The sequence below is a fragment of the Dendropsophus ebraccatus genome, chromosome 12 (assembly GCF_027789765.1).
Source record: "Dendropsophus ebraccatus isolate aDenEbr1 chromosome 12, aDenEbr1.pat, whole genome shotgun sequence".
Classification (NCBI taxonomy): Eukaryota; Metazoa; Chordata; class Amphibia; order Anura; family Hylidae; genus Dendropsophus; species Dendropsophus ebraccatus.
In genome coordinates, this window is record NC_091465.1 from 9,414,554 (window position 1) to 9,486,478 (window position 71,925).

At 42.8% G+C, this 71,925-nt stretch overlaps 8 protein-coding genes and 2 pseudogenes across 8 annotated transcripts; all 10 read right to left on the minus strand.

Annotated features, from left to right (window-relative positions):
• Positions 1-6,918: 6,918 nt before the first annotated feature.
• Positions 6,919-9,825, minus strand: LOC138768608 (olfactory receptor 5V1-like). The gene is made up of 2 exons (XM_069946562.1): positions 9,796-9,825; positions 6,919-7,869 (listed from the first exon to the last, which is right to left on the minus strand). Exons 1-2 carry the CDS (start codon positions 9,823-9,825, stop codon positions 6,919-6,921), a joined length of 981 nt encoding a protein of 326 aa, XP_069802663.1.
• A 3,920-nt stretch (positions 9,826-13,745) lies between these two features.
• LOC138768610 (olfactory receptor 5V1-like) lies at positions 13,746-14,705 on the minus strand. The gene has a single exon (XM_069946563.1). The coding sequence runs from the start codon at positions 14,703-14,705 to the stop codon at positions 13,746-13,748; it is 960 nt and encodes a 319-aa protein (XP_069802664.1).
• Positions 14,706-20,364: 5,659 nt separating this feature from the next.
• Positions 20,365-21,320, minus strand: LOC138768611 (olfactory receptor 5V1-like; annotated as a pseudogene).
• Positions 21,321-23,056: 1,736 nt separating this feature from the next.
• Positions 23,057-24,001, minus strand: LOC138768612 (olfactory receptor 5V1-like). The gene has a single exon (XM_069946564.1). It carries the CDS (start codon positions 23,999-24,001, stop codon positions 23,057-23,059), a length of 945 nt encoding a protein of 314 aa, XP_069802665.1.
• A 2,261-nt stretch (positions 24,002-26,262) lies between these two features.
• LOC138769073 (olfactory receptor 5V1-like) lies at positions 26,263-34,723 on the minus strand. Its single transcript, XM_069947274.1, has 2 exons — positions 33,890-34,723; positions 26,263-26,341 (listed from the first exon to the last, which is right to left on the minus strand). Exons 1-2 carry the CDS (start codon positions 34,721-34,723, stop codon positions 26,339-26,341), a joined length of 837 nt encoding a protein of 278 aa, XP_069803375.1. The 3' UTR covers positions 26,263-26,338.
• A 3,323-nt stretch (positions 34,724-38,046) lies between these two features.
• LOC138768613 (olfactory receptor 5V1-like) lies at positions 38,047-38,955 on the minus strand. Its single transcript, XM_069946567.1, has one exon. It carries the CDS (start codon positions 38,953-38,955, stop codon positions 38,047-38,049), a length of 909 nt encoding a protein of 302 aa, XP_069802668.1.
• A 3,325-nt stretch (positions 38,956-42,280) lies between these two features.
• On the minus strand, positions 42,281-43,198 carry LOC138768614 (olfactory receptor 5V1-like). The gene has a single exon (XM_069946568.1). The coding sequence runs from the start codon at positions 43,196-43,198 to the stop codon at positions 42,281-42,283; it is 918 nt and encodes a 305-aa protein (XP_069802669.1).
• Positions 43,199-46,795: 3,597 nt separating this feature from the next.
• On the minus strand, positions 46,796-47,716 carry LOC138768615 (olfactory receptor 5V1-like). Its single transcript, XM_069946569.1, has one exon. The coding sequence runs from the start codon at positions 47,714-47,716 to the stop codon at positions 46,796-46,798; it is 921 nt and encodes a 306-aa protein (XP_069802670.1).
• Positions 47,717-53,430: 5,714 nt separating this feature from the next.
• Positions 53,431-54,353, minus strand: LOC138768616 (olfactory receptor 5V1-like). The gene has a single exon (XM_069946570.1). It carries the CDS (start codon positions 54,343-54,345, stop codon positions 53,431-53,433), a length of 915 nt encoding a protein of 304 aa, XP_069802671.1. The 5' UTR covers positions 54,346-54,353.
• An 8,182-nt stretch (positions 54,354-62,535) lies between these two features.
• Positions 62,536-63,450, minus strand: LOC138768617 (olfactory receptor 5V1-like; annotated as a pseudogene).
• Between the last annotated feature and the right edge of the window lie 8,475 nt (positions 63,451-71,925).

Consider the following 71,925-nt stretch of genomic DNA (forward strand, 5'->3'; position numbering starts at 1 on the left):
CAGTATGTAAGTATATATATATATATATATATATATATATGTGTGTGTGTGTGTTTAAAATTACAGAAAGAGTATATGTAAAGAGTAAGTAAGTAATTGGAGAGGGAAAAGTAGGAGAAAGAAAAGCGACCAGACGGCAGGGAAGTCGGTGCTCTCCTCAGGTCAGCTACAAACCTGCAAATATAGTCACAATAGTAAACAGGGGGTCCGGGGTCCCACAACCCAACACACATTTCTTCCTGGGTTAAGACGACTCTGGTGGGACCCCGGACCCCCTGTTTACTATTGCGACTATATTTGCAGGTTTGTAGCTGGCGAGCACCGACTTCCCTGCCGTCTGGCCGCTTTTCTTTCTCCTACTTTATTCCCTCTCCCCCCGTCCCGCAATTACTTACTTGTTTACATATACTTTCTATGATTTTGAATATATATCTTTCTGCATTATAGCACTTTACATGTGACATTTTTTTCTGTTGTTGGGACTATACATTGTTTTATTATCAGGGTGTTATTCGGGGTCCTTGTTTTTGCTACTTTGTGTCCTGTCTGTTTTTCTTTTATGTCTTGTCTTTTACAGACCCAGGATCTTTAAATTATGTATATCAATAAAATTTCTATTTTTCTTCTTCTTTTGCTCTGGCCTCTCACCTGGTATATGGATCTGTTCTTCATCTCCATCCTGTTACATAAAGGGATTTAATAGAAATGTGGAAAGTAAAAGTTCTTCTAATCACATCTAATCTACATGCAGGAAGCGATCCGTCCCCTCCTGATCAGCACAGTGACTCTTATATCTGTGTATCAGCTCTGCTATAAGCCTTGGGGGGACAGGCTGCACCCCTGAGGATGTGTAAGATCATGGGTGACGAAAGACGAAAGGTGGTTGTTGTGATTAACTTCTGTACTGGAGTAAATGTAACAGGCAAATGTTATCAGTGCATCGGCAATGGCTTGTATATACAGTGTATGGGATGTGTATGAGAAGGCAAAACTGTCCTGTTTACATTGGCACAAATCTCGTAGCTTTTGATGCATCAATTTCTGCATCAAAAATACTACATTACAAAGGAAAAAGTGATACACCACTGTTTCCTGTATGGTCCCACTTTGAAGCTCCTATTGAAATCAATGGGAGTTTCATGACAGCAGCCTACTAACCCACTGACCGCAGATAAGAGAGAACTGAGATGAGATCTCTGAACATCGCTGAGGTGCACATACCCTAATACAAAATGACTTCTTCCAAGTGATAGATGTATACAAGTATGAAGAGTCATGAGCCGGGCCACGCGCTCTGCTTCCAGCTCCGTCGGAGCACACGGCTGGCCTCTCAGACACACTGACGGCATCCCTGGTATTCGCACTGACGCCATCCCTGGTATTCGCACTGACGGCTCCCCGTACATGCGTTCAGCTGCTCATCATTGCAGTAATAGTAAAAGCTTTAGTTTCATGCAGGAGGTCGAAGTCTCAGGCCCCAATCAGGTCTGGGTCTGCGACTTCACCTCCCATATAGGTTTGTCCATTACCCTGCCTCCTTGCCTGTGGTAGAGCCTCATACCCTTAGCGTATCTTGACCTCGCAATTGTTCCTGATTTGTGTTCCTTGTTCCCTGACTTTCTGGCTTGACTTTTGACTACCCCTTGGATTGCGTTTTTGTACCGTGCAGACCGCTAGTGGCTGACCCGGACTCCTGACCTTGCTATTCTTGTGTTTTGTTTGTCTTGTCCGTGTTCTGTGTCACATCTGCATAGGCTAGGGACTGTCGATCAGTTGTCCGCTGCCGCCTAGGGCAGTCAAGGAAGTTGGGCAGGGAGAGCGGGGCGGGTGTCAGTGCCAGGGCATCACGTGTCTCGTGTCGTCCAGTTCCCCAGTTATGATATTCTCGCAGGCCCTTACCAAAGCCACTTTCAGCGGTTCGGCATGAGCACCGAAACATCAGTTGCCGACTGCCTTGATGAGTTGGCTACTCAGCTCAAAGGGATTGCTGGTTTGGTGTCCCAGTTGTCCAGCCGGGTGGATACGCTGACCCAGACTGCCCCCCCAGTCACCTGTTACCCTAAATCCCATGACTGCTCCTAGTTGTCAACCACAAGCCTAAAATGCTGTTACCCGACAGGTGTGATGGGAATCCCAACAGGTTCAGGTTCAACCCATTCTCTGGAGATACAGAGAGGGTTGCCATGATTTTGTCTCTCCTCCAGGGGGGCCCTCAGGATTGGGCCTTGTCCCTGCCTCCTGAAGCCCCTGAATGGAGCTCTGTTCAGAGTTGTTGTTTTTTTTTATGTCTCTAGGACAGGTGACCCCAATCGTGCTGCCCTTGCTTAGTCCCATCTACTGTCCATTCAGCAATGTCACGGCACTGCTGAGGAATACTGCTCAGAATTCAGCTAAAGATGCTTTTCCGTCAGGGGTTGTCAGAGGCAATGAAGGACGCTGTGGTCTGCTACACCACGACTGATTCTCTTAGCAGTTATATGACTCTCACTGTTTCTATTGACAAAAGACTTGAAGAGAGATGATGGGAGAAACTGGGGATGACGAAAGTCCAGTCCAAGCTAAGTCAGTCTCCTAGGCCTCTTCCCAGAGTGGCGGTGTCTCCTTCTCCTCCAGTGACCAACGAAGAACCCATGGTACTGGGGTACACCTCAGCTGCTGCCTGCAGGAAACATTGTATGGAGAACTTGATAACGGGAAACGCCAGTGATGATCAGGAGGGCACACAGGTAACTCCAAATATTATTGATAAGTTTCTGTTGCCTATAACCTTGTTTTCTGGTGATATCACTTATCGTGATAAGTTCCTGTGCTTCTCATCTAACCCAAGTTTGTCCATCAGTGTGTACGGTTAGCAATACTATGAATCTCCTGGAGTTTTTCAGATTTTAGAGATGTGTTTGACAAAACTGTTGCTGACGCCTTGCCTCCCCACCGTCCTGATGACTGTTCCAGGTTTCCCAAAGGTCATATTTTTAACTTGCCTCCCCCAAAACGAGAGTCGATGCATACAGTACATACAGGATAGTTTAAGGAAGGGTCATATTTTTCTGTCTGTGTCTCCAATGAGTGCTGGTTTCTTCTCTGTTGAAAAGAAGGACGGGGGCTGCGTCCCTGTATTGATTACAGGGAGCTAAATAAAATTACCATTAAAGACCAGCATCCACTCCTCCTGATTCCGGATCTCCCAAACCAGGTGACAGGTGCCAATTGGTTTTCCAAGATTGACCTTCGTGGTGCATACAATTTGATCCAGATAAGGGAGAGTGACGAATGGAAAATGGCTTTTAACACCCCTTAACCCCTTAAGGTCAATGCCAATTTAGCTTTTTCCACTTTATGTTTAAAAGGCCATAGCGCTTGCATTTTTTCACCTAGAGACCCACATGAGCCCTTATTTTTTGCGACACCAATTGTACTTTGCAATGACAGACTTTATTTTACCAAAAAATATGCTGCGAAACCAGAAAAAAGTTTTCGTGTTTATATATAACTTTTCTTTTATGTGATGGCCTGTAAAAAATTCAAACCATTGTTAACAAATATATTTTCTTTAAAATTGCTCATTTCCCAGGCTTATAGCGCTTTTATCCTTTGGTCTATGGGGCTGATCGAGGTGTCATTTTTTGCACCATGATGTGTTCTTTCTATCGATACCTTGATTGCACACATGCAACTTTTTGATCGCTTTTTATTACATTTTTTCTGGATTTGATGCGACCAAAAATGCACAATTTTGCCCTTTGGGATTTTTTTGCACTTACGCCGTTTACCGTGCGGGATCAGGAATGTGATAATTTAATAGTTTGGGCGATTACGCACGCGGCGATACCAAATACTGTTTTCTAGCACTTTGTTATCAGTATTTTTTATAATTTTTTTGGTCGCTACGTGGCAACGACCTTGATGACCTTCTTATCTTCATATAAAGATCATGTACGTGAAGTGTTGTCTAGGTTATGCAACATTTCCTTGTGTGTGAAATTTTCTAAATCTGTTTGGTGTCCAGGAGGAGGGTTTTTTTCTGTTACATCCTAACCCCCGATGGACTCTGACTGTAATTGAGGCCAATTACGACATTGGGAATCGAGAGTTGTTGGCTATCAAATGGGCCTTCGAGAAGTGGAGACACTTCCTGGAGGGACCTCGGCACCAAGTAACATTTCTAACAGACCACAAAAATCTCTTGTATTTAGGCAGGGCTAAGATTAAACCCACGTCAGGCACATTGGGCTTTGTTCTTTACTAGGTTCAATTTTGTTGTGACCTATTGTCCAGGGGCCGAAAATGTCAAGGATGATGCCTTGTTCAGGAGCTTTGGTGTGAAAGAGGTTCCAGGGGGGGAATCTGAGAGTATTCTCAGTCCTGGTGTAGTGGGTGCCAGTCTGAATGCCGATTTAAAGTGGTCTATTTTAAAATCTCAAAACCTTGCTCCTGCAAATGCACCTGTTCATCAACTTTTTGTACCTATACATCTAAGGTTGGAGGTGTGTGGTGTGTGGCAGTCAAGGAAATCAGGCAGGGACAGCGGAGCGGGTGTCAGTACTGTACTAAAAGTGTCTCGTTTTGAGTGTTACATTACAAACTGTGTTTCCTATTGCCTGAAGTTAGTGATGTTCATTCTGGTAGATTCCCAGTAAGTACCTTCTTATAGTTTGACTCCACACTGGGATTGCGCTGCAGTTTCCTATCATAGGATGCAGGTCTGAACAATGATGCGATAGTCACAAAATACTGAGTTGAGTTGAAGAGAACCTCTGGTCAGTACAAATAAAAAGTCTTTATCGTTTTGTAGATTTGGGTGTCCCGATTCCAGCAGTCTTTTTAATTTGTTGTCTTTCTGTTCCTAAGAATTATGGAGTTTACTTGGTTAACTGAATTATCAGATGGGCAGGAATGTGAATATGGGGCTTGGGTTTGAGATCCAGTCTCAGTGGGTGTGAATATGAGGCTGAGAAGGTGTGAATCCCTGTGCCTAGTATTTACTCCCCTGACAGTTCAGGGAAGAGTGAGGATCACAATGAAGTGCAATTTAAGCATTATTAAAAACATTGCAAATGCATGTCAATAAAGCAGATTAACTCAGGTTGTGTTAAACCAATCCCAGGGCCAGCGTTAGCACAGGGCTTACCCAGGAAAGTGCCAGGGCTCAAAGAGGGAGAAGGGTCCAGTGTTCTAATGTTTAGCCTGGTCACTGTAGTACAGGGTGAGGGTCTGAACATCAGAAGACACAGGAGATGGAGCAGGACCTGCACAGAGAAAGAAAAGTGTGAAGGACCTGATCACATGACCAGAAGGTCCTTAACCTCAGTGTGGAGAGCAGCCCGACAGAGAGGAGGAGGGAGAAGACTGAGCTGTAAGTGCTGTGAGTTGGTCAGCCAGGGTGTTAGTGGTGTCTCAAGTGATTATATATAGTGTGTGAATGAGGGGCCTGCTGGGGCTCTGTCACCAAAGGGCCCGCAAAAACCTGGAGCCATCCCTGACCAAAAAAAGTCAATATAGCAGGATCCTGCATCTGTATTTCCCTCTATGTTTGCAAAAAAAGAGCCCATGGAGCCTCACCATATTAAGTGGCCCTATAAGTCAATGTAATGACAAGAGAAAAACCAAGGCCAGATATCCATCCACAGACAGCTGTTTCGGGATGTTGCCCCTCATCAGTGTGGAACAGGATTCAGGCTAGGTGGGAGCAATGGCGAGTAGAGCCATAAGGGAAAAAGATCAATGATCTCAGAAAGACCAGCCAAAGAAAACACTGTCAGCTGCCGGCTAAAGCGCTAAATGCAGTGAAATCTTTGGAGAATTGCTCCCTGGGAAATATCAGGCTGTGTAATATTTCTAGCAGATTGGTGCTCAATTACAGTATTGATCAGGCCTTCATAAGCCCAGGTAATAGGACCCTAACTAAACTTTAATCCCCAGGCTTGAGGCAGGGAGATGTGTGGCAGGTCGTGATCTGGGCGGCTCCCCGCCTGCATCTAGTCACTGCCTTCTGCCTGTCACTCATCCCCGCTGAATGTGCTGACAGGCAAAGAGGGGCAACTAGATACGGGCAGGGAGCCGCCCAGATGACTACCTGCTGCACTTAGGGGGGGGTTAAACTTCATTTTCTTGGGTATAAAGCTGCTGTTGCAGCTGAGGCCAACACTTGCAGCGAGCTGCACAGAACCTTTATACTGTGCTCAAAGGAAACAAATTTGCCTTATTGGGCTCATTGGTTCCCTTTAAACCCTTTTAAGGCACTCTTTCGGTGATTGGTTCCACTGATTTATGGCATGTCCACAATGTATACCATACACATGGGGTTCCCTGCCCCTTGTTATGCTGCAGATCCGTGGCTGCAAAGGGGACAGGAAGCAGAGGAGAAGACAACATTCTCCATTATAGTCTATGAAATGCTTCAGAAATAGCTAAGCAAGTCTATGGTCAGAACACCCTCTTCGAGTCGTCTGATTTAGCAATTATCATTTAGCAGATGTCTTTGAATTGCATGATCAAGTCCAATTGTTCTGCATTTTAATACCGGTGGCTGCAAAAGCTGGATGCAGCCCTAAGGCTGCCTGGAAAACTTGGATACAGCCTACGGCTGTATTCACATTTGCCAGGTAACCCTAGGGCTGCATCCAGCTTCTGCAGCCACCGGTATTAAAATGCTAAACAATTGGACTTGAGCATACTCAAGTTGTGCTCATCTCTAGTCCTAACATCTTTGATACTCTCTGGCTCTCCCCCTCTATAGAGAAACCGCGTGGTTTGCAAATATGAAACTTTTAGGCCAATGGGATGTTGGGACGTTGGGAGGTAAACAAACACTAGGCCTTTCTGTTCTTCATAATGGGATTTCTTACGGCTCTGGTCCTCTATATTCTATGTACAACAATGTAGATATATACTTTAATTTTGCTGACTAATATCTTTATTTTATTTCAAATAAAGATATTTCCCAGTGAAAGCCTTTGCCAGCGCCCTCCTGACCTCTTGGTTTCTCAGGCAGTAAATAACAGGGTTAAACAAGGGGGTTAGAACACTGTACAGCACAGTGGATATTCTCACAATGTCAAATGAGTCTCCAGGTGCCGGACCGATATAGTTGAAGTTAGCGGTCACATAGAACACTGTGACAACAATCAGGTGGGACGAGCAGGTGGAGAAGGCCTTCCGTCTTCCGACTGCTGAACGTATCCTTAAGATAGTGGAGATGATATGAACATAGGAAACAATGACAAACACAAAAGGCGTCATTCCCAGAAAAACACTGACTATGTAGAGCAGCAACTGACTAGTGTGAGTGTCGGTGCAGGCCGCATGTAACATAGGCGGGACATCGCAGAAGAAATTATTGACACGTCGAGAATCACAAAAGGTCAATTTAGAGGTCATCAGGGTATGAAGGACCGAGTTCAAGAAACCACTAAACCAGGATCCTCCTACCAAGTATGAGCAGAACCTCTTATTCATAACGACGCGGTAATGGAAAGGGTTACATATGGCCACGTATCGGTCATAAGCCATGGCGGCCAGAAGAAGACATTCAGATCCTCCTAGAGAGACAAAGAAGTAGAGTTGGGTGAAGCACCTACTGAAGGATATCCTCCTATTTCCAGTGATGGCATTCACCAGCATAGCCGGGAGGGTGACCGTAGAGTAACAGATGTCTAATATAGATAAATAACTCAAGAAAAAGTACATAGGTGTCTGGAGATGGTTGTCGATCCTAATAATGCTAAATATTGTCATATTACCGACAAGGATCATTGAGTAGATGATGAGTATAAGACATGACGTCAGAACCTGTCCACCAGAAAATCCTAACAGGATAAAATCACAAAAGCAAGTCTGGTTTATCAGTGCCACCCAGTTGTGAACAAGATTCTAGAAAAGAAAATAATTGGAGAAATTGTTTTATGATTTTTGCAACGTTTCTGTACACTTATTAGGGACTGAAACGCTAAGAGAACCTGTAAGAGTCGTGGGGAGAAGGAGACAGGACAAGTGGTCTCTAAAGCTAGTACCCCCCATGCTGTCTCTGCCTACTTGTCCTGAACAACCATCCACAACTGGGTGACAGTCCCTGCTCTGAAATAAGTGCAAGAAAACAGGGACAGGCAAAAAGACGGGACACATAATAGAACGGCCACACAGGCTGGGTCAGCAACAGAGAGGGCGAGCAAAATACAATGACGGCAGACAAAGGCGTAGTCCCAAAAACGGGCAGAGGTCAGAACCGAGAAGGAAGAAAGTCAGAAAGAGAACGGGTAGTCAGAAACAGACAAATGGAGGACAAAAGCCAAAAGCGGTGAGAAGGTAAATGGAGGACAAGGCAAAGTACAGAATCAGGTAGACAGAGAATGGAAACTAAACAGGCAAAAAGTCAGGACAGCAGAAGCCACTGTGTATATATAATTCTGTATATATAATTCTATTATATATCCTGACATTCTGATGTCATAAGCTGATGATTATATAGAGATGAGCAGCACTGTATAGGAGCTTCTTATTCAGTCCTGTGCTATCCACAGACTGGCATGTAGTATTCCCTGTAATAATGTGTCCTAGCTGCTTAAGAGTAGCTTCACACGCACCGTATCGCAGACGATTTTCTGCTGCGGATCCGCTGCTGATTTGATCTAAATAACTGAACACAGCATCAAATCTGCTGCAGGTCCTGTACGTGTGAACACACCCTAAAGGGGTTTTCCAGTCCTAGATCAAAAAGTTATATTGTGCCGAGCCCCTTACACGATAGAAAAAAAAATACATACTTACCTATCCCTAGTCCCCTACAGCTCCCCTTTGGCTATGTATGGACCCCAATCCTCTCGTTTTCCTGATTCTGAGATAAGTGTTTGGGAGCAGGACCTGCCGCCTCAGCCAATCACTGACCACAGTGGTGTCCTGCCTTGGCATGTGATTGGCTGAGCTGGTTTTGCTTCAAAAGCAGGAAGAAGCTAGATTGAGGGACTGACTAAGTAAGTATGCTTTTTTTTCTATATTGTAAAGGCCTGACACAATGTTTCTTTATAACCTAGGCCCAGAATACCCCTTTATCAAACTGATAATTCACACTTCAGCTGCTGCAGAACCTCACAATAAACACCCTTAATGCTCTACATGATGCTAATACTCACATCAGGCTGGTTCACATCAAGCTGTATCAGTACATTGCAGATATACATTAGCAAAAAGGTATGCTGACATATACCATGGTGTACTGGCAGCAATGAGCAGAAAGCAGTAAGATCAATCCATTTCCTACATCCAACCTCCTGCAGAATGAATATACAGGTGCTACATTCATCTCATTAAACTCAATGGGTCTGCTGCCAGTATACAGCGGTATACACTGTACATCGGCAAATACCAGCAAGGCTCAATGAGATGTGAATCCTGCCCAAGATGCTGCAGAACCTCACTATACAGACTGTGACAGCGTGTGCAGAGCATCACTTTACACTCTGTAATGTTCTGCAGCAGCTGAGGTGTGTATTGTGTATTGTACGGCATGTGTATTGGGGCACCGTACTGTATAATACACGACATGTCCGTCAGGCGATAGCATAGGGGAAAGTCCTGGCACACGAGTGACTGAGCTGTAGGGAGAGAATCACCCTATATAATCATTGGATTCTGGATGTGATCCTTATACACAGATTAATCCCAGACGTGTCAATGGGAAATCTCCATGTATTATAATAATAATACTGCATAATCATAATAAGATGATATATAGAGAGTACAGAGCAGTCAGGACATATACAGCAGGTTACACTATGGCTCCTGCTGTATCTGAGCTCTCACCTGGTATATGGATCTGTTCTTCATCTCCATCCTGTTACATAAAGGGATTTAATAGAAATGTGGAAAGTAAAAGTTCTTCTAATCACATCTAATCTACATGCAGGAAGCGATCCGTCCCCTCCTGATCAGCACAGTGACTCTTATATCTGTGTATCAGCTCTGCTATAAGCCTTGGGGGGACAGGCTGCACCCCTGAGGATGTGTAAGATGATGGGTGACGAAAGACGAAAGGTGGTTGTTGTGATTAACTTCTGTACTGGAGTAAATGTAACAGGCAAACTTTATCAGTGCATCGGCAATGGCTTGTATATACAGTGTATGGGATGTGATTGAGAAGGCAAAACAGTCTTTGGTTACATTGGCACAAATCACGTAGCTTTTTTGTGGTGTGCCACCCCCGCGTTGGTATGGAGGTGGTACGGCCGGTCACTTGCTAGGTGGTGTAGTGTGACGCCAGCTCTATGGTGGTTGGCAGAGATGAAGCCGGACCCTGCTTTTATTTTAGAGGGCCGGTTACACCTTGTTCCCCTGTGGTTAGGGACCTGCTACGGGGTCCCTTGGGTTGTTATCATGGTGGGCCGGAGTGAAATAGTCACCCTCCCGGACTATCTGTTCTGCCACCCACAGAAAGGGGAAATGTCCGAAGGAGTGTGTATACTGTGTTGGTGCGGGACGAAGAATCACAGAGTCTCTTTACCATAATTAAATCTTGTTTACTCTGAAGGTACTTGTGTGCAGCAGAACATACAGCTTTACATTGACAGCAGTTTATACTTGATAGGACACTTAATAGTCCAGGATCCAGATCTGAAGTGAGAGTGTAGAGATCGGTACAGTCATGCTGCCTGGGTTACGAGCTGAGAGATATAAAGAAGAACCAGAGGAGCAGAGAGGAGGGGGATGTCGTGAAAATCCCAACCCAAGTAGTACTGTGCTCTGCCGGCATGTTGGAGGATTAGGTAGAGATAAAAGAATACTTGAGAGAGAACACTTTTGCCCGTGCATTGACTCTTGTCAGAATGAACCACCTATTGCCCTACCATTGTCGAGGGGACCTGTCCAAGTGGGTGACACAAGCCCCAGACCCTGTTACCTGGGATGAGCGGAATGTTGAGGGTTTCCTGCTGACAACCGCACTGCGAGATAGAGTTCATAGGCTTCTAGCAACTTTGCTCTATCCAGATCAGTTCCTAGCGTTCTGCTTTTGTGGATACTGTCCTGCACTGTGACTCTCTTAGTCCACGGCGTGAGTTGAAATGATCTCTGACTTGTCCTCTCCTATAAAGGTTTAAACACTGCATAGTGCTGAGTAAGGTTGCTTGAAGAGAAACTGTTAGGAGCGTCTTGGCTCTACAGAGTCTAGTGACCAACCTCATACTTGGACTGGGGACCTGGCAGAGAGTCAGGGCCCAAAGGAACCACTGTAGGGAGCATTCTAGCTTGCGTCCTTCCCCAACAAAGTCCCAATACCAAAAGACCTCTACGCTTCCTCTACCTATGTGATTTCCTATCTACAGCTCCCTAAGCTCCCTGTAAGGTGTGCTGTAAATGGGTGAAGAGTGCATAAAAAAGAAGTAAAGAAAGAGATGATAGCACAGAAGAAGAAGATACTCTCATAGGTTCACAGATCCATGTGACATACAAACAAACAATAACCATTTCCATACTTGAGCTGTGCAGCAACTGAGTACACATACTTACAATAGCGACATCTAGTGGCGAAACTTTATCACTACTACATCACCACTTACTTACAAGAAAGTACAGGCGAGGGGGGTAACCAGCAGCAGCACCCCGCGGTGGGACACCACATTTGATGCATCAAGACTACATTAGAGCCACTTCACACTAAGTAAATTCGGTGGAAATCGGCCTGCCTCAGTGTCAAACGGAGACTCTATGGGAGGGCTCAAACACCTCCACTCTCCTCCGCTCTCCACTCAAAAAATGTACATGTCAATTCTCTGAGGCGCGCAAGCCCTCCCATTGAGTCTCCGTTTGACACTGAGGCAGGCGGAATTCTGCCGAATGTGATCTGGCCCTTAAAAAGTAGATTTGGCTGTATCCTGCATGGTCCTACTTTGAAGCTCCCATTAAAATCAATTGGAGTTTCATGACAGCACCCTACCGCACTCAGTTAAGAAAGAACTGAGATGCATCTCTGAACATCGATGAGGTGCACCATACCTGATGACTTTTTCAGGTTATAGCCTGACTTACTAAAAAAGTTTAACCTTATGACTGTAATATCTGGATGCAGCAACCCAGAGCAGAGCATGAGCTGGTGGAATAGCTGTGGACAGACAGACACCTGCAGACAAGGCTGGGCCTTGTGGCGCCCCACAACCCTGTCACAGTGAGGCGTGAGAGTTGTTCCACAGGGGCAGTCCCATTTTCCCTTAGGCGAGCACGATGGTGAGGGAACGGCACAGGTGTTGGCGAGGTTCCCCTGGCTCATGCAGTATCCTGACTAATGGTGTCTCTCTTGAGTAGGACGGTTCAGTCCTAACTTACTCAGTTCTGGTAAAAAGGAACAACAAAGAACAGGAGAAGGTGATTTATTTTTGGTGCCAAAGAGTTTTCACATGCTCTATCCTTTGTCTTTACTTGCCACTCCCTTACTTCCTGTTCAAATAAATGGTGGACAGGATATGACACTGGAGGTGGTCTTTAGTCAGCAGGACCTGCTTGCTTATTTAGCCACTGGCCACAGCAGTGCCCATCTCAGACAGTGATTGACTCCTCCGGACACATCTCAAAAGAAGCAACAAGCAATGATTAATGGAGAACCATCAGGCCTTGGATCAGAAAGGACATGAGGCTCAAGTAGAGTAGTACCAGATATTTTTTATTTCTCCCAACCCCACAGCAACATAAAAAAAAAACATTTTTGTAGACCATCATACTTTAACTGGACCTTACTGTTTGGAGATCCAGGGGGTTTCAAGATTTTTCTCACCTACGTGCCTGATGGTGACAAGTCAGCCTGCCCATTCTTTTAGAGCCTCCATGTCTCATTCAGCAGGTCACTTTTCTTACTTGTTTTTTTGTCCATCAGGTACACCGCTTCAAGTTTTTTATATGAATAGAACGGCCTTGTTCCCGCACACGGTGCTGGTCTATTCCTGGGCACCGGCCTGAAGCACAAGAGGTGGGCCTGCCCGCACTCAGTGTGACTGCAGCACCGGCATCCCCGCACCAGGGCCGATCCATTCATATAAAAAACTGATGTTCCTGATGATGGTACATTCGCTTTAAATAAACTAGAACTAGATCTCTTGTAGTACAAAATAACAATTTACTATAATCAGTAAACTCTAACAAAATGTTTCTGATTACGGGACCTTAGACTGAGTCAAGTTTTACTCCACTTGCCTACAGTAGAAAAGGACACAAATAAAAGATGGTAGCACATAACTTAAGGTTCAGACTACATGGGATTGTTTGTAGTCTGTAGCCATGGAGACACACAGGTCTGCATATGAACTGTATAAACAAAAGGGAGGAGATTAACAGTCCTAACTATTTGTTCCATTTTTTATTGTGGTTGCTTTGCATGTTTACTAGGTTTTCCCCATTTCATACTTTTAGGTCATACCCAAAATTGAGTTTCCTCATTGAGAAAAGCAATAAATGTAGAGCTGCCCCAAAAGTGTTTAAATAAACTCCAATTTATATGTACAGTAGTAGATAAGGGTTTTTGACATTGCGAATGGTGAATCTAAAGACAACAACCAGTTATGAAGCCCACTCATGATTCCATTCTTTTTCTCAGTTCCTGAAAGTGCTATGTGTATTGACCTTGAGATGACCCACATCTTAAAAAATACCTATTTTACGCCAGTTTTATATGATCATCAAAAATTGCGTTTAAATGGTCAATGGTTGTGACTTTCCAAGACTACAACAAGTAAATATTTAGCTTTTGGGTCCAGCACTATCTACTGTATTTAGCCACCTAAATGCTTTGGCATCTCAAGTACTTTCTTCAAGGCTGCTTTCACTTCTTTATTTCTCAGGCTATAGATCATAGGATTTAACAATGGAGGGACAACACTAAATAGAACTGATGATACCTGGAAAATAATAAGAGAATCTCCAGAAATAGGTCCATTGTAGTTAAACATAGCAGTAATGTAGAAAATAGTGACAACTATGAGGTGTGAGGAACATGTGGAGAAAACTTTCTTTCTTCCTTCTGAAGAACGGATTTTAAGGATGGTGGAAATGATACGTACGTAGGAGTTTATCAAAAGTACAAAAGGAGACATTGCTATAAATATGGTGACCACATGCAACAATACTTGGCTGCCCTGGATGTCACTACAAGCTGCTTCCAACATTGGGAGGACATCACAGAAGAAATGGTTGATGTGATGATCTCCACAGAAGGTCAGTTTCATGGTCATCAAGGTATGGAACACGGCATTCCCCAACCCACAGACCAAGCATCCGGCAACAAAGCCTGAGCAGAACTTCTTATCCATAACTGCATGGTAACGGAGCGGGTTACATATGGCTACATATCGGTCATAAGCCATGGATGCCAGCAGAAGACTTTCAGATCCCCCAAAAGACACAAAGAAATAGAGCTGTGTGAAACATCTATGGAAGGATATCCTCCTGTTCCCAGTTATGGCATTGACCAGCATAGCCGGGAGGGTGACCGTAGAGAAACAGACATCTATTATGGAGAGACAGCTTAAGAAGAAATACATGGGTGTCTTCAGGTGGATGTCCACCTGGATGATGCTAAACACAACTAGATTCCCAAAAATGGTCATCATGTAGGTTACTGTGATTAAAAGTGAGAATATGATCTGTCCTTCCGAAAACCCTATAAGGATAAAATCTTCCAAAGAATTATTATTATTATTATTATTATTATTATGAGCTGCCATCCAGTCCATCATCTCATAACTGTGGGGTAAAAAAGATCAGCATCAGTTGGTTAGATACCTCATACAGCTGGGCATTGATGTGGAAGTTTTGCCCGGTAAAAGTTTTCAAAAGGATTGGAACCACAAAGGTAGTCAATATATTGTAAACACAATTGTGGACTGTGACCTGTAGGCACATTTAGTTTATCCTTCAAATGGTATAGGGGTACAATGTTCACTATTAGTGACTCCATTAAAATCTTTTTTTCTCTAAACTCTGTCAACCTTGGCCCTGTTTAAAATATTGGAGGTATCTAGGCATTTAACATTGGTATTCTACCAACAACGATTTATGTGTCTGAACATAGCGAGTAGGGCAGTAAGACACTTTCTGGGAGGTAAGAGACCCGGTCTGGGACATGATTGGACCAGAAACGCACACACACGCACACACACATAGACACAGGAAAGGCCAAATGTGAATCACCTAAGCAAAACAGAAGTTAACTGTTAAGCAACCAGAGGGAACTGGCAGAGAAAAGATGGGTGTGGTAAGAAATCAATCACCAGAGCAGGAGTAGAACTGTATTAGACTGTGTTCTGATAAGTTCAAATAAAACATAGAATCAAATACAAAACAAGGCTAAGGGTGCAGTCTCGGCCATATCCCATGATCTGAGGAACGTGCTAAGGTCCGAACAGGCATGAATATGACATTGTAAATGTAGATTCAATTGAAATTTTTTAGTATAGATTTTTAGCCAGGGTGAGATCTCAAGCATATGACTTTTTGGGGATCCATAAAATACAGTTTTGTAATGTGTCACTTATTGGATTCTGTGGTCTCATAGTATACATCTATGTGACTCCAACCTTATACACACTGCTATAGAGAAAAAAAAAAAAAAGCATGGCTCATCAACACATGATATGGTGCTTCACATAGTGAATATGGATCTATAATACTGATGAGTAAACTTTTCAAAAGTTCGGTTTAGCAGGTTAACTGAACTTTGATGGAAAGTTTGGGCTTCTCTGATTGCCTGGCTGTAAGGGATTGCCCGGCTGCACCTGCGCTTTTGATGTAATGTACAATGCCATTCTGGATAGGGTTCGTATGAAATTCTCAAAAAATTTGGTTCGTTCGCAAACCAAACTTTTTGCAAAGTTCGTAACTAATCTCTGTTCGAGAAGTTTGGTTCACTCTCTCTAGTTTATAATACTAGCCCATACGGACTCCATGTGCTGATATCAAAGGGTCCGTTTACAAGAAAAGATTAAAGCAATTAGGAGACAAGAGGTTAAAGTTACGGGAGATTTGTTTCCAATTTAAAAAAAGACAGAAAAATTGATTTAATTATTATATTAAAGACACGACATCTTACCTGTTGTTTCTTCCTTAGATTAATTCTCTTGGTTTCAATTTTCAAAATCCAAAATTAGCCATAATTTGAGTTGGAAGAAATTAAATTGAGCAAAAACATTTTTAATAAAATTCTAGTTTTCATTTTTGAGTTTTACTGAAACATGGCTGACACCAGTGAGGTTTTTTTTTCTGCTTCAGGGCTTTGTGTTATATGAGCCTAATATTTATTGAGTCACAAAACCTCTCAGGTAGCAGCAGCCATGGGGGGGAAAGGTACATAGACGACATCCATAGAGAATCCATGTCCTTATGGGAGGCATAAATTTTTAAGGTCAATTATTCCTATAAATGAAGTAAATTTTTGTAGAGATGCTTATTTATTGTGTAAAATTAAAGAAGATGTATTAAAGAAGCTATTCAGTGGCAGAGGCAGGACACTGCTACAGAGGCTGAATGGCTTAGCGGGCCTCCTACATCACATCTCAGAGCCAGGAAGGTAAGTATGTCTTATTTTTTTCTCCCTTCCCCTCTCTCTCCCCTCTGTCTTGGCCAGACAACCCCTTTAAGAGTTATCTTATAATAAATATAATTTAACTTATATAACACAGACTAAATTAGACATTACAGAGATACACACAGTGGCAGTCTGTGGCACCAAGCACCCCAAGCGATCGGGGCCCCCAATGTCCAGGGGGGCCCCCACGCCCCGCTCTTGTGCTCAAGACCGCTGGACCGGGCTGCTGCCCCGCTCGCTGCTGCCATCTGAACTGTAACTATGAGCACTCGTAATGAGCGCTCATAGTTACATGCAGCAGCACTGAAAGGGCGGGAGACATTGGCTCCCTTCCTGTCAGTCACTCTTGTGGCCGCAGGAAGGGTTTTTCCTGCGGTCACAAGTGGCAGGTTTGTCCTTGTGGTGCCGGCGCTCCAGTGACAATACTGGAGCATCGGCGCCAGGACAAGGGGAGTGCGGCCTCTTGTGACCGCAGGGAAAACCCTTCCTGTGCCCACAAGAGTGAAGAGGAGACGCCCGGATCCAGGTGAGTATAAGTGTTTGTTTTATTGTGTTATATACTATATGGGAGCGGGAGAACACAGGGGTCTGTTTAACTGGGGGAGTGCACATCGGGGGTCTATATAAATGGGGGGAGCACACAGGGGAGCTATAGACTACTGGGGCAGCACACAAGGGGTCTATATAATACTGGTGAGGCACACAGGGGGTCTATATACTCCTGGGGGAACCACGCAGGGGGTTTATATACTACTGAAGGAGCACACAGGGGTCTATATCCAAGTGGGGGAGCACACAGGAGGTCTATATCCAAGTGGGGGAGCACACAGGGTGGCTAAATACCCCTGAGGGAGCACACAGGGAGCCTATATACTAGTGGGGGAGCACACAGGGGGTCTATATACAACTGGGGAAGCACACAGGAGGTCTATATACTTCTGGGGGAGAACACGGGGGGCTATATATAACTGGGGGAACACACAGGGGTCTATATACTACTGGGGAAGCAAACAAGGGGTATATACTACTGGGGGCAGGACACAAGGGATATATACCATTGAGGGAAGCACACAAGGAGTATATATTACTGGTGGTAGCGCACAAGGGGTATATACTACTGGGGGCAACACACAGCGGTCTATTGTTTTGGAATGCGTGTCGAGGGGGGGGGGGCAGACATAACTTCGCTTGGGGCCCCAGAAATGCCAAGACCGCCCCTGGATACACATGTAACCATCAAGGCAAACATGAAAAATGAGGTCCCTGCTCCCAAGAGCTTACAGACTATCAGGAGAGGGATGGAGACAAAAGGCCGAGAGAGTCTTCATTTCTACCTATTTCTAGTCCAGCCATCTTTAATAAATAGGATAGTGCAGGTGAAGGTGGATAAACCAGTCATCTACAGGTTTAGGGGCTTGGAGTGTAGGAAATGTTGATTGTAAAAAGTGATCAATTCAGGGAACCTGATAAGCTGCTGAATAAGATGAGTTTTCTGGGCACATTTAAAGCTTTGTGTATTAGGAATGAGTCTGACGTTCTGAGGATGATGTATTCCGGAGAACCAGTGCAGCTTGGGTGAAGTCCTGGAGACGAGAATGAGAGGTGCGGATTATGGAGGATGTTAGGCGTAAATCACTAGTAAAGTGTAAGGGCAATTGCGCACTGTGACCGATCACTGATCAGGCTCGATGATTGTACGTCACCTCTGACACGGAGCGATGCACGGCCGGCAGACAATGTTTTTAAACTAGTTGAATGACAATGATCTTCTTCATAATCGGCTTCTTACTTAATCACTGTCTCTATTATACCCGATTTGGCAGAGAATGACTCAATGTAAAGTATGAGTAGGGTGATAGACAGTGCTGAGGGAGGAGATATAGGGAGGTGCAGCACTGGGGAGAGCTTTGTGTGTGAGAAGGGGTTTATATTGTATTCTGTGCTGAACGCATCATGCCAAGCCCTGTTCATATGTCTTATGAGGCATACGGCCATTATAGATGCTTGCCTCAGGTTCGGACCCCTGTCAATTTTGAAAATAACAAGAAGAAGCACTCGGTTGAGCAATTTATCTCTGTGTTTTTCTGTGATTGGTGTTTTTTTTAATGTTCAGCATGTAGCGTACCAGTATTGGTCGAGTTTCCAGCCCAGAGTTTTTACTGTTTTGAATTTAAAAAAAATTGAATTGTATTGTTCACATTTGTACTGTTTTTATACTCTCACCACACTAATATTGCACATGCACCACTGCATAGAGAAGCCACCGAGCTAATTGCTTTATGTTTCCATGTCAGTCTGCTTCACTATGCAACGGTGCATGAACAAGATTCGGATGTGATGGCACAGGTACCAGGGACCTAAAGCATAGCTGTCATTTAAATGTCACTTGTCCGGAATCAATAAGTATGAATAGTACAAGTGATTTTAAGAAACTCTGTAATAGGTTTAATTAAGCAAAATAATTTCCTTCTGTACTCAAAAAGCTGTTTTCCTACCTCCCCTCTCACTTCAGAAGGAGCAGGATTTCTGTGTCTATTATTCTGAATGAAGAGGGAGGGTCCGTGGGGGGTGAGTGAGCACTGAGAGGAGAAAAGCAGGACTGTACAAAACTACAATCTTCTCTCACCAAATTCACCAGACTACCAGTGACCTTTCTGACCTGTGAATCCAGCGTTTTATCCAGACATTCTGCAAACGACTGGGCTACTTGTCTGCTCTTTCTGCTCATTTGTCCCCCTCGACCCCCACCTCCATAGGTTATAATGGACTCAGCAAACCTGTCTTCACTTTGCTCCTGATAATTCACAGATAAGAAGTAAGGGGGAGTGGTAGGAAAACAGGGGGGGGGGGGGGGTTAGTACAGAGAGTTTTTTTTTGCCTAATAAAACATATTTCATAGTTAATTAAAATCACTTGTACTATTAATTTCTGCAAAAAAAATGTAAATGACAGCTGCACTTTAAGGGAGTTATGGGGGGTGATGCTATTCAGACCTGTCAGGTCCAGTTCTATTCTAGCGAACGGCAAGACTCATTTATGTTATCTAAGGTTCTTACCCTGCTTTACCTGATCTTTCCTCTCAGTTCTCCCCATTCTGATCTTCTGCGTCCTCTGTTTGATATTTCTGCGCGTATTCCGTAGTGTGAACATAGTACACTCCAAAAGGACAAGAGTCAGAAGAACAATGACAGAGACATGCCAGGTTAACACATTAGATCACGCAGTACCCAATGCAGAAGGTGTCAGTGAGCACAAGCTAGAGGTCAGATTAAAAGGGTTATCCAGCACTACAAAAACATGGCCACTTTTCCCCCTCTCTTGTCTCTAGGTCAGGTCTGGTTTGCAAGTAAGCTCCATTTACTTCAATGGAACTGAGTTTGAAACCCCACCCAATCTGGAGACAAGAGAGGGGGAAAAGTGGCCATGTTTTTGTAGTGCTGGATAACCCCTTTAACCAGATCAGGTATTGGAGAACATGAGTGAAGGACAAGACCCACAATCACGGAGCCTGTCAGAGCAGGGGACTGGAACTGCCTCTGCTTGTCTCGATCCTCTGGCAGTCACACCATGCCAGGAAGACCCATTTGGCTGCGGCACTGCACCGAAAATACCGTGGGATCGTGGATAGGTAAATCAATTACACCAAGCTTATTCGATTCCCTAATATCGTATATTAGTCCCCAAGAAGATTGTCACTCTAAAAAGCACATACATTGAAGTTTTGTATGGTCATCCCAAAGAGAAAAAAAATGTTTGATGGTTGGGGTATTTCTAGACTATGATACGTAAATATTTTAACTGGTTGGATTCTATTTAACCACCTGAACGGAGGAATGTTTGGGCATCTCAAGTGCTTTCTTCAAGGCTGTATTCACATCTTTATTTCTCAGGGTGTAGATTATAGGATTCACCAATGGAGGGGCAACACTATAAAGAAAAGATGACACACGGACAACGATAAAGGAATCTCCAGAAATAGGACCATTGTAGTTAAACATGCCTGTTATATAGAAAATGGTAACAACTATGAGGTGTGAGGAACATGTGGAGAAGACCTTCTGTCTTCCTTCTGAAGAACGAATTTTAAGGATGGTGGAGATGATACGTATATAGGAATTCATGACAAGTAGAAAAGGAGACAATGCTATAAATATGGCGACCACATGTATTAACAATTGGATGCCCTGGATGTCACTACAAGCAGCTTCCAACATTGGAGGACATCACAGAAGAAATGGTCGATGTGATGATCTGCACAGAAGGTCGGTTTCATGGTCATTAAGGTGTGGAACACGGCATTCCCCATCCCACTGACCAAAGATCCAGCAACTAAACCTAAGCAGAACTTCATATTCATAACTGCATGGTAATGGAGGGGGTTACATATGGCTACATATCGGTCATAGGCCATGGCTGCCAGAACAAGACTTTCAGACCCTCCAAAAGACACAAAGAAATAGAGCTGCGTGAAACATCTATGGAAGGATATCCTCCTGTTCCCGGTTATGGCATTGACCAGCATAGCCGGGAGGGTGACCGTAGAGAAACAGACATCTATTATGGAGAGACAGCTCAAGAAGAAATACATGGGTGTCTTCAGGTGGATGTCCACCTGGATGATGCTAAACACAACTAGATTCCCAAAAATAGTCATCATATAGGTTACTGTGATTAAAAGTGAGAATATGATCTGTCCTTCCGAAAACCCTATAAGGATAAAATCTTCCAAAGAATTATTATTATTATGGGCTGTCATCCAGTCCATCATCTCATAACTGTGGGGTAAAAAGAGTGTCATCAGTTGGTTAAATACCTCATACAACTGGGCAGGCTCCAGCAGAGAATAGGTCTTTTGATGGTTATTGATGTGATAGTTTCAAGTATTCAAAAGAATTAGAACCACAAAAGTAGTCAATGTAATGTAAAAAAAAATTGTGGACTGTGACCTGTAGACAGATTTAGCTTTTTTTTCCGGTCACTCCAGAAAGGCAAGTAGAGGGCAGGACAGTGGGCCCTTGCACACTATGGAAGTCACACGGATAACTTGCACCTATAGGATTCTGTGGTCTTATAGTACACATCCATACATCCATACTTTCTACTACATAAACATTGCTCATCAAGACACTATATGGTTCATGGAGTGACTATGGGTCCATAATACTAGCCCATAAGGACTCCATGTTCCATCATCCAGGGTCCATGCTAAAGAAAACATTGAGCTGAAACATTAAAGTTACAGATTTGTTCTTATGTTTTCTTTTTATAATTTTTTACCAATTAAAAGAAATGATTTAAATATTACTTTTTAATTTATGTATCTTACCAGGCTGTTGTTTCTTTCTTGGATTAATTCTTGTGGTTTCAACTCTCAAAATGTAAAATTTGCCATAATTTGAGTCAGTAACAATTAAATAGAACCAAACATTTTTAATAAAATTCTAATTTTCATTTTTCATTTTCCCTGCAACACGGCTGACACCAGTGGGTTGTGTTTTCTGCCTTGTGTTATGTGAGTCTCATATTTATTGAGTCACGATACCTTTCAGGTAGCAGCATCCATGGGGGAAAGGTACATAGACGACATCCATAGGGACTTCAGCTCCTTATGGGAGCCGTAACTCATTAAGGTCTATTATTTCTATAAATGAGGCTATAAATGAGATTTTTTTAATAGAAGCTTATTTATAGTGTACAGTTAAAGAAAATGTATTTACCACAATGAATGGAGGATATTTTATAAATTATAATTCCATTTTCTTTGAAAGGGTTGTCCGGCAAGACTTCTTTTTGCAGAATACCCGGGGGGGGGGGGGGGGTCAGCACTGCCACCTGTATTCCATTGCCCCAGTCCCCAGTGTTATTGTTTCACCAATTCCTCGGGCATTGCACAAAAAGGGGTCCTGGACAGACAACTCCTTTAAGAGATATTGTATAATAAATATTATTTTACAATTCTTAGGGTACATACATAGACCAAATCAGATATTGTAGAAATACTATATCTATACAGACTACGAGGAGAGGGATGGAGACAAAAGGCAGAGGAGCTAAATTGCCTCATCTCTACAATGGTGGTCCCGCCATCTTTTATAAATAGGATAATTCAGGTGAAGGTGGGTGAACCAGTCATCTACAGGTGTGATTGCTTGGGATTGTAGGCGAATGGTGATTGTAGGGGGCGACCAGTTCAGGGAACATGATAAGCTGCTTAATAAGATGAGTATTTTGGGCACATTTAAAGTTGCTTTCCTCCCATTGGCTGTGGTCCTGCACCACCGATGTTGAGGTAGCATAGAAAAGTAAGTTCATTACACCAAGTTTATTCCGTTCCTGTGATTTGGCCAATAGATTGCCTCTCTAATAACCATATTCATTGCAGTTTTATATGGTCATCCCAAAGAGATTTCATTCTTTGTAAATGTTGGTGGTTGTAATATTTGTAGACTATGATAAGTAATCATTTTAGCTGGTTGGGTTCAGAACTATCTATTTTACTACCTAAAAAGAGGAATGGTTTGGCATCTCAAGTGCTTTCTTCAAGGCTGTCTTCACATCTTTATTTCTCAGGGTGTAGATGATAGGATTCACCAATGGAGGAGAAACACTATATAGAAAAGATGATACACGGACAATGATGAAGGAATCTCCCGAAATAGGTCCATTGTAGGTAAAAATAGAGGTCGTATAGAAAACGGTGACAACCATGAGATGTGAGGAACATGTGGAGAAGACCTTCTGCCTTCCATCCGATGAGCGGATTTTCAGGATGGTGGAGATGATACGTATGTAAGAATTCATGACAAGTAGAAAAGGAGACATCCCTATAAAAATGGTGATAACGTGTAACCACACTTGGCTGCTCTCGATGTCACTACAAGCTGCTTCCAACATTGGAAGAATATCACAGAAGAAATGGTTGATGTGATGATCTCCACAGTAGGTCAACTTCATGGTCATTAAGGTATGGAAGATGGCATTCACCAACCCACAGACCAAGCATCCGGCAACAAAGCCTGAGCAGAACTTCCAACTCATAACTTCATGGTACCGGAGTGGGTTACATATGGCTACATATCGGTCATAAGCCATGGCTGCCAGAATCAGACCTTCAGATCCTCCAAAAAAGACAAAGAAATAGAGCTGTGTAAAACATCTATGGAAGGATATCCTCCTGTTCCCGGTTATAGCAATGACCAGTATAGCCGGGAGGGTGACCGAAGAAAAACAGACATCACATAAGGAGAGACAGCTCAAGAAGAAATACATAGGAGTTTGGAGACTTCTGTCCACCAGGATGATGCTAAACACAGCAAAATTTCCAATAAGGATCATCACATAGGTTACTGCAATTAAAAATAAGAATATAGTCTGTCCTTGTGAAAATCCTAGGAGGATAAAATAATCCAAAGAGTTATTATTATGAGCTGCCATCTGGTCATCCATCTTATAAGATTAGAATCAGTTGACTAGAAACCATATACAAACTGGGCTGGGTGGAGCAGGAGCGGGGTCTTCATGATGTGGAATAGTTTCCCAGTGTTTAAAAGGGTTTGGGTCACAAAAGTGGTGGTGACCTTTATACAGATGAAGTAGGGGTGAAGTGTCAAAAATGTCATACTAAAGACAACCAGACTGCTGCATTCCCGAAATACGGAATGGGGAAAATACCCTTATCGATGGAGATATGGTGGTCCCTGACCATGTGAATAGGTGCATTTGCTCAATATTATCAGATCACAATATGGGTGGATATAAAATTGCCTTCAGGTGTAAGGATTCAGCAATGGACCCCCAGAGTCCACCCCAGAGTTCTTAAAGATCTCCAATCTGTGATCCCCCTCCCCCATGGATTTGTATAATCAATCCAGTTTAACAGGAAATGTTCCTGATAATTGTAGAATGACCAATGTCATACCTACCCACAAACAGGGTAGTAGAGGAGAGCCCAGTAACTACAGGACAGTCAGCTGACATATGTAGTAGTAAAAATGAGGGAAAAAGAAGACAATTGGACCCAGCTTTATAGACCCAAACCAGCATGGCATTACTGAGGGCAGATCATGTCAAACTAACCTGCTGGTAAAGGTAGTGCCATCGATACAGCATCTGGTCTGCAGCAAAGATATCGCCTATCTGGCCTTCAGCAAAGCCTTTGATACAGTTCCCTATAAAGGTGTCAGTAATATGGAGAATGATTTAGGTTTACCAGATAAGTAGTCAAATTAATTATTTAAAAATTTGAAGTGATGCACTTGGAGAGAAGGAATACTCTATGCGGGTATCATATTGGCAATTCTGTGTTAGTGAAGACTTCAGAAGAGAAGGATTTAGGGGTAGGGGTTTCTGACCTTAAAACGAGTCACCAGTACAACCAAGCGGAAGGGAAGGCCTATTGTATGCTGGGCTGTTTATATAATGGTATCCTGGGCTGTATATATAATGGTATATTATTTTATATATATATATATATATATATATATATATATATATATATTATGCTGGGCTGTATATATAATGGTATCCTGAGCTGTATATATAATGGTATCCTGAGCTGTAAATATATAATGGTATGCTGGGCTGTGTATATATAATGGTATGCTGGGCTTTATATATATATATATATATATATATATATAATGGTATGCTGGGCTGTATATATAAAATGGTAAGCTGGGCTGTATATATAATGGTATGCTGGGCTGTATATATATATATATATATAATGGTATGCTGGGCTGTGTATGTATATATAATGGTATGCTGGGCTTTATATATATATATATATATATATATATATATATATAATGGTATGCTGGGCTGTAAATATAATGGTATGCTGGGCTGTGTATATATATATTATGGTATGCTGGGCTGTATATATAATGGTATGCTGGGCTGTATATATAAAATGGTAAGCTGGGCTGTATATATAATGGTATGCTGGGCTGTATATATATATATAATGGTATGCTGGGCTGTGTATATATATATTATGGTATGCTGGGCTGTATATATAATGGTATGCTGGGCTTTATATATATATATATATATATATATATATAATGGTATGCTGGGCTGTAAATATAATGGTATGCTGGGCTGTGTATATATATATATTATGGTATGCTGGGCTGTATATATAATGGTATGCTGGGCTTTATATATATATATATATATATATATATATACATATATATAATGGTATGCTGGGCTGTAAATATAATGGTATGCTGGGCTGTATAGCAAGAGGTATAACCAGTAGGAAGAGGAGATTGTGAATCTGCTGTATAGAGCTCTAGTGACATCACATCTAGAATACTGTGTCCAGTTCTGGAGACCTCATCTATACAAAGATACTGATAAAAGGACAGATCCAAAGACAAGTTACAAAAATGGTTGAGGGTGTCAGGCATAAAACATATCAGGAAAGACCTAGGGTTCTAAATCTGTATCGTCTAGAATATAATATAAGGGCAGACTAGATGAACCATGGTTGTTCTGCCAACAATCTTCTATGTTTCTACGATCTTCTATTAGCAAAAATTAAGATCTGTACCTTAAGGCCATATGTAGCTTGGCCCTGTGTGGGGAATATAAAAGCGTTTAACATTGGGTTTTTGCCACAATGATCACCAGTCAGGATCTGAGTACCTTAGTCTTCTGCTTCAGCATTGCCATAGCCAACGAATGGAGTGGTAGTCAAGAGCCCTGTGGATAGGTGATAAGTGTCCATTGTGGAAAATTCTCTAGTCTCAGAACATCAATGGAGCTTCTGACATTTCACTTTAAAAAAAAAAAAAAAAGTTCATATGTGACAGTACTTGTGGATTTCCAATGCACTTTAGTATAAAAACCCAGTGATGGTGCAATGCTCTTATATGAAGAGTGTTTTCTATGTTGAGAAAATTTTGAAGAAAAAAAAATTTGGGGGGAAAACTATTTTCAGTTTCGAACTTTAAGGTTCCCCTTAGATCTGTCAAACTCCCTTACCTATGAGTCTATACACTTATGATGAACTGTAATTTTTTCAACCATTACATTGGCTCGTTCAAATAGATAATCAGAGAAAAAAAAGTTTTAGATTTGTTTTAATTTATAATTATTAAATTTAATTTTAAATGTTTATGTTATAATCATTTTTTATATATATATATATATATATTTCATTAAGGCATTTTATCTTTTACATATTCAACTTACCGGGTTCTTTCTTGTACTCAATAATAGTAAAAAGTAATTTATTTATTTTTTGTATCTGATTTGGTAAAAATAAAAACAGACATAAAATGAAAGGCCCAGATGGATTTTGTTTTTTGCTTCAAGGCGTTGTGCTAGCTGAACCCTCTTAGATTTATTGAGTGAATAAACCCCTTGTGGAACAGCCACGGAGGAAGATACATAGACGACACCCTTATCCTTATGGGAGCACAGATCATTAGCATCAATTATTTCTATAATACAAGTCTAGATTTATATTTAGATTATTACTTACGATGTGAAATAAAAGAAAAAAAGTTACATTGATGAACTGAAGAGATTAAACAAATTGGAATTACATTTGCTTTGTTACGTTTTCGCAATCCATTTTTTGCAAAAAACAGATGAGAGAAACTGATGCATTTGTGTGCATCTGTTTGATCCTTTTTTCCATTGACTTCCATTATAAAAAAAAAGGATCAAACACATTCGTTTTTTAACGCACACAAAAGCAAGGTCAGCTACGTTTTTGTGTACGTTAAAAAAAAAACGGATGCGTTTTGATCCATTTTTTTTATAATGGAAGTCAATGGAAAAACGGATCAATACGGATGCACACAAATGCACATACTTGTGTTTGGCCTTATATTAATCGCCCAACATTTTTATTTAGACAAATTAAAATTTTGGGTGAATTTCAGAACATTTGATTCAGAATTTTAGAACAATCTGATTTGCTAAAAATGAGTTTGCTTATCTCTAGTGAAGAGCTATTGCTTAGTCTAAGGAACACACTCAGGGAATGCAAGAGGAAGGCAATAGAGGCCACTAGATTGTATTTCCTTAAAAAATATGACAGGAGTTTACTATGAACACCTGTGGTGTCCTACCACGGGTGTTACTAATATATACACCCTTCGTAAAAGCCTGTACTTATTGTACTTATGTGGTGATGAAAGTAGTGATAAAGTTTCGTCACTAGATGTCGCTGTATTAGATATGTATGTTCGGAAGCTGCACAGCTGAAGTGTAAAAAGGGTTATTGTTTATTTGTATGTCACATATATCTACATACTAATAGGAATCTGTTCTTCTTCTCTCCTATCACCTCTCTCTTTACTTCTTCTGTGTGCACTCTTTACCCACTCACAGCGCACTTTAGATGCCCCGGAGGAAGGAAGTCACGTGGGAGACAGGAAGAGTAGGTCAGTCTTAGCTAGAGCCCCGTATAGGTAGGAAGCAAGACAGGACACAGCTAACAGTTCCTTCTCAGTGATGCTACACAACACTATGCAGTGTTAAACCTCTTTTAAGGGAGGACAAGTCAGAGACAACCTCAACCCACGCCGTGTACTAGGAGAGTCACAGAGCAGGACAGTATCCACAAAAGCCACAGAGGCTAGGAACTGATCCAGAAAGAGCAAAGATGCAGTAAGCCTAGGAACTCTATCTCGCAGCACGGTTGTCAGCAGGGAACCCTCAGCATTCCTCTCATCCCAGGTAACAAAGTTCAGCCAAATCAAGTGGCCATAAGGTGGTGTGAAGACTAATCAAAGGTCAATACTCGGGCACAGGTGTTCTTCTTCTAAGCACTATTCTACCTCATCCTCCAACATCCCGGCAGAGCACAGTACTACTTGGGTTGTGACTCTCACAACATCCTCCTCTCTGCTTCTCTGTACTGTACTCTGTATCACTACACAAGTTACTCAGTCGGCACAACTATATCTCATACTACACTCCTGTCGCAGATTCGGTTGCTGTATGGTCCAAAATTTGTCTACGAAGTGTTATCAAGTGTGTTATCTAGCGCTTTATCAAGAGAAAAGTCATGATTTTGTAACCTACTGCAAGCAAGTACCTTTTCTAGTAAAGACAAACTTATTTATGGTAAAGAGACTCTATGATCTTTCGCCTTACACCGACACAGCACACACCGCAACCTTGGGACTCTTTCCCCTGTCTGTGGGTGACAGAGGACGGGAGGGTCACTACAACCTGTGATACGTCAAAGGTTCTTGATTAAAGTGAATCTGTACCTGCTCACAACGCCTCCCAACCACTGGTACCGTTCATGAGCTCTCATTAAGTCGCGGGGTTCAAATTTCCTGGTCCCATCTTTTAGCTGAAAATGCTATTTTATTCCCCATTACCACACCTCTCAGGTCTTCCTGCTCGCTCCCTCTGTTTTTGCAACACCCCTGGGCAGGATTCTCCTCTTCTGCTCCCACCCAATTCAGCACATGCGCTGCTCTGAGCCAAATCGGTGCAGGCCCACTGACTGATCTAGGACGGTGCAGAAGTGGAGAATCCTTCGGGGGGACGTCACCAAACAAGAGAAGGTGGGGAGGAAGACCTGAGAAGACCACAGGCCTAGGGCACGGACGCTCTTGGCCCAACCTCTTTGACAAAACTTCTCCAGAATAATAATTTCATTAAAAAGAAGGCACCAGGAGAAATTTGAACCTAATACAGCAATTATCCTCCGAATCAAGCTAACATTGCTCAATTTAATAAAGACAGCGATCAGCAGAGGAACCGAACATAGACTGATCGATGTCTTACAAAATTTACTCTCAGCCGATGCAAGAGTAAAGAAAATAATAAAGACGTACATAGGATCCCGGCGTCCTCCTGCATTTTTTCTGTAATTTCTCCCTCAGCCACTTCTGAACCCATCTCTGAAGTGACTGGCCGCTCAGTCAATCACTGGCCGTGGCGCTGTCTGTTCTCAGTCCGTTCTCACTTCAGAGACTGGACCAGAAGTGTAGGCTTTGGATACAGTGTCTGGGCAATCCCACAGACAAGGCTTAAGGACACCTGGGGAATCAGGGCCATTCTCTGCTGTCTGAGGCGAAACCTAATATGCCCCCCCCCCCACTTACTTACATTACAAGTAAGTAAAGTGTGTGTTAAAAACTGCCAGCATATAATAATAAATGCGTACACAATCCAGCTCCCCCATAAATCACCCTGGTCAGGCATCTACCTTCCATCCTTGCTGAGGACAGGACAGGAAAAGTTTCAAAGTTTCCAATTCCACCAGCGTGTAACCAATTCTTCAAACCTTATTGCTTCTCCAAGAATCAAAGCCCCTGACATATACAATAGCCAATACATTGTGACACTCCTGGTGATCTTATTCATGGTCATACTACCATTACACCTTGTGCTCCATATAAAGGGGAAGTGATCATTGTAGTGTAGTGATGTATGAAGCACATAATGATACCTGCACAGTGTTTGCGTCCTGACTTCCATGCATTTTGCGTCTGTGTCCAGCTATCAGTTAATGGGGTCAATGAAGTCAGTGGTGTGTAGCAAATGGTAGGATTTATGACCACTCCATTCTACATGCCGCCCTTCAGAGACCCCACAAATCTGCTGCCTGAGCAATAAACTTATTTGGCCTCATGGCAGAAACTGCCCCGTGAGGAGTGTGGGCAGGTGAGTACAGCGTTATTATTTTACACCTTGAGGCCAGGTTCAGACTATGTAACTGTGCGGCTGTATTTGCGGCTGTAATTGTGCGGCGGTATTTTTGGTGGTTCATGCGTACGCTGGAAAGTATAGGATATACGGCTGCACAGTGCACACTATGTATGAATCTACGGCCCGATCGTAAACGGACCCGTAAAAAATGAACAAGACCATTGTTTGCGGCTGGACATGCGGCCGTGGATTGACAGGCGGTCCGTACGGAGTACTTCAAAAATAGCCAGCAATGATGCCGAATGCCGATGCCTCTAATAGTTAATATATTAAATTAATAAAACACATTTTCTTTGTAATAAAGTCCCTTTCGTTGTTCAATAATTTAATTCTAACGAATCCATCATTTTGCAATTAAATATACTGTTAAAATAAATATATATATAAATAAATGTATATTTATATATATATTTATTTTTTGACAGTATATTTAATTGCACAATGATGGATTAGTTAGAATTAAATTATTGAACAACGAAACTGAATTTATTTCATCGAAAATGTGTTTTATTAATTAAATATTAATTAGTACAGGAAGCTCCATAAGCCGTTAATTCATATTGCCGGCAATAGAGCTTTCTGTACTAATCATCACTTTACTTTAATGAAAACATCAAATGTTTCTTCTAATTATGTTATCACAATAGCATTATTAGAAGAAACATTTAGAATTATATGTGCGCTCAGCTGATTGGCTGATCGGCTGAGCGCACATATAATTAGCGGGTCCGCAGCACAGTGACTTCATTGTGCTGCGGACCAGCGAAGAGACAACATCAGGGTGAGTATAGAGCTCTCCCCACCCCCTCCCCAGCACTGCACCCCTCCCAGCAAGGAAGGGTGGGTCAGTTAACCCCTTCCTTGCTGGGATGGGTGCAGTCTGACATCATTTTGGCCCCCAAGGGGTTAAGGGGGATGCAATACATCCTCCCTTAACCCCTTGGGGGCCAGACTGTAAGCAGCGATCTGTAAAGATGCTGCATACTGTAAGGAGCACAACACCGCTCACAATGATGGGTGTTGTGCTCCTGTTTGTGTGTTTTTTGTGTGTTTCTCCCTTTTTGTTTTTCAGATATCGGTATCCTGGGGATTACGTCGGATTCCGTGGACTACGTCGATGACCAGCGGTTGTTCTTTGAATTTTTAAAATAAAATGGTCAATGAGGGGTGTGGGGGTGTTTTTATTTGAATAAAAAAATTTTTTAACTTGTGTCTTGTCTTTATTTCTTTACTTTATAGACTTAGTAGTGGAAGCCGTCTAATAGACGGAATCCATTACTAAGTTGGGGCCTAGTGTTAGCCGGTATAAAATGGCTAACACTAACCCCCTATTATTACCCCAGTACCCAATGCCACCAGGGGTACTGGGAAGAGCCGGGTGCCAGTGGTCCCGGAGCGTCAAAATTGGCGCTCCTGGACTGGGGCGGCAGCAGGCTGGTAAGATTTAGGCTGGGGAGGGCCTAAACCAATGGCTCTTCCCACCCTGGTCTTACCAGGCTGCTGTCGTTTGGTTTTTAACCCGGCTGGTTATAAAAATAGGGGGGACCCTATGCGTTTTTTTAAATTATTTATTTATTTTAAAAAAACACGCATAGGGTACCCCTATTTTTATAACCAGCCGGGTTAAAAACCAAACGACAGCAGCCTGGTAACACCAGGGTGGGAAGAGCCATTGGTTTAGGCCCTCCCCAGCCTAAATCTTACCAGCCTGCTGCCGCCCGGTCCAGGAGCGCCAATTTTGGGCTCTTCCCAGTACCCCTGGTGGCATTGGGTACTGGGGTAATAATGGGGGGTTAGTGTTAGCCATTTTATACCGCCTAACACTAGGCCCCAACTTAGTAATGGATTCCGTCTATTAGACGGCTTCCACTACTAAGTCTATAAAGTAAAGAAATAAAGACAAGACACAAGTTAAAAAAATTTTTTATTCAAATAAAAACACCCCCACACCCCTCATTGATCATTTTATTAAAAAAATAAAATAAAAAAACACTGGTCATCGACGTAGTCCACGGAATCCGACGTAATCCCCAGGATACCGATATCTGAAAAACAAAAAGGGAGAAACACACAAAAAACACACAAACAGGAGCACAACACCCATCATTGTGAGCGGTGTTGTGCACCCTACAGTATGCAGCATCTTTACAGATCGCTGCTTACAGTCTGGCCCCCAAGGGGTTAAGGGAGGATGTATTGCATCCCCCTTAACCCCTTGGGGGCCAGACTGATGTCAGACTGCACCCATCCCAGCAAGGAAGGGGTTAACTGACCCCCCTTCCTTGCTGGGGGGGGGTGCAGTGCTGGGGAGGGGGTGGGGAGAGCTCTATACTCACCCCGATGTGTCCTCTTCGCTGGTCCGCAGCACAATGAAGTCACTGTGCTGCGGACCCGCTAATTATATGTGCGCTCAGCCGATCAGCCAATCAGCTGAGCGCACATATAATTCTAAATGTTTCTTCTAATAATGCTATTGTGATAACATAATTAGAAGAAACATTTGATGTTTTCATTAAAGTAAAGTGATGATTAGTACAGAAAGCTCTATTGCCGGCAATATGAATTAACGGCTTATGGAGCTTCCTGTACTAATTAATATTTAATTAATAAAACACATTTTCGATGAAATAAATTCAGTTTCGTTGTTCAATAATTTAATTCTAACAAATCCATCATTGTGCAATTAAATATACTGTCAAAAAATAAATATATATATAAATATACATTTATTTATATATATATATATTTATTTTAAAAGTATATTTAATTGCAAAATGATGGATTAGTTTAAATTTAATTATTGAACAACGAAAGGGACTTTATTACAACGAAAATGTGTTTTATTATTTTAATATATTAACCATGAGAGGCATCGGCATTAGTGCAGAGGATCGCAAACCCCGGTAATAGCAATTCATGTAAACTGTTTCCCTGCTTTCCCAGATGCATCCAGAGGTGTTTGCATCACTTTCTTAAAATTTTATTTGTTATTTTTAGTTGAACCAGATTTCCAATTAAATGACCGTATGTTTTGAGCCGCATGTCTATTTTTTCCCACGGCCGGAGTTTCATCCGCACATTTACAGCCGCATAAAAAATACAGCCGCACAGTTACATAGTGTGAACCTAGCCTTAAAGCAAGGGATATGACTAACAAGCCCTTGCTGCATGATAATCGAGCCATGTAATAGGCTGTATAAGGGAGCGTCATTCGAGCAGATGGGTGCTCGCTTACCCAGGATATCAGGCTGTGTAACACAGCACAAGGGGTTATCATGGCCACTTTCTTCCAGAGACAGCACCGCTCTTGTCTCCAGGTTGGGTGCAGGTTTTGTAACCCAGTTCCGTTGAAATGAATGGAGCTTAATTGCAAACCGCACTTGACCCGGAGAGAAGAGTGGTGCTGTCTCTGGAAGAGAGTGGCCATGTTTTTGTAGCGCTGAATAGCCCCTTTAATTTCCTGATATCCTGTGTGTTTTGGCCCCCCAAAAGATTGGCACTCTTAAAACGTCATTTATTGCAGTTTTTATGGTCATCCCAAAGAGATTCCATTGTATATAAATGGTTGGTGGTTGCAATATTTCTAGACTATAATAAGTCAATATTTTGGCTGGATGGGTCCAGAACTATCTATTTAACCACCTGAACAGAGGAATGTTTGGGAATCTCAAGCGCTTTCTTCAAGGCTGTCTTCACATCTTTATTTTTCAGGGTGTAGATGATAGGATTCACCAATGGAGGGGCAACACTATATAGAAAAGATGACACACGGAGAATGATGAAGGAATCTCCAGAAATAGGACTATTGTAGTTAAACATGCCGGTAATATAGAAAATGGCGACAACTATAAGATGTGAGGAACATGTGGAGAAGACCTTCTGTCTTCCTTCTGAAGAACGGATTTTAAGGATGGTGGAGATGATACGTATATAGGAATTCATGACAAGTAGAAAAGGAGACATCCCTAAAAATATGGTGATCACATGCATTAAGAGTTGGCTACTCTGGATGTCACTACAAGCTGCTTCCAACATTGGGAGGACATCACAGAAGAAATGTTTGATATGATGATCTCCACAGTAGGTCAACTTCATGGTCATTAAGTTATGGAAGATGGCATTCACCAACCCACAGACCAAGCATCCGGCAACAAAGCCTGAGCAGAACTTTTTATTCATAACTACATGGTACCGGAGCGGGTTACATATGGCTACATAGCGGTCATAAGCCATGGCTGCCAGAAGAAGACTTTCAAACCCTCCAAAGGATGCAAAGAAATAAAGCTGTGTGAAACATCTATGGAAGGATATCCTCCTGTTCCCGGTTATAGCAATGACCAGTATAGCCGGGAGGGTGACCGAAGAAAAACAGACATCACATAAGGAGAGACAGCTCAAGAAGAAATACATAGGAGTTTGAAGACTTCTGTCCACCAGGATGATGCTAAACACAGCAAAATTTCCAATAAGGATCATCACATAGGTTACTGCAATTTAAAATAAGAATATAGTCTGTCCTTGTGGAAATCCTAGGAGGATAAAATAATCCAAAGAGTTATTATTATTATGAGCTGCCATCTGGTCATCCATCATACAACTTTGGAAAGAAAGATTAGAATCAGTTGACTAGAAACCATATACAAAGTGGGCTGGGTGGAGCAGGAGTGGGGTCTTCATGATGGTTTCCATTGTAGAATGTTTGCCCAGTAGAAGTGTTACATAGTTTAAAAAAAAGGCACATGTCCATCTAGTTCATCCAAGGGAGGGGATAGATTAGTGGTATGGATTGATGGGTACATTCTATATTTCTATATACACATTATTGTTATTGAGCACTAAAAAACTTGTCCAAGATTATTTCGAAGCCCAAATGGTTTGGGCGGGTGGCGGGCAAGTATGGGTGTTAATATGGGAATTTTATAAATGATTATAAATGCTGCTAAAACCTTTAAAAAAGAATGAAAAGTGGCCAAATCTGTTATGGAGGAGAATAAAAACTTTTTCAAATGGAGTCCACTCCAAAGGTATTAAAGAACTCGGATCTGTGATTTCTGCCCCCCTGATGAAGCTGTATAACCAATCCCTGCTAACAGGAGATGTTCCTGATGATTGGAGAACGGCCAATGTTATAGCCATTCACAAGAAGGGGAGTAGAGAAGAGCCCAGTAACTACAGGCCGGTTAGCTTGACATCTGTAGTTATAACAAAAATATGTTACTGTTCTAAAAGAGAAGATAATGAAATCAACAACTTGATTAATCCAAACCAGCATGGCTTTACTGTAGGCAGTAACTAGATGTGCAAAGAGATAATCGGAAAAAATCTTTTAATCAGAAAATATTTTTAAAAGAAAACAAAAAATGTTTTAATTATTTATTCATTAAAATAAATTCCAATATTTTTATCCATGATATATTCCTATTACCAGGTTGTTGCTGATGCTTCTTTCTTGCAATCAATAATGGTAACATAAAACAAACTTCCAGGTTTTTTTTTTTCTTTTAATTTTCCCTTAAGATGAATGGCCTAGATGGATTGTGTTTTCAAGGCATGGTGCTAGCTGAACCCTCTTATATTTATTGAGTCAATAAACCCCTTGTGGAGCAGCCACGGAGGAAGATACGTAGACGACATCCCCATCCTTATGGGAACACACATTATTAGTGTCAATTATTTCTAGAGTACAAATCTAGATTTATATTTAGATGATTACTTATTATCTGAAATTAGAGAAAATGAATTTACAAAAAAAATATATATATATCACATTGTCCCATTATTACATCCACAGTCTCTGTCTCACTAGTCATATAGGGGAGATTTATCAAACTGGTGCGAAGTAGAATTGGCCCAGTTGCCCCTAGCAACCAATCAGATTCCGTCTTTCATTTCTCAAAGTGTCTGTGAGGAATGAAAAGTGGAATCTGATTGGTTGCCGGGGGCCATTAATGCAATTCTACTTTACACCAGTTTGATAAATCTTCCCCATAGATAATTTAGATAAATGTCTCTAGTTCTTTTCTCCCCCTTTGATGCAGAGTGGAGAGTGGCAGACTCGAGAACGCTATGTATTATGTGGACAGTAAAAATTTGTGAATTTTCCAGAATTTCTTTAGAATAGATTTCACCACATTTGACAATACATTTATTTTGAGTTTAATGACTAATTCAGATTCGACCTCAGCACTCAGTCGATGCTCCCAGTGAACATAGAGGGTAATCGGTGATGTTTTTACCACTGGGCAGCCATACACAGGCACTCTGTGCTCGTCTCAAAAATTTTTTTATCTAAGCTGTGAGTCATATGGTGTATAGTGTACAGGAGCAGGGACTCTGACAAGGTCTTTGACAGGCGCCCCTGTCCTGCACATACTTATGTTTGGCCTGAAATTAATCCCCTAAAATTCTAATTTAGACAAGTTAAAAGTTTGGGTGAATTTCAAAACAAATGTGATATGATAAAATGAGTTTGGAGCATAGCAAAAGATTTAAAAATGTCTTCTCTATAGAGTTGGGATATCCTGCATACACCCCTACCTTTCCACTTTCTACCCCCCTCAAGTGTACTGTAGCAAAATAGTGCAGACCTGGATTATTCCACAGAGGTGTATATTCAGTGTATCCAGTACAGCCAATATATGTTTTAACCGTCTCCCATACTTTCCTCAGCATAGGAGTGATTATTGGAACATCTGGCGGTCTGGTTTGTGCCACAATTTCCAGAAGATAAATGGGGAGCACACCACCCGACATGCATTGAAGTAACCGACCATTTGCCCCCAGTCTGTCCAGCTCACCCCATCCCCTCATTTGTTGAAACTGAGCCACTAAATAATATAGATACGGATTTGGAACTGCCAGCCCTCCATCATCCTTTCCTCTCTGTAGCGTATCTAACGTTATCCTAGCAGAACGACCATCCCATATGAGTTCCCTAAAGAGATTGGATTCTTTTAAATTATATTTTGGGTACCCAAACTGGTGCATTATGTAGTGCATACAGAAACTGTGGCATGAGGATCATTTTAGCCAGGTTTGCCCTGCCAACCATAGAGAGAGGAAGTTTTCTTCGTACCTTCACCTTCGCCTGTCAGATTCAGCACCAAATATTTAGATAAATTTGGATGTATGCGAATCCCTAAATATTTGAATTGCTGTACCCCCAGAATGCAATGCATATGCACTAAAGGCAGATCAGGAAGGGGGTCCAATGGCAAGAGTACTGATTTGTCCCAATTTATAAGGAGCCAAGAAATTTGTCCAAACCCTTCAAGCATATCCATAATAGTCTTAAGGGATCTCTCCACGTTGCCTACAAATAATAACATATCGTCTGCACATAATCCAATACGGTCTTCTAATAGAACATGTGAGAATCCCACAATAGAAGGGGAAGTCCTTACCATTGCCGCCAACGGCTCAATGGCCAGGGCAAACAGAAATGGTGACAGAGGGCATGCCTGCCTTGTGCCCCTGGCTAGTGGGAATGCCTCTGAGAGTAAGCCATTGACACAGAGCCGGGCCATGGGCATGGTGTACAATAGACAAACCCAACTTAAATATTTAGGGCCAAACCCCATTCTGGAGAGAACACACCACAAGTATCTCCACTCAAAAGCTTTGGCAGCATCAAGTAAGATAATAGCAGGGGCACCCTCCCCACCCTCCCCGGGAGCCTGCAAATTTAGATGAAGTCTCCTAATGTTATCAGCTGTAGACTTCCCTGGCATGAAACCAGTTTGGTTATGGTGACAAGTCTATATTTTAGCCAGTTGGGTCCAGCACTATTTAGTCATTGTCTAAAGTACTTTCTTCAAGGCTGTCTTCACATCTTTATTTCTTAGGCTATAGATTATTGGATTTACCAAAGGAGGGACAACACTATAAAGAACAGATGATACACGGACAATTAGGAAGGAATCTCCAGAAATAGGTCCATTGTAGTTAAACATAGCAGTTATGTAGAAAACAGTGACAACTATGAGATGTGAGGAACATGTGGAGAAGACCTTCTGCCTTCCTTCTGAGGAACGTATTCGTAGAATAATGGAGATGATACGTATGTAGGAATTCATCACAATGATAAAAGGAGACATCCCAAGAAATACGGTGATAACGTGTAACCACACTTGGCTGCTCTGGATGTCACTACAAGCTGCTTCTAACATCACAGGGACGTCACAGAAGAAATGGTTGATGTGATGATCTCCACAGAAGGTCAGTTTCATGGTGGTCAAGGTGAGAAACACAGAATTTACCAACCCAAAGACCAAGCATCCAGCAACAACACCTGAGCAGAACTTCTTATTCATAACTGAGTGGTAATGGAGAGGGTTACATATGGCTACATAGCGGTCATAAGCCATGGTGGCCAGGAGAAGACTTTCAGACCCTCCAAAAGACACAAAGAAATAGAGCTGTGTGAAACATCTATGGAAAGATATCCTCCTGTCCCCAGAAACAGCAATGACCAGCATAGCCGGGAGGGTGACCGTAGAATAGCAGACATCTATGAGAGATAGACAGCTCAAGAAGAAATACATGGGAGTCCTTAGGTTACTGTCCACCTGGATAATGGTAAATACTGTGAAATTCCCAACAATGGTCATCATGTAAATTACTGAGATTAAAAGCGAAAATATAATTTGTCCTTTAGAAAATCCTAAAAGGATGAAATCATCCAAAGAATTATTATTATGAATGGCCATCCAGTCAATCATCCCGAAACTATGGAAAAAAAGATTAGAATCGGTTGGTTAGAAATAATGTAAAACAGCTTGGGCAGACATTGGGCCTCCATGATGGCTTCTCATATGGAAGGTTTTCCCAATAGAAGTTTCTGAAATGGTTGGGAGCAATGTAAGGGAGCAATGTCTTTATAACCCAACCCGGGGTGAGGACTAAAATATATATACTAGTGTGGTTTTGAAATGTTTTTTTTTAATAATTGTGTTTGTTCTATGTCCAACATTTTGTAAGAAGATATGGTGGAGCGGTCTGCTGTAGGTGTTTTTCTGCCAGTTCCATGTTGGCAAAGACTTAGCAGAGAAGGATTTAAGGACTGTGATTTCTGACAGTGCAAATTATATGCTGGGCTGTATATATATAATGGTATGCTGGGCTGTATATATATATATATATAATAGTATGCTGGGCTGTATATATATAATGGTATGCTGGGCTGTATATATATAATGGTATGCTGGGCTGTATATATAATGGTATGCTGGGCTGTATATATATATATATATATATATATATATATATATAATGGTATGCTGGGCTGTATAGCTAGAGGTATAACCAGTGTGAAGAGGGACATTTTGATCATGCTGTATAGAGACATAGTGACATCACATCTGGAATATTGTGTCCAGTTCTGAAGACCTCATGTACAAAAATATATTGAGAAAATAGAACAGGGCCCAAGGATGGCTACAAAAATGGTAGAGAAAATATCACTTTACTGAAAGAGTAGTAGATATTTGGCTTTCATCAGATGTGGCTGGTAAGTCTACAATAACTGAATGTAAACCTGCCTGGTATATACATATATCTATCCTAAGATAATAAGAAGGGAAACACGAGCAGACTAGATGAACCAGGGGCCTTTTTCTGACAACAATCTTCTATGGTTTTATATTTTTTTGTTGTTGGCCCTGTCCCTTACCAGGTTGCTGCTGCTTCTTCCCTGGATTAGATCTGGTGGTTTTCACTTTCAGAAGTGGTGATATTGCCCATTATGTTCAGTGGTGGTGAGAATAAAATAGGATAAAATCATTGTTTTATTTTAAAGGAGAGAGACCTGACACGGAGGATTGTGCTTCCAGCATGGAGTCTTTGTTGTATGGAAACCTCCTCGTATTTAATCAGTTACAAAACCCCCTCTGGAGCCGCCGCGGAGGACGGTACATAGACGACATCCACAGAGACTTCATGTCCTCATGAGAGCCGGAAGTCATTAAGAACAATTATCGCTATAGTACAAGTCGAGGTTTATATATAACTGTTAATTATTGTCTGGAATTATAGAACTGATATTTACATCAATAAATAGAAGACAGTTTACAATTTGGAAATAAATTTTCAAGAAGTCCTCGCATTATTACCACCCCTATCCATATGCTTTTCTAGGGATACAACTTGATAAAGGGGGGACCAGGCTTGGATCCATCTCTATGTGCAGGGCATGCTTATATTGTTTATCCGGTCATCTCAAACAACAACTCAATCATTTGATTGCTTATATAATCTGTAACATGTTTGTAAATTACTTCACTTGCCACAAATGAGTCTTATCCCTGAAAATAAGCCATAAAATCATGACTACTCGGTGTCTCACTTCCCTACAAACTGCTGCCTGTTGTTAACGGAATTCTGTCTCTAGCAGCAGGCCACAATGGAACACAAGTCTGGGGTGGGACTTAGAGTTATGCACATTAAATAGGCAGGACCCCACTATAGCCGCTGACTGGCTGAGCAGGCCTGGCACGTCTCATACCAGATCCTCACTCAGACCCAGAAGCGTCCGGGACTGGTGGACTGGATCTGTGTGATACCGGCCCCAGCGCTGGAGCAGGGGAGGTTAGAGCATGTTACTTCTTTCATCCTCCACCTCCTTGGAAAGTTGTGAAAGTTGACTAAAGGCCCTATTACACAGAACTATTATCGGCCGTATTCGCTCGATAATCGTCCCGTGTAATAGAAGGCAACGATCAGCTGACATGAACGATGTCGGCTAATCATTGCTGTCATTTGTCTTCCAACATCTGCCGCTATGCTCCTCGGGCTGCCTGGACGATCTAGCGATCACCCATGCAGCCCCCCACAGTTACCCCCCCCCCCCCCCCGTACTCACCCGCTTGCTGCCGCAGCGTATAGTGGCAGCGGCAGTGAGCAGAGAACTAGGAGCAAATGAGCCCCGTGTAATAGGATCTGAAGAGTGGTGCTATAATCTAATCAGGAGATGGCTTTCCATTGAGGTGAATCCTTTAAACGATGATGTTAGTCAATGCTTTTCTTGTAGTGGACTTGTAGACTCCAATTCAAATACAGTAACTATTCTGGGCCTATTAAGTCAGATGACCATTTGACAATGGAGTCTTGTGAGTGAACTTACAGTAAGTATGGGTTCGAAGCAGCGCGTCACAGGCTATGGGACTCCCGACTGAAGGCATTTTTGGGCAGTCCATCAAACGGGTTGTGACGTTCCAGCCAAAGGAGATCCCAGAGCACGGTGGGGGTCGTGTTTCTTAATAGTTTATAGCAGCTAGGAGTATAATAGGACAGCGGACTGGAGCGCTGAATATTCTCATAATTGGCATCTTTAGTGTATGGGGTGCCAAGGGTTTGTCTGGGACCATGCATATTTTATTAGTATAGTACCTGGTATTTCTACACATGGCTGGACAGTGCGGTGTTTTTTGCAGTGTTTTTATGTGTTATTACTATGTTTTAGTTATTGTTTCACAATAAAGCAAAAGAAAACAAAAAGTGGACGATTTAGAATGAGAATATGCAACTGTTTTATTACAATATATTGTCATTTTATAACATTTGTCTTTGCCCTGCGTAGCACGTGATTCTGTTTTACTATTTTTCGTTCACTGAAAAAAATTAATAAAAATGATCTGATAAAAAAAGTGCATACAAAAGAGTCCATAAGACTCCATACAGAAAAGAACACTGAGGATAGGACAGTGAGTAACTATAAATAGCTGTAACTATATAATTACATATACAGTTTTGTGTATATCTATAGGCCCAAACATCCCCCCAAAAACCCCCAATATACCATTCACCGACATATAATCCTCCTATAGTTATTTGACAAATATACATGGCTTAAATCCCTAACATAACAATGCAATGTGACCCACTACAGACAGTGACTGGCTAGAGCAATCACATGACCAGGAAGCATTGACATGGCAGCAGCAGAGGACCAGGAAGGTGAGTATGACTTTTTTCCCATATTACCAATGTAAAAAAAAAAAAAGATCACAAGAAAACCCTCACCATGAACAACACCATTTATGTTCTGGTCATTGCTTTCTTCAAGGCTTTCTTCACATCTTTGTTTCTCAAACTGTAGATAAAAGGATTTAACACTGGGGACAGTATACCGAAGAGGACAGATGACACTCGGAAAAGGATAAAAGAGCTAGAACCATTGTAGTTGAAAATTCCCGTAGTGTAGAAAATAGTGACAACCATGAGATGTGAGGAGCATGTGGAGAAGACCTTCTGTCTTCCTTCCGAGGAGCGGATTTTCAGGATGGTGGAGATGATACGTATGTAAGAATTCATTACAAGCAGAAAAGGAGACATCCCCAGAAATATGGTGACCACATGTAACCAGGCCTGGCTACTCTGGATGTCGCTACAAGCAGCTTCCAACATTGGAAGGACGTCACAGAAGAAATGGTTGATGTGATGATCTCCACAGAAGGTCAGCTTCATGGTCATCATGGTGTGAAACACGGCATTCACCAACCCACAGACCAGGCATCCGCCAACTAGGCCTGAACATAACCACTTATTCATAATGGCGGGGTACCGGAGAGGGTTACATATGGCTATATATCGGTCATAAGCCATGGCAGCCAGGAGAAGACTTTCAGATGCACCAAGACAAACAAAGAAATATAATTGTGTGAAACATCTATGGAAGGATATCCTCCTGTTCCCAATGATGGCATTGACCAGCATAGCCGGGAGAGTGACCGTAGAGAAACAGATGTCTAATAAGGAGAGGCAACTCAAGAAGAAATACATGGGTGTCTTGAGGTGGATGTCCACCTGGATGATGCTAAACACAGTGAAATTCCCAAAAATTGTCATCATGTAGGTTACTGCGATTAAAAGTGAAAATAAATGTCCTTGTGAAAATCCTAACAGGATAAAATCATCCAAAGAATTATTACCATGACTCACAATCCGGTCAATCATCTCAGAACTGTGGAATAGAAGATCAGAATCCGCGGATTAGAAACCATTTTGAACATAGACAGTGGTGGTGGGTCTTTAATGTGTGCAGGGCTGTTTAAGTGCCCCAGGAGCCGGGAACAATGACAGGCAGGAGCAATCACACAGCTGTCTGCCATTAACCCCTTAAATGCTGGGATCTTCATTGATCCTGTCATTTAAAGGAGTCAGTGACAGGAGAAGTAACTGTCACTGACTGATCGCTGTGGGGGTCCCGATCGCTTTCTCTAACAGATGGAGAAATTGGATCGGCAATTTTCTCATAGATTCTGCCTGCCTGTCCAGTCTAATAAAATATAAGAATATTGTTTCCACGCGGTGAACAACGTAAATGAAAAGAGGAAAAGAAACCACCAGGATTGCTGTTTTTTTTTTATTATACTGTATATTATTAAAAAATAAAAAGCAATCAAAAATTTTATTTTACACCAATATGATACCAATAAAAACTATAGATCATGGCACAAAAATGAAGCCCCAACCAGCCCCATAGGTTAAAAATAAAAGTGTTATGGCTCTTAGAAAGCGCAGAGGACATCCGTGCATCAATGACCTTTGGCCATGAAGGGGTTAAAAAATAATGTTATTGATCCTGCATGGTAAACGAAAAGAAATGTCAAACACTAGAGTATATCCTAAGTAAAAATAATAAAAAGTGATCAAAAAAATCCCATCTAAACCGAAGTGCCAATTAAAACTATGGATCATGGTTCAGAAAATACAGCATACAGCACAAATACAGCATCTGTTCAATACTTTTTATTATTTTATTAGCCTAACGCTGTCTAAGCTGTTCTGTCTCACTCTGAACTCCCTCTCCCCCCCCTGCCCTCAGTGACACTCATGTCTCATGTCCAAAAAAACTGTGTCTAAGCTGTTCTCTTTGTTCTGCTCTGGAACTCCCTCTTCCTCCTTCCTTTCAGGGACACTCAATGTAAACAATGTCCCTGACCAGCTTTCTCTGCACTCTGTAATGCCAGCTGTCCCCCTCTGAGGTCAAATTGCTGACCCTTCCCAGCATTACAGAGTGCAGAGACAGCCGGTCAGGGACATTGTTTACATTGAGTGTCCCTGAAAGGAAGGAGGAAGAGGGAGTTCCAGAGCAGAACAGAGAGAACAGCTTAGACACAGTTTTTTTGGGTCTTGAGCAAAAGGTAACTTAGAACTTGGCAAGGAGACTGATAAAGTAATAAAAAGTACGGAGCAGATTTTTAGTCTCTAAACTTGTTGAACGTATATTTTAACTGGATAACCCCTTTAATTTGAAGTTAAAAAAGTTAAAAGTTTGCTTTAAAGACTTGTCACATTACAGGAGATCTTCATATTTTTATTTTATACTTTTCTTTATTTATATTTAATTTTTGTTCTATTGTTGCAAAAATGATAAAATTAGGATTCAGAACTTCATGTTTCAGCATTCTCTCCAGGTCATACTTACCTTACCGGGCAGGTGCTTCTTCTTTGGATGAATCTTTTTGGTTTCCACATTCAATAGTCAAATATTAATTGTTGATTTACTTTTTTTTCTTTAGGTGGTAAAAATAAAATATAACAAACATTTCTGGTAAAATTCCACCTTTTCCATTGATTTCTCCTGAAAGACGCCCCACACTGGTGGATTGTGTTTTCTTTTTTGAGGGTTTGTGTTCTGTGAACCTCATATTTATTGAGTCACCAAACCCCTCAGGGAGCAGCAGCCAGAAAGTGGGGATACATAGACGACGTCCACAGAGATGCCACATGCTTATGGGAGCTGTACACCATTAAGGTTAATTATTTCTATAATACGTCTACATTTATATATAGTTTATAAATAGATTTACACCAATGATTGGATGATATTTTACAAATGAAAATAACATTTTATTTAGAGGAATTCTCCCATCATTTCGACCTCTGTCCATATGGCCTACTAATCATGTACACACCCTAGAGGGGTATCCACATTGTTACCCCAGATTTGGAACAGAGTGAAAGTAGAGCCAAGAGGTCTATATATTATGTCGGCATATTGTACTTTATGTTAGTGGCAAATTTGGTCACTATCTTTTGTGCTTTTTTGTAAAAAAAAAAAAACATCAAAATATCATGAAAAATTAAAAAAATTATTTCGTTTTATTTTTTAAATATGAAACTTACGCTATTCAGTGTTTGTAAAAATAACATTAAAAGGTATTCTCTGGGTCACTACGGTTATGGCGATACCAAATTTGTATAGTTTTTTTTTTCAACTATTACCACTTTGGCACAATAGGGCTCATTTTTTGAGGGAGGATGTATATTTTTTATTGATACCAAGTTTCACATATATAGCACTTTTTGGTCTATTTTATGATTTTTGCTCCTAATAAGATTTGACAAAATACAACAATTCCAGTGCTGTTTTTTTTATTATTATTATTATTATTATTATTATTATTATTATTATTATTATTATTATTATTATTATTATTATTTTATAGGGTGCGTCGTGCTGTATAAATAATTAAATAGTTTTATAGCTTGGGTCATTATGGACCCATTATGGACCCATTACCGAACATGTATAGTTTTTTATGTTTCATGTAACTGTTTATTTTGTATGGGGATTATAATGTCATTTTATTATTTGGGGGGTTGGATGGGGATCACAATCTCTGGCAGCCTCAGCACAGGAATCAGTAATTCCAATCATTACTAGTTGTTCTAGCAAATTGATTGAGATATGTGCAATATCTGTGTCGGGCAGCATCTCAGGAGCCAGGTAATTTGGTGTTCTATATCAATTCCAAGCACAGACATTAGTGGTGACAAGAACTTTCTCTTTGCCATCTTGAAACTTCTGGATAATAATGGCTCGCTCTGTCATTTCGTAGGCCCTGACCACTCATCTTGCTGCCCACCACCCTCTGCTGTCATTTGTAGGCACTGTGGCCCTCTAAGACTGCTCCTCCTGCAGGGCACCCTCTGCTGAAACCATTGATCTTAAAATTTTTGAATATAAATGTATCTTACTAAGTTCCAATAAATTAAAGAGGGTGTCCCCTTAAACTGTTCGTAGATCCTGTGTGGTCCCTTAGACCACTCCTCCTGCATCCTCTGCTGTCATTCCTAGACCCTGTGGGGTCCCTTAGACCACTCCTCCTGCAACCTCTGCTGTCATTCCTAGACCCTTTGGGGTCCCTTAGACCACTCCTCCTGCACCCTCTCCTGTTACTCTTAGACCCTGTAGGGTCCCTGAGACCACTCCTCCTGCACCCTCTGCTGTTCTTCATAGACCCTGTGGAGTCCCAGAGTGGTGACCCACCACAGACAGTGACTGACTTCAACAATCACATGCCTTGTGCCAAGAAGGAGAAGTTAGAAGAGACCAGTGGAGACCAGTAATCATTGGAATGGCGGCAGCAGAGGACCAGTGTGGTGAAAAACGACTTTTCCACCTTTCCAATGTTTAAAATAAGATAACAGGAAAACAAAAGTAAATCTCTTTAAATCCTTGTGTATCAATTGTTTTCTCACTAATAACTCCAAGCTCACACGTCTTAAATTATATAGCTGTATCCTCACCATGAACATCTCCACTTATGTTCTGGTCATTGCTTTCTTTAAGGCTTTCTTCACATCTTTGTTTCTCAAACTGTAGATAAAAGGGTTTAACACTGGGGACAGTATACCGAAGAGGACAGATGACACTCGGAAAATGATAAAAGAACTAGAACCATTGTAGTTGAAAATTCCTGTAGTGTAGAAGATGGTGACAACCATGAGATGTGAGGAGCATGTGGAGAAGACCTTCCGTCTTCCTTCTGAAGAGTGGATTTTCAGAATAGTAGATATGATACCTATGTAGGAATTCATTACAAGTAGAAAAGGAGACATTGCTATGAATACAGTTATAACATGTAACAACACTTGGCTGCTCTGGATGTCACTACAAGCAGCTTCCAACATTGGGAGGACGTCACAAAAGAAATGGTTGATATGACGATCTCCACAGAAGGTCAGTTTTAGGGTCATCAAGGTGTGAAACACGGCATTCACCAACCCACAGACCAGGCATCCGGCAACTAGGCCTGAACATAACCACTTATTCATAATGACGGGGTACCGGAGGGGATTACATATAGCTACATATCGGTCATAAGCCATGGCAGCCAGGAGAAGACTTTCAGATGCATTAAAAGAAATAAAGAAATAGAGCTGTGTGAAACATCTATGGAAGGATATCCTCCTGTTGCCAGTAATAGCATTGACCAGCATGGCTGGGAGGGTGACCGTAGAGAAACAGACATCACATAAGGAGAGACAACTCAAGAAGAAATACATGGGCGTCTTGAGGTGGATGTCCACCTGGATGATGGTAAACACAACAAAATTTCCAAAAATTGTCATCATGTAGGTTACTGCGATTAAAAGTGAAAATATAATAGGTTCTTCGGAAAATCCTAACAGGATAAAATCATCCAACGAATTATTACTTTGACTCACAATCCGGTCAATCATCTCAGAACTGTGGAATAAATGTTTAGAAGGAGTTGATTAGAAACCATTTTGGACATGGTCACAGGTCTTCATGGTGGCGTCTTACATAGAATTTTGGTCCAGTGGAAGTTTGGACCAAAAGAAAAGACAAGTAGATCGGTAGTATGGATAAAATTGTGGTCAGTGAAATTGAGCAACATTCAGCTTATCAGTGCAAAAGTATTGTGGTACAGAGTTGGCTTTTACCAATTCTACAGACAACAAAACCCTCAAACAAAACCTATTACAGCTTAGCCTTATGTGTGACATAGCCGATATATGGACGTTAAACAGCCATTTTCCACCAACCATAGACTATCACTGTCACAATGTTGAGAATTTATATACAGATTACCAACTGGACGCCATTTTAGGGGAGGCCTCATGCATGTGGCTGTAATCAGGATCCATGAGATTCTATGGACTCATACTTTACCTCCATGTGCCCTGTGCACATGTTCCAGACTCCATTACATAGTGTAATTTAGTGACATTCTGTGTGGCCAGTTGGAATCCCGGCTGGAGTGTATACTATATGTATACAGTCCACTCAGGATTCCCTTTGACTTCTATGCAATGTATCTTTTGTATTAATCACGGCTGGTGTTGCAATTTGCAACAACGTCCGTGATTAATACAAAAAGATATGTTGTGTGAACATAGCCTAAACTTTGCAATTTGTCATTTGGAACAGACAGTTAATATGATGCACCCCTGGTTTGGACAACTGTAAACGGGGGAAAAATTTCTAATAAAATTTTCCTGGTGATCTAAGACCATAAGGGGGATCATGCAGTGAAGGTTTCAAAGTTTACTCTCTTCCACCTATCTCTATCCTTCTTTCTCTTTGCACTCTCTCCTCCACCACTCACAGAGGTTGTTACACACCCTGTAGGAAGTAGTCACATGTGGAGGGAAAGTGTAGACCCACACTTAGTCAGTCTTAGCCAGGTTTCTGTAGAGAGATGATGAAAGACATGACAGTCCCTGATGTAGTCTGCCAGGTCTTCTACCCAGTCCAATGTAGTCTAGTCTGGAGTGTGGTAGTAGACAGATGTATGGAAGACACGAAGACTATTTTTCTTAAAGCAACACTTATACCTCTAATGCAGTACTAAACACCAACAGAGAGGACAAGTCAGGGATCACCCCAACCCACACCACGAACATCTCTAAAAGTGTAGGACAGTATCCTATAGCAGAGGAACTGATCCAGATAGAGCAAAGCAGCCAAGAGCCTGCGTACTCTATCTCAAAACACAGGTGACACCAGTATCTGTAGAGCCCATCCAGAAAAGTAGCTGAAGGACCTGCAGGACCTTCAGTGATGTCACAGACATGTGATTACTAATCTCACTGATCAGCTGGAGAAGGGAGAGGACTATGCAGCTATCAGTAGCCACATTAGCCATCAGCCCTGTACCAACCATGAGGGAAGGAGTCAGTTAATCTGACAGCGTTAGACCATCCTGTCTGCAGAATATAGGACGCAGACACTTTTTAGCAAGATTTTTTTTTTACTAAAAATTGTGTCATTAACCGACAGAATTGAACTACCAATAGTTCTATGTCCATAAGCAAAAATAACACACACCACCTATAAATAAACAATGCTGGACAGTGTTCTACATATATCAAAAAAATACTTTATTTATTACATACAACAAAAATTTATATTGTTTAAAAACATATATTAAAAAGGGAGCAGAAACCCATACAATACATGCATCAGAAGGTATACAGGGCAGAGAAAGATAAATAGTATAATCACTATATATTAAACCATTGATGGTATATCAATTGACCCACAGAGGTATGAAAGAGCAAAAAAAATTTTTATATAAGTGATGAATAGAAATAATCCAAACAAAGTAAATAGGAAACAGTAAGGTAAACCTACATAAATGAAACTGCAAGTGCAGTCTAAAGTGCAACCAAGTGCAATACCATGTATAGTGTCTAAACCATACAGGTGTATGATCCAACCTCTGGGTATATGGTATATACTCCTGCCCAGTACCACCACTCACCCAACGCTGCGTTTCGCTGTGCAAGCTTTATCAAGGGTGAAGCTTTATCAAGGGTAAAGCTTTATCACCCTTGATAAAGCTTGCACAGCGAAACGCAGCGTTGGGTGAGTGGTGGTACTGGGCAGGAGTATATACCATATACCCAGAGGTTGGATCATACACCTGTATGGTTTAGACACTATACATGGTATTGCACTTGGTTGCACTTTAGACTGCACTTGCAGTTTCATTTATGTAGGTTTACCTTACTGTTTCCTATTTACTTTGTTTGGATTATTTCTATTCATCACTTATATAAAAAATTTTTTTGCTCTTTCATACCTCTGTGGGTCAATTGATATACCATCAATGGTTTAATATATAGTGATTATACTATTTATCTTTCTCTGCCCTGTATACCATCTGATGCATGTATTGTATGGGTTTCTGCTCCCTTTTTAATATATGTTTTTAAACAATATAAATTTTTGTTGTATGTAATAAATAAAGTATTTTTTTGATATATGTAGAACACTGTCCAGCATTGTTTATTTATAGGTGGTGTGTAAAAATTGTGTCATATAAAACGAAAAACTTAAAGGCGTCTAGCATCTTTATGGAACTTGCACTTCTTTGTATGTAACGATTTTATGGAACATTTACACTGAATACCGGATTTTATTGGACTGCTGGAATACGTTTTTGTTGATCCAAAGTAACTAACTTGCTGTTTTTTATTCTATTTCACCCTGACTGCTCAATTATTCTGATATAGATAAGAAATTTAAAAAAAATCTAATTTTTTTTGTATTTAAAAAAAAAGTTGCATAACTGGACATCTTCATAGTTCTTCTATATAATTTATACATTTCTTTATTTTTATGAAAATGTTATTAATTTGTGGATCAGCTATTGCAAATATTTACCCCAAAATGCTAAAATTAGGATCCAGAACTTCATATTTCAGCATTCTATCCAGGACATCGTCACCTTCCAGCGCAGGTGCTTCTTATTTAGATGAATCTTTTTGGTTTCCACATTCAATACTCAGATATTAGTTGTTGGGTTTTGTTTTTCTTTTTTTTTAAGTTGGTAAAAATAAAATATAACAAACATTTCTGGTAAAATTCCAGTTTTTGTCATTGATTTCTCCTGAAAGACGTCCGACTCCGGTGGGTTGTGTTATCTGCTTTGAGGGTTTGTGTTCTGTGAACCTTGTATTTAATCAGTCACCAAACCCCTCAGGGAGCAGCAGCCATAAAGTGGGGATACATCGACGACGTCCACAGAGACGCCACATCCTTACGGGAGCCATACACCACTGAGGATAATCATTTCTATGATAAAAGTCTAGATTTATATTTACATGTTTTATTATTGTCTGAAATTAGAGGAAATAAATTTATGCCAATTAGTGGCTGGTAGTTTACAAATCAAAATGACATTTTATTTAGAGGAATTCTCCCATCATTTCAGCCTCTTTTCATCTGGTCTACTAGGTCTATAGACACCATAGAGTGAAAGCAGACCCAAAAGGTCCATGTATTATGTCCGCAACTTTCCACAACATGAGTAGATTTTTAAACACATTGCTTTTTGTAATTTAACTTGCATATATCCATACCGTTACCATGATGGGATGGTACACACTATATGATCACATGATATGCTAAGAACCTAATTTTTTCTATAGCAGTATTGCAATTTCAAAATGTCTGGGTACAGTAGAAAGAAGACAGATTCTCCAAGACAACTAGAAGCCATGTCAAATCTAGTTATGTAAAAAAGCTACTGTAGTGACCCGGTACAGGCCCCTAAGTCTTTATTGCACCTCAGTAAGGTCATTCCCTTGGGTTCACACAAGTGGGATGAGGTATCCACTGCAGTTAGTGTTTTTCCCACCAGGTGTCACTACTGTGTTTGCTTGTTGCCTATTCTATGCACAGCTGAAGTGTTTCAAGGTTAACTACTGTGTGTCACATGTTGTGTTCTTTACCCACTCACAGGTGCAGGTGCTTTCCCTCCTTCTTCTAGCCTATCTTCTACTCTCTCTCTCTCTCTCTCTCTCTCTCTCTCTCTATCTCTCTCTCTCTCTCTCTCTCTCTCTGTTCACAGGAACAGTTAGGACTTAGACCCAACTAAGCAAGCCCAGTTCTTTAGTTTGAGCAACAGAACCACTATGCAGTGCTAGAACTCTACAAGGGGAGAGAAGCCGCACAGGGATCACCTTGTCCATGCCAGAAACCTCTTTACAAAGTGCAGGGCAGTTACCTCAGCAGTCATAGGAACTGACCCCAGTGAAACAAAGATACAGAACGTCTACATATTCCACAGTGCCAGATGACTGGGAAGTCTTTGAAGTTGGCTTAGCCCAGATAGCAAGGCCTGGGGCTTGTACTACCCTCTTGGGATGGGTAGCCCGCAACTAGGGGGCAAATGGCAGTCAGGCTAGAGTATATACGTGAGTAAGAGTGTTCTCTATTTTTCTACTACACACCTCTACTGTTCCAGGCAGAATACACTTCTGCATCGAACAAGGTCCATCTGGCAACCCCTCTCCTCTACTCTCTACTGCAAAGATCTTTCTTCTCCAAAGCACCTTATCTCTACCTCAACTATGAGAACCTGAGTCCCTTGCAAGATTGTATTTTTTTTTGTATTGCCCTGGACTATGTTCATACCAAAGTACTTTCCTTGTATTGCAATATGTTCCCCCAAGTAAATTGTTCTATTCTTTTAAAGCATTGGACTTTGGCTTATTCCCACACCCACACACACCTATACACTTGGATTAAATACACTTGGGTTAATCCCGCATCCACACACACCTCTACATTTGGGTGTTGGTGAGGTGCCTAACCGTCCGGGGTGGGTCCTATACTACTCCAGGCTACCATGACAAGTGCCCAAGTGACCCTAGACCCACTCAGCTACCACACCACTGTACCAGCTGACCCAGCAGGGAGACCACCATCCAGATCTCCCCACGGCTCACTGCACAACCCCCATCTTTAGTAAGAAAGACCCTCTAATTCAGTAACCGTGACCACCCATCCGTCTAAAGGAGACCCAAGTCAGTGAGCGTGCATCCCAAACTTTCTGGAACTAATATCAGGTCTGTAGTTTGTATAGTTAGGTCTATTGCCTGAGACAGCAACGTTTTAGGTACATCACAGGTGTAAATCATGCCGTACGGCAGGTGCAGGTCAGGCCGGCTTCACTAAGAAGCGTGCGCCTCTTACTTAATCTGGTGGGACAATTGGGGGTGGGGCCTAATTTAAGACCAGCTTACGAGTACACCGGTATTCATAAATGTCCCCCACTGTGCGTAGTGGATTTGGCAGTTTTGGTTAAATTGGTGTTGGAGTCGCTTTCCTTATTCGTGACTTCACTGTATCCTGGGGAGCCCACCCCGGTACATGGCTTACAGCAGTGTGAACCTGCAAAGTTATAAAAGTTCTATTAGATGGGCTGGCCAATTCTTATAAACAGTTTCCTTCTTCAAGCCAGTTATCAGCCTAGTTCCGGTCCTGCTGTGGTTCATGTGGTTGTCTATCAAACTTACAGCACTCGTTTTCTCTATTCACCCTAATAAGAAGCTTTTTGCTTTCTGAAAGTCTTGCTCCATCCACTCAGACCCTGCACTAGTCTCATCATCATCAACCTTATTATCATCATCACGACCCTCTATGCTCTGGTCATTGCTTTCTTCAAGGCTTTCTTCACATCTTTGTTTCTTAAACAGTAGATAATAGGATTCAACAATGGGCATAGTATACCGTAGAGAAGAGATGAAACCTGGACAATGATGAAGGAATCTCCAGAGCTGGGACCATTATAGTTAAACATGCCCGTAATGTAGAAAATTACCACAACTATAAGGTGTGAGGAACATGTGGAGAAGACCTTCTGTCTTCTTTCAGAGGAACGGATTTTTAGGATGGCGGAGATGATACGTATGTAGGAATTCATGACAAGAAAAAAAGGAACCATCCCTAGAAATACGGTGATAACGTGTAACCACACTTGGCTGCCCTGGATGTCACTGCAAGCTGCTTCCAACATTGGGAGGACATCACAGAAGAAATGGTTGATGTGATGATCTCCACAGAAGGTCAACTTCATGGTCATCAAGGTGTGGAACACGGCATTCCCCAACCCACAGACCAAGCATCCGGCAACTAAACCTGAGCAGAACTTCTTATTCATAACTACATTGTAATGGAGCGGGTTACATATAGCTACATATCGGTCATAAGCCATGGCTGCCAGAAGAAGACATTCAGACCCTCCAAAAGACACAAAGAAATAGAGCTGTGTGAGACATCTATGGAAGGATATCCTCCTGTTCCCAGTGATAGCATTGATCAGCATCGCCGGGAGGGTGACCGTAGAGTAACAGACGTCTACTAAGGAAAGACAGCCCAAGAAGAAATACATGGGTGTCTGGAGATGGCTGTCCACCTGGATAATGCTAAACACAGTGAAGTTTCCCATGATGGTCATCATGTAAACGGTGGCCATTAATATTATACAATCCACTCGTCCATCCAGGAAGTCAAGTAGAATAAAATCATTCAATGTTTTGTTCTCTGCTTCCATCCAGATCACCTTCTTAAACCTGAGGAAAGACAAATTACTCACGAAAGGTTCCTTGTGGCAGAGGAGCTAAATAAGTGACTGGTTCTTGCTGGACAATGTGTGGGACATTTACACCGGGTCACGTGGGTCATTTAAACCAGGACCACCTAAATAGACACCTTAAGGGAGAACTCTTTTTTTAATGCCCAGAGAGGTATGGGTGAAAATAATAACATCCACTTACCTCCCTTTTCTTCAGCACTGTTGCTGGCATTTCATTGCGCCGGTTCTGAGTCTCTGGCCGCTTCCTGGTCTACAGACAGAACTTGAGATGTAACATTTCAAGCCCTCTCAAGCTGTTTTTTGGTCTCTAGACCAAAAAAACTGCTGGGAACTGGGGCCCAGAGCGGCAGAATGCCAGCGACAGTGCTGGAAATGGGTAGGTAAGTGGATGTTATTTTTTTCACCACCCCCCTCCTCAAACATTTTGAAAAAAGTGGTCCTGCTGAAGTTCTCCTTTAAATAAGAACAGATGGCAGAGAAAAACCTATAAGTAACAATAATAATCTCTACTTATTTAGGGGGCCTGCTCGGGGATCTGCACTTATTTATGGGTTTCGGTCTGTGGTGTGTATACTGTCACAAGGTATACCTGGTTTCCATCATAGCTGATCCTTCAAATTGCATTCTCTTCACCCTTTTACCCATGGTTTCGCTGCAGAGGACTTTCTCTTGCTACCCTGAGTTTAGTCTTCAGCGGCAACAGCTGATACATCCCTGGAAAGGTACAGAAAAAATATGCAATAAGTAAAGTCAAACATCCCGTGGTCTATCACAGTAAGCTCGAAATGGTCAGGACAAGCAAGAGAATGGTCATAGGAATAACCAAAAACTTTGCATTTATTGGTACCCTATTGCACATTGGGGGAAGGGTCTTTAAATACAACAGCTGAGAGTGGATCATGGCATAAGAGTATTGGGGAAGTCCAGAATGAACCATGTCACGATGAACCATGAGCATGACAGTAGGTTTGTTTTGGCCCCAACATTTATTTTATGATGTCTGGTCTTGGATCTATATTTATTTTTGCAGGTTTGGTTTAGGGTTTATGTAGATGGTTAGGCCTAGGTCAGGTCACATGTGTGGCCCCAAGGATAAAAATGAACATAACAAGGTCTCCAGATACTTGCCCCATGCCACATAAAAAGCATAGATATACATGGAAAACTAGTAAGCATAAATAAAATACTCGTGCAATCTCTAGATGCCACGTCTGATGGTGCCCTTGAATGATGGAGGAGAGGGGCACTCTTGTTGTACAAGTCCCATACCACATACTTAGGTCTGCTCTGTGTGTACTATGTAAGATTTATAGGATTCCCTTATATTATTAGGAGTAACACCCTTATTCCTCCAACCATAGAGCTTCATTATCAGGACATAAATTCCATGGACAGATCGTTTTATAAAAATGACAGAAAAAAAGTATTGGGTGCCGATGTTGGTCAAAATTGTTATTTACATTTTATTTAGATCTAGCCAGGCTTTATGTACTTGAATCAGTTATGTAATGTGGCCAGCATTAAACTCTACAGGCTTGTAAAAAAAAAAAACAATAATAGCGAGATAAAAAATTGAAGTTTATTTTCAAGAACTGTAGCTTTACCGGAGAACTCACCGAATTCAAAAATTCTGATTTCATTGATGCATTTTATCCATTACCTGGTCCCCTTACCGGCCTGCAGCTTCTTACTTGGATCAGTTCTTGTTGTTTTCACTATGATTAATCCTTTTATTAGATGTTTTTGGCCAGCTGAGCAGGTAAAAATAAAATAGGACAAAGACATCTTTGGTAAAAATATACTTTTCTTTTTTGACGTTCCCTGGAAGGCGACTAACATTGGTGACTTGTATTTCTGTTTCCAATGCTTTGTGTTACGTGAATTTCCCTATATTTAAAGAGTCAATAAACCCCTCCGGGAACGTTACATAGACGACGTCCACAGAGACTCCATCTCCTTATTGGAATCGTAACTCGTTAAGCTCAATTATTTCTATAATACAAGTCTACATTTTTATTTAGAAGCTTAATTATGTTTCGAAGTACAGAACAAATATTTAAATCGATCTACTCTAGTCCTGGCTTGGTTCTCCGATTGTATGAAGCAGAGTGGGCAGCTGCTTTGGCATCTTTAAGAGGTCCATATATTTCATGAACAGATATTCCCCAGTTAACCTGTAAAGGCCAGTCTGTCCACAGCTTCCCCGGCATAATCTGCAGTTTATGGCCAGTGGACAGACCTGTGGGCAACAGCTTATTGCCACAGTGAATCCAATATGAAAGGTATTTTCTATTTGCCAACATTGTGCACAAATTTAAAATTTCTAATACAGATACATTGAGATTATACAGTGAAATCCAGATAAACATAGATAAAGAACACAACAAAAATAAGACCACTAGTATGGTGCATAAAGAATAGTTTACATTTCCTAATTGCATATCAAGACAACAAAACATGACAATAAAATTGCATGGTCTACACGGATAACCCTTGGCCAAAGTAACGTATGCACAGATTAATTACAGAAGACCTATGCTGATATTTATCACCAATATAAAGTACATATAGCCCACTGGGAGACGTATAACCTTCATTCAGCACCTCGGAAAGTATTGGGCCTTCTGCTCTTGAAAGGGCCCACTTGGCCACTATGGCCTGTGTCTGGCCCTTTAACTGTATGCACAGTGAAATGCGCATACAGTTAAATGCGGCACTGTGATTGAGGGGCCATTGGCTCTCGCTTTCTCCCTAAGCGCCCCAGCAGTGCACTTGCAGTGCAGGGAGGGAGAGGAGACACCACTCCCAGCACAGTCATTGAGTATATTTTATTTTTTTAACTACCAGAGGAGGAGATGCCAGATTAAGGGAGGGGGACTGGCTAATTAGCAGGGGGTTTACCTACAGGGGTTGGCCTACTACATTGAGGATACTACATACAGGTAGGGCTTACCAACAAGGAGGATCACCTACAGAGGGGGTGCCTATTAGGGGGGGTTACCTAAAGGGGGTGTCTACATAGGGAATACTAGGAATACTACCTACTGGGTTGGGATTACCTACAAGCAGGGGCGCCGCAATCATGAGGCGACCTGAATCGTCTGCCTCAGGCGGCGCCACTAGCTGTCACCATGGGGGCGGCATTCAGTGGCAGATTATAATATGAGCGGTTCGGCGGCCGCCCACATTATAATCCGCCACTGACTGTACCATGTACTGGAGCCCCCCCGCCCCCGGGCAGTATCTGTAATGAGATGCTGTGAGCGGGGGGGACTGTATTCATAAGCGCCGCGCTGTACTAAATCAGCCGCGCCGTACTGATACTACAGTGCGGCGCTTATGAATACAGTCCCCCCCGCTCACAGCATCTCATTACAGATACTGCCCGGGGGCGGGGGGACTCCGGTACATGTATTCCACGTCCGTGATCCGTCAGGATCACGGAACGTGGGAATGCAGCCTTAGTCCCCCGGCTGATGCGCGGCTGCCGGAGGTGTCCCATCCTGTCTCCGGCAGCGCGCGCATCAGAGAGCTCCCCGTGCGCCGGAAGTCACAGCCGCAGGCGCATGGGGAGATCTGTGATGCGCGCGCTGCCGGGGACAGGACGGGACACCCCCAGCAGCCGCACATCAGCCGGGACCAGACCAGAGAGGCTCGACGGGGGAACGGAGGGCAGGTGAGTTGTGTGCTGTTTTTTGTTTTATCTGCTGTGCAGGGGGGGGGGGGGGAGAGAGGGACCATCTATAAGGGAGGGGGGAAAGAGGGGGGCCATCTATAAGGGAGGGGGGAAAGAGGGGGACGATCTATAAGGGAGGGGGGAAAGAGGGGGACGATCTATAAGGGAGGGGGGAAAGAGGGGGACGATCTATAAGGGAGGGGGGAAAGAGGGGGACGATCTATAAGGGGAAACCATCTATAAGGGAGGGGGGAAAGAGGGGGACCATCTATAAGGGGGGGGGAAAGAGGGGGACCATCTATAAGGGGGGGGACGATCTATAAGGGAGGGGGAGAGGGAAGAGGGGGACTATCTATAGGGGGGGAAGGGGACCATCTATAAGGGAGGGGGGAAAGAGGGGGACCATCTATAAGGGAGGGGGACGATCTATAAGGGGGGGGGGACCATCTATAAGGGAGAGGGAAGAGGGGGACCATCTATAAGGGAGGGGGGAAAGAGGGGGACCATCTATAAGGGGGGGCCATCTATAAGGGAGGGGGGAAAGAGGGGGACCATCTATAAGGGGGGGCCATCTATAAGGGGGGGGCCATCTATAAGGGAGGGGGAGAGGGAAGAGGGGGACTATCTATAGGGGGGGGAAGGGGACCATCTATAAGGGAGGGGGGAAAGAGGGGGACCATCTATAAGGGAGGGGGACGATCTATAAGGGGGGGGACCATCTATAAGGGAGAGGGAAGAGGGGGACCATCTATAAGGGAGGGGGGAAAGAGGGGGACCATCTATAAGGGGGGGGCCATCTATAAGGGAGGGGGGAAAGAGGGGGACCATCTATAAGGGGGGGGGGGCATCTATAAGGGAGGGGGAGAGGGAAGAGGGGGACTATCTATAGGGGGGGGAAGGGGACCATCTATAAGGGAGGGGGGAAAGAGGGGGACCATCTATAAGGGAGGGGGACCATCTATAAGGGGGGGGGGACCATCTATAAGGGAGGGGGAGGGGGAGAGGGAAGAGGGGGACCATCTATAGGGGGGGGGGAAGGGGACCATCTATAAGGGAGGGGGGAAAGAGGGGGACCATCTATAAGGGAGGGGGGAAAGAGGGGGACCATCTATAAGGGGGGCCATCTATAAGGGAGGGGGGAAAGAGGGGGACCATCTATAGGGGGGACCATCTATAAGGGAGGGGGACCGTCTATAAGGGGGGGGAAGAGGGGGACCATGTATAAGGGGGGGAGGGTGACCATCTATAAGGGAGGGGGAGAGGGAAGAGGGGGACCATCTATAAGGGAGGGGGGAGAGGGGGACCATGTATAAGGGGGGGAGGGGGACCATCTATAAGGGGGGGAAGAGGGGGACCATTTATAAGGGGGGAAGAGGGGGACCATCTCCTAAAAGATCAGCACCCTCCTCTCCTGACATCCTCTGTGCTGCTGGGACTTCTCCTATAGGATTAGCACCCTCCTCTCCTGACATCCTCTGTGCTGCTGGGACCTCTCCTATAGGATTAGCACCCTCATCTCCTGACATCCTCTGTGCTGCTGGGACCTCTCCTATAGGATTAGCCCCCTCCTCTCCTGACATCCTCTGTGCTGCTGGGACCTCTCCTATAAAGTCAGCCCCCTCCTCTCCTGACATCCTCTGTGCAGCAAGGGACCAAACATTATGTTTATTGGGGACAGCAGTGGGGGGGGGCAGTAGTGGATTATAATGTGGGCGGATTGACGGGGGGGGGGGGCGTCATTCTATAGTTCGCCTCGGGCAGCAGAGAGGCTAGAATCACCCCTGCCTACAAGGCAAATGTCAACCTACCAGGTAAACTACCTACAGGGGGGGCAGTGGCTACATGGAGGATGCTACCTATGGGGGGCCCACCTGAACAGAGAAAAGTAAATACTATATACATGTGCAGAGGGGGCCCTAACTAGTATATGGGAACTTAACTACTATATGGAGACAGAGGAACCTAACTACAATAGTGGGGCACAGAGGGGGCCTAACTATTATATGATAGCATAACTGGGACCTAATTACTATATGAGGGCACAGAGAGGCCTAATTTCTATATTGGGGAAATAGAGAGGTGCAACTACTATATAGGGGCCTATATAGCCTGCCTGTGCAGGCTCAGTGAGCAGATTGCCGATCGGACCGCACGGAGGCAGGTGAGAGACCTCCGGCGGTCCGTTTTAACGATCAGGACCCCAGCAGTCACACTGCGGGGGTCCCGATCGGTAAGTGACAGGGGACTCCCCCTGTCACTTACACTTAAAAGCCGCGGCCGTGCTGCGATCGCTGCAGCCTGTCATTAAGGCTGAGGCGCTGGCTGCTGATTGCAGCCGGCCCCCACCTGCTATGACGCGCGCTCCGCTCCAGAGCGTGCTTCATAGAAGGAGAAACACCCTGGATGTACAGTTAAGCCCAGGGTCATCTAAGGGTTAAGGGTTACTCAAGCTAATTTTTATTTTTTTTTCTTTCAAATGAACTGGTGCCAGAGATATGTAATTTAGTTTTCTACTAAGAAATCTCCATTCTTCCAGTACTTATCATCTGCTGTAAGTCCTGCAGAAAGTGGTGTATTCTCTCCAGTCTGACCCAGTGCTCTCTGCTGCCACCTCTGTCCATGTCAGGAAGTGTCCAGAGCAGCAGCAAATCCTCCTAGAAAACCTCTTATTTAATAAAGTAAATTGCAAATCTCCGGCACTTTCCAACACCAGTTGATTGGAAAGAAAAAAGTATGAGCTGGAGTTCCCCTTTAACATTCATTGTTATTAGCTTCACAACAACTGTTTACACAGAGAGATGTGCAGCTGATAACAATAGATTTTACTGCCAGTGAAAAGATGCCATCAGCTAGTATGCAGACGTTCTCCCGCTCATTGGCTGATCGATGGCACAAGCCGATTATCGGACAAATGGGCGTTTCTTGGAACACAAGCTGCTGTGTAAAAGGGTCCTTACAGTGTAACTGTCTGGATTTCTATTAATCGTAGCATCTGTACGGCTACATGGCTGGCACTGAAAGGGTCTCCAGTGCCGGTCATCGACAGTGCGTGTCATCTGCTTATAGCAGCTCGCAAGCCCTCCCCATACTTCTCACCAGACCCATGATGTAACTATACTTCATGAACCAGAAGGAAATCAACTTAAAGGGGAACTATCAGAAGGGTAGGTGGATGTAACCTGCTGACAGCCACAGCAGGTTAGAGGATGAAGATATGTCTGTTACCTTCATCTTCGGCGCCGTTCCAGTGCTGTTAGTTGTAAAATCTTCTGCCCGGTAAGCCATTAGGAGCACTGGGGGCGCCCCCCCCCCCCCCAAGAACCAATACGGCCCACCCCACGGCCCCCTCCATCCTGCCCACTAGGAAGCTATCAGCAGGTTAGATTCCGCTAAACTGCTCATAGTTCCCCTTTGAAGTGGTTCTGCTAAAATGTCCTGTGTGAGGGACATAGACTCACTAATCCTCCATGTGCCTTCAATGTTTTGATAACCTGTTGCCCTTGGTTACCACCCATTAAGGTGCGCCAGGCAGGCTCAGTGTAACTGCAATCTCCAGGAACTACTATTAATTGGTCTCCACCGAGCCTGCAAGCAAAGGGAATTGTGGGAAAGTGTGTGCTCTGTTACATGGCAACCGCAGGGTCATAGCTCAGAGAGTAAAAGATGCCATGATATTCTGCAAAGCCTTCTAAATGTGGACAATTATTTACATTTCCTACACCAGTAAAAGTCCTAATACACTAAACGATTATCGGCCTTAATTGGATGATTACTGACCGTTCAGGCCGAAAATCGTTTAGTGTAATAGAGCATGTTAAAAGACTACCATCAGCCGACATGCACAATGTCGGCAGATCATGGTCTTTCAACTTGCCGAAAGAGCACAATTAGCGATGGTTTGCAGTGCGTCGCCCAATGCAATAGGAGTGTCGCTGGCTTCAATGGGCAGCCTGCACAATCTAAAGCCCCTATTACACGGGGCAATGGAGAGGAGCAAACGAGCACTGTCAGCGCTCGCTTGCTCCTTGTTTTCTGCTCGTTGCAGGCGCTATTATGCGCAACGGCAGCAAGCGGGTAAGAGCAGGGGGGCCATGGGGAGCTGCGGAGGGGGGGCTACCTGGGTGATCGTCTAGATCAGGGGTCTCAAACTCGCGGCCCTCCAGCTGTTGCAAAACTACAATTCCCATCATGCCTGGACAGCCAAAGCGAAGCTTTGGCTGTCCAAGCATGATGGGAATTGTAGTTTTGTAACAGCTGGAGGGCCGCGAGTTTGAGACCCCTGGTCTAGATCGTCTGGGCAGCAATAGCACAGTGCAGCGAGCGGGGAACAAGGGGAAGCGAGCTGACAGGTGTAATACGGCCTTTACTTTTTTCGTACCTTAGCCAAATAAATAATGTCAGGAGCTTTGGTGGAGGAATGGCCTCCTTGATGTTATACGGCTTGCCAGTCTCATCATCATTGCCACCACACTCTATGCTCTGGTCATTGCTTTCTTCAAGGCTTTCTTCACCTCCTTGTTTCTCAAACAGTAGATAATAGGATTTAACAATGGGGATAGTGTACCGAAGAGAACAGATGAAACCTGCACAATAACAAAGAAATTTCCAGAGCTAGGACCATTGTAGTTAAAAATACCTGTAAAATAGAAGATGGTAACAACCATGAGGTGTGAGGAACATGTGGAGAAGACCTTCTGTTGTCCTTCTGAGTAACGGATTCTCAGGATAGCGGAGATGATATGTATATAGGAAGTCATCAGAGTTATAAAGGGAGACATCGCTAGAAGTATGGTGAAAAGATGTAATGACAATTGAATGCCCTGGATGTCACTGCAAGCAGCTTCCAACATTGGGAGGACATCGCAGAAGAAATGGTTGATGTGATGATCTCCACAGAAGGTCAACTTCATGGTCATCAAGGTGTGGACAACACCATTCACCAACCCACTGACCAAACATCCGGCAACTAAACCTGATCAGAACTTATTCATAACAACTTGGTACCGGAGGGGGTTACATATGGCTACATATCGGTCATAAGCCATGGCAGCCAGGAGAAAACATTCAACTCCTCCTAAAGAGATGAAGAAATAGAGCTGTGTGAAACATCTATGGAAGGATATCCTCCTCTTCCCGGTAATGGCACTGACCAGCATGGCCGGGAGGGTGACCGTGGAATAACAGACATCTAATAAGGATAGACAACTCAAGAAGAAATACATGGGTGTCTGGAGATGGCTGTCCACCTGGATGATGCTAAACACAGCCAAATTCACAATAATGATCATCATGTAAACGGCAGTCATAAAAATTATACAAAGAACCCGTCTTTCCAGGAAGCCAAGGAGAATAAAATCCTTCGACAATGTTTTGTTTTCTATTTCCATCCAATTCACCTCCTGAGAACCTTGGGAAAGGAATTAAGAAAAAGTGAATTATTTGGAGCAGATTCCTTAATTTGTTGATTAAAATTTTTTGGACATGTAGATTACACATCATTTTGGAGGGACGCAGCTAACTCCAGGGGATAGGGTTACCGAGGAACTGGTCCCACACCTGGAGAGTCCTGTGCATTGTTCCTATTAGAGATAAGCTGCAGTCAGAGAGCTATTTTCTCCCCATAGGCATAGGCCATGCCAAATGGGAGAAATAACTTCAGTTAGTGAAGGTATATGGCCACCTTAAGCCGCCTTAGGTCCACCTGGTCTGTATAAACCTTGGACCTCACTTGCCACTTGCTGCTTGTTACACGATTATAAGGTTCCAGCAGATCTATAGAAATTAGCAGCTCTAATGATTTTTTTTTGCATCTTGGAGAATGGAAACAATTGGAGATAGTCTTTTCTATTGAGGAATTGCTATGATCTTAACTTTGGAGTCCCGAAAAACAATAGTGACACATAAATAGTTCTAATGCCCACCTTCTATGACCTGGCTGGGGAGATTAGAAAGGTGACTGTACTCTCATAGACATACATTATACTGAGCACACTTGGATGGAGAATGAATTGGTTAAACTTTTTGATGAACCCTTGCTTGGAAAAGCACAGTGACCAGGGCATGCTTACTACAGTAAAGGTTTACCTGTCCTTCTGGATCAAGATTGAAAAGTGAAAGAACACAAGAGGATGAGATTAGTGTTGAAGGAACTTGGCAAAAGTTCAGGTTCAGCAAAGTTTCTCTGAAGCGGAACGCTCGGCATTTGACTCTCGGAGTCTCAAGAAGTTGGCTACAGCCATGTTTTCCAAGACTCCCTAGGGCGGCATGCAACTTCTGCAGTCGCTAGGTGTCAAAGGCTTAAAGGGGTAGTGCGGAGGTAAAAAATTATTCACAGAATAACACACATTACAAAGTTATACAACTTTGTAATGTATGTTATGTCTGTGAACGGCCCCCTTCCCCGTGTCCCACCACCCCCACCCGTGTACCCGGAAGTGTAGTGCATTATACATTACCTGATCCGTGTCGCGCCCGTCCGCCATCTTGTGCCAAACGTCATCTTCGGCCGGCTGGCCCGAACACCTCCGATCTTCCCGAGTGCCGGCCGCCCTCTGCCGTGTCATCAGCTGCTCAGCCGCGATTGGCCGAGCAGTTATGCCGACACGGATCAGGTATGTATAATGCACTACACTTCCGGGTACACGGGTGGGGGTGGTGAGACATGGGGAAGGGGGCCGTTTACAGACATAACATACATTACAAAGTTGTATAACTTTGTAATGTGTGTTATTCTGTGAATAATTTTTTACCGCCGCACTACCCCTTTAACATTGAAAGTTGCTAAACTCGAACTTCGAGCAAGTTCTCTTAGCACTAGATGAGATCTATCTAACTGTTCATCTTTTTGCCTCTGTTATTATCTTGACATTTACTGATCTTTTATAGTAAAAGCCATCTAAAAAAAGACTGGAGGAACCATATGCGTGTGACGGAAGTATAGAGGGCAAAGTTCTCAGTTCCAAAAATTTAATGTTCGACCTTCCTCTGCCAACCAGCAGCATTAGATCTGAACACGTATTAGAGCTAAGATACAGAGAAGGTTGGATGAGTCAGAATGGAGAATCTTGGTCTTGGAGGATACAATTTTATAATTTTGTCCTTTGCTAAGGAAATGGTGGAGCTGGGATAATACATCAGATATTGTAAACGTAGATAATGGCAAGGAATACAAGAATAGTAATAGACATGAAGGACAGAGCTCATCACTTGAAAAAAAACCTGACCCTTCAGCTTACCACCATTCCATCACTGTTCCAGAGTCCCCCACAGAAAGCTTACAATGATAATGCCATACACTCAGTATATGATGCTAGCTTTATGGAAAACCCTAGGGAAAGAATTACTGCAAACCTTGAGACTTTCAGAGCCTTTTGTCGTATCCAAGTGGTCAATAAATATCTATCCTATCATTGGATGCCAGAGTAGCCTTTGATAGAATAGAGTGGAGATATATACTGTCAGTAATATAAAGACGGGCTGTGGAGAAAACTATAAAACCAATCAAATTGTTATGTAATAATCCAGAAGCTCGTAAAAAATATTAATGGAAAATAGAGGAAATAGAAGAAAAAAGAGGACTTTGTGTCATCAGGAAGATTTTGGCAGGGTCGGCGGCTTTCTGCACTTCTGTTCCCCATCTCATCAGAACCATTAATACAAAATATACATTAAAATAAAAAAAAAAGTCTGCGTAAAAAAAGAAGGCAGATCCGCAATGATATTTTATTATCTTTGGATCATACACAGTAATAGATGAATGTGACGTTTTTGGTTATGAAAATAAATAGACCCCTGACCAACCCCCATAGACAAATACAGACCCCACAGACCCCATAGACAAATACAGACCCCACAGACAAATACAGATTCTAAAGATACTCACCTCTCCTTGTTTCCACAGCTTGTAATCTTTTTCACTATCACATGTTGACACAGAGAGCATCCTAACCCCTGACCCAGCTATAAGACCTTGTTTGTGAGTGCCCAGGGGTGAAAAGAAGTACAGGAAGGAGGAGAGGTGACTATTTTGTTACAACACTGGGGAATCTGTTTTGCTCCAAAAAAAAATGTTTTAAATGATGTCAAATTGATTATCTAAACTATTATAAACACATGAGAGAACAGGACATGGGTGTCCAGAATGAGAAAGTGCTATACTGTGATCTAAGATAGGTGTCCAGAATGAGAGAGCGATATACAGTGATCTAACATGGGTGTCCAGAATGAGAGAGCACCGTACAGTGATCTAACATGTGTGTACGGAATGAGAGAGCTCCATACAGTGATCTTATATAGGTGTCCAGAATGAGAGAGCACCGTACAGTGATCTTATATAGGTGTCCAGAATGAGAAAGCTCCATACAGTGATCTAACATGGGTGTCCAGAATGAGAGAGCACCGTACAGTGATCTAACATGTGTGTACGGAATGAGAGAGCTCCATACAGTGATCTAACATGGGTGTCCAGAATGAGAGAGCTCCGTACAGTGATCTAACATGGGTGTCCAGAATGAGAGCACCCAGTACAGTGATCTAACATGGGTGTCCAGAATGAGAGAGTTTGAGCATTTTTGGCCTATGGGTCTATAGGAGAAGGTCGCAGGATCTCTGCACGTGAAAGCAGGAAAGCAAGAAGTCAACTAATTTTGACCACCCTGCAAATACTGTATGTGACATGGTGCAGTTGGTACCCAATATAAGGTGGGTCTGTAGCCAATAGGGGATTAAGAGGATGGTCCCCATGTGGTGTCTATTGGAAATGTTATTGGCATGTGAAGTGGTCGGGTCACGGACATGTTCCCCCTTGGAAGACTGTGGTGTAGCAAAAGCTGGTGCAGACTTGGACATTGGTGGAACGAAGACTAGGAAAGGAACTTTGCACTGGGCTTGATGCCGGAGGCCTGCAGAGAGCTGTGTAGAGCTGTGGGTGAGTCTATCGAGAGAACCAGTTCCTTTACTTTGCTGAGTGGGACCTGGGTGTTACAGAAGCAGACGATGATCTATTGATGCCTTATAAGACAGGGCTAAGATCATTGGCCATGAAGAAGGGTAGTCTGCAGTACCCAGCCTATTTAATTTAGGCTGCTCATAGAAAAGAAAAAACGCATATGACAAAAGAACATATAACAGATAAAAGGTTTGTTTAAAATAAATTGTGGTTTCTAATACTAAGAAATGGAATTTACCTATAGATTGTAGATACACTAGTGAGCTGACCTATCCATTGTAGATACACTAGTAGGCTGACCTATCCATTGTAGATACACTAGTAGGCTGACCTATAGATTGTAGATACACTAGTGAGCTGACCTATCCATTGTAGATACACTAGTAGGCTGACCTATAGATTGTAGATACACTAGTGAGCTGACCTATCCATTGTAGATACACTAGTAGGCTGACCTATCCATTGTAGATACACTAGTAGGCTGACCTATAGATTGTAGATACACTAGTGAGCTGACCTATCCATTGTAGATACACTAGTGGGCTGACCTATAGATTGTAGATACACTAGTGAGCTGACCTATCCATTGTAGATACACTAGTGGGCTGACCTATAGATTGTAGATACACTAGTGGGCTGACCTATAGATTGTAGATACATTAGTGAGCTGACCTATCCATTGTAGATACACTAGTAGGCTGACCTATAGATTGTAGATACACTAGTGGGCTGACCTATAGATTGTAGATACACTAGTGGGCTGACCTATCCATTGTAGATACACTAGTAGGCTGACCTATCCATTGTAGATACACTAGTAGGTTGACCTATCCTTTGTACATAAGATGTGTGGCTGATAACAATAGATTTTACTGCCAGTCAAAAGATGCCATCAGCTGATCAACTGATCACTGTCACATCTGCACAAGATTATCGGACAAATGAGCATTTCTAGGAACACAAGCTGCTGTGTAAAAGGGTCCTTACAGTGTAACTGCTTGGATCTCTATTAATCCCAGCATCTATATAGCTACATGGCTGGCAGTGAATGGGTCTCCAGTCATCGGCATTCTGTGTCATCGGCAGATAGCAGCTCTGAAGCCCTCCCCATACTTCTCACCAGACCCATGATGGAACTCTACTTCATGAACCAGAAAACTGTTAAGGACTTCAACTTTAAGAGGTTGTGCCATGAAATACCAGGTCTAAATTAATGCATTATGAGAAATATATTTCCAATGTACAAGCATTTCTGAAAATGTTCTGTGAGAAAGATATAGACGTACTAATCCTCCATGTGCTTTCAATGCTTTGATAACCTGTTGCCCTTTGTTTCTACCCATTAAAGGACAACTCCAGCGCTAATAACAATAAATAAAATAAAACTGAACTGAAGCTCCAGTTGGTGGCTTCATTTTTTCTTCATTTCCTGGTTTAGGCTTTCCCATGATGCACTTTGTCTCCTGTGACGTCTAACTGACTCTGTAGAACTGTTAGATGGCTTACAGCTTCATCAGCCAATCAGAGCTGAGCAACCTGAGTCATCTGACAAAGAGAGGCTGGCTTAACTGGGCATAGACCCGCCTCCCTCTTGATGATGTCATTGTCACAAAATGGCTGCCACAGAAAAGACAGAAAACAGTCATTAGGTAAGAATGAATTTACTTTACTTCCTGGTGGGGGGTTGAGGGGGGAAAAGATAGGGAAGGGGGGCAGATAGGTGAATGAAGAATATTACAAAGTTATATAACTTTGCAATTTGTTTCACCTACTGGAAAAAAGCTTTTCACCGAAGTTGTCCTTTAAAATGTGCCAGGCATGCTCAGTATAACTGCAATCTCCAGGAAGTACTGACTCTGCAAGAAGTGGGGATTGTGGGAAAGTGTGTGCTCTGTTACCTGGCAACAGCAAGGTCACAGTTCAAAGAGGAAACCAGGAAGTGATTAGATTAAGAGGGGGAGGGGGGGGCAGACAGGAATTTATGTGGTACACTTGTGATTTTACCATCCTTGCTTCACACTACCACCCCTTTAAGTTTGTGGAAAGACATGGGTCCAATTGTAAAGTCTCATCATCATTGCTTTCTTCAAGGCTTCCTTAACATCCTTTTTTCTCAAACAGTAGATAATAGGATTTAACAATGGGGACAGTATACCATAAAGAACAGACGACACTCGAACAGCGATGAAGGAATCTCCCGAGCTTGGGCCATTGTAGTTAAAAATACCTGTAATATAAAAGATGGTGACAACTATGAGGTGTGAGGAACATGTGGAGCGAGGAGCGGATTCTCAGGATAGCGGAGATGATACGTATGTAGGAATTCATCACAAGTAAAAAGGGAGACATCCCTATAAATATGGCGACAAAGTGCAATGACAATTTGATGCTCTGGATGTCGCTACAAGCTGCTTCCAACATTGGGAGGACATCGCAGAAGAAATGGTTGATAAGATGATCTCCACAGAAGGTCAACTTCATGGTCATCAAGGTGTAGAACACAGAATTCACCAACCCACTGACCAAGCATCCGGCAACAAAGCTTGAGCAGAACTTCTTATTCATAACAACATGGTATCGGAGGGGGTTACATATGGCTACATATCGGTCATAGGCCATGGCACCCAGAAGAAGACATTCAGATCCTCCAAAAGAGACGAGGAAATAAAGTTGTGTGAAACATCTATGGAAGGATATCCTCCTGTTCCCGGTGATAGCACTGACCAGCATAGCCGGGAGGGTGACCGAGGAATAACAGACGTCTAATAACGATAGACAACTCAAGAAAAAATACATGGGTGTCTGGAGATGGCTGTCCACCTGGATGATGCTAAACACAGAGAAATTCCCAATAATGATCATCATGTATATGGTGGCCATTGAAATTATACAAAGAACCCGTCCTTCCAGGAAGCCAAGGAGAATAAAATCCTTCGACAATGTTCTGTTTTCTATTTCCATCCAATTCACCTCCTGAGAACCTGAGGAAAGTAATGAAGGTACAGAGAATTATTTGGAGCAAATCCCTTGATTTATTAAAGGAGAAGTCCGTGTGTGGGGGGGGGGAATTATTTTGGGCTAGGGGTGGGAGATTATAATAAAGAAGGCATATTTACCTGACCCATCTTGCTCCTGGGTCCCTGTCCCATCCTGCTCTTGGACCCAAGCTGGCAGTCTTCAAAGCTCCACTGCAGCTATGTCATGACCTTGCTGACCCGGTTGCCCCGCTCAGCCAGTCAGTGACTGGAGCAAGAGTCGCGACGTACCCCAAAACCAGGAAGAGATGACAATTGGCGGGGGACAGAAGCCGGGTGATGCAGCACAGCGTGGGCACAGGGGTCAATAAGGAAACCATCTTCATTATGCTCCCCCCACTCCCTGCGGTTAACGATTTTTTTTCCCACCCAGCTGGACTTCTCTTTTAAAGGGGTTGTCCAGCAAAAATCTTTTTCTTTCAAATCAACTGTCAGAAAGTTATATAGATTTATTATTTACTTCTATTAAAAAATCTCAAGTCTTCCCATACTTATTAGCTGCTGTATATAATGCAGGAAATGTTTTTTTTATTATCAATCTGACACAGTGCTCTCTGCTGACATCTCTGGCCGAGTCAATGAATCCCCATAGAAAACCTCTCCTGCTCTGGAGAGTTCCTGTCTCGGACAGAGGTGGCAGCAGAAAGAGGCCGATTGAAAGTAAAACAACATTTCCTGCAGGATATACAGCAGCTAATAAGTATGGGAAGACTTGAGATTTTTTAATAGAAGTAAATTTCAAATCTATATAACTTTTTGACACCTGCTGACTTAAAAGAAAAAGATTTTTGCTGGACAACCCCTTTAACGTCTCAAGAACCCATGCTGTACCGCTACGCAGGTCCTTTAGACGATCGCCGTGTGACGTTGCGGGATGATGGCTGCTGTTTTCTACAGCAGGCCATTTTCCTTCACACGGAGGGGGAAGTTTAACACACACACACCCTGTGATGCCAATCAAGGCTATGTATGTGAATTCCGGGTCATGTGATGCTGGTGACCTGGAATTCAGCGGTGATTGGTGGTGTCTGGGGCGGTAAGTCACCAGTGTTGCGGGGTGCCCGATCGCCCGGTTGCCGCCAGCCAATCACGGGTGAACCGGGCTATGTAATTCATTGATTCCTCCCTGCTTGCTGATCCTGAGGTGAGCAGGGAGGGATCCATGAATTACATAGCCCGGTCGGGTTCCCGATGTCTGCCCCGTGCCGCCCCCATGCCGCTCCGTGCCGCCGATGTCGTTGGTGGCACAGTGAATGCAGGGAGATCCTGCTAGCGTGCTGCTAGCAGTCTCCCTGCATTTATTCTGTCCCCTCTGCCATCCAACCTGCTCCCCTCCCCACCTTCTGCCACCCTCTCCCCTCTGCCCCTCTCCCTCTCCTGCCACCCTCTACTCTCTCTTGCCACCCTCTCTTCTCTCCTGCTACCCTCTCTCATGCCACCCTACGTCCTGCCACCCTTTCCTCTGTCCTGCCACCCTCTCCGATCTTCTGCCAGCCTATCCATTCTCTGCTGCCACCTCTTCTCTCTCCTCTTACCCTCTTCCCCTCTCCTGCCACCCTCTCACCTCTGTCCTGCCACCCTTCTCGCCTCACCTGTCACCCTCTCCTGCCACTCTCTCCCCTCTGTCCTGCCACCCTCTCCACTCTCCTGCCCCCCTCTACTCTCTCTTGCCACCCTCTACTCTCTCCTGCTACCCTCTGTCATGCCACCCTCTCCCATCTCCTGCCAACAGGGGCGCCGCAATGATGAGGCGACCTGAATCGTCTGCCTCAGGCGGCGCCACCAGCTATCTTCATGGGGGCGGCATTCAGTGGCAGATTATAATATGAGCGGTTCGGGCGGCCGCCCACATTATAATCCGCCACTGACTGTACCCAGGG

Coding starts and splice junctions, on each gene's coding strand:
- LOC138768608 (XM_069946562.1), bottom strand. CDS start 9,825: ATGGAGATGAAGAACAGATCCATATACCAG. Junction 7,870..9,795: donor AGAACAGATCCATATACCAG/GTGAGAGCTCAG, acceptor TTTCTTTTCTAG/AATCTTGTTCACAACTGGGT.
- LOC138768610 (XM_069946563.1), bottom strand. CDS start 14,705: ATGGACTGGATGGCAGCTCATAATAATAATAATAATAATAATAATAAT.
- LOC138768612 (XM_069946564.1), bottom strand. CDS start 24,001: ATGGATGACCAGATGGCAGCTCATAATAATAACTCTTTGGATTATTTT.
- LOC138769073 (XM_069947274.1), bottom strand. CDS start 34,723: ATGATCCTTATTGGAAATTTTGCTGTGTTTAGCATCATCCTGGTGGAC.
- LOC138768613 (XM_069946567.1), bottom strand. CDS start 38,955: ATGGCCATTCATAATAATAATTCTTTGGATGATTTCATCCTTTTAGGA.
- LOC138768614 (XM_069946568.1), bottom strand. CDS start 43,198: ATGATTGACCGGATTGTGAGTCATGGTAATAATTCTTTGGATGATTTT.
- LOC138768615 (XM_069946569.1), bottom strand. CDS start 47,716: ATGATTGACCGGATTGTGAGTCAAAGTAATAATTCGTTGGATGATTTT.
- LOC138768616 (XM_069946570.1), bottom strand. CDS start 54,345: ATGGAAGCAGAGAACAAAACATTGAATGATTTTATTCTACTTGACTTC.